The 72,089-nt window shown below is 44.0% G+C and overlaps 2 protein-coding genes across 5 annotated transcripts in view; both read right to left on the bottom strand.

Annotated features, from left to right (window-relative positions):
• LOC139423148 (angiomotin-like) overlaps positions 1–36,246 on the bottom strand; it is a 42,960-nt gene extending 6,714 nt beyond the window's left edge. The window contains exons 1-12 of one of the 4 annotated variants that reach the window (XM_071174840.1): positions 16,724–16,886; positions 15,073–15,282; positions 14,468–14,526; positions 14,279–14,339; positions 12,032–13,043; positions 10,138–10,690; positions 9,827–9,971; positions 6,197–6,289; positions 5,719–5,864; positions 3,096–3,245; positions 511–839; positions 1–178 (exon numbers count right to left, since the gene is read on the bottom strand). The exon at positions 1–178 is cut by the window's left edge and continues 58 nt beyond it. In XM_071174840.1, the coding sequence (XP_071030941.1) occupies positions 1–178; positions 511–839; positions 3,096–3,245; positions 5,719–5,864; positions 6,197–6,289; positions 9,827–9,971; positions 10,138–10,690; positions 12,032–13,043; positions 14,279–14,339 (2,667 nt within the window). In that variant the 5' untranslated portion in view covers positions 14,468–14,526; positions 15,073–15,282; positions 16,724–16,886. Of the gene's footprint in view, positions 179–510; positions 843–3,095; positions 3,246–5,718; positions 5,865–6,196; positions 6,290–9,826; positions 9,972–10,137; positions 10,691–12,031; positions 13,044–14,278; positions 14,340–14,467; positions 14,583–15,072; positions 15,399–16,723; positions 16,887–35,873 lie in introns of those variants that run through there. The other 3 variants (XM_071174842.1, XM_071174841.1, XM_071174839.1) reach the window with 3 other exon arrangements.
• Positions 36,247–46,061: 9,815 nt separating this feature from the next.
• On the bottom strand, positions 46,062–65,462 carry LOC139423145 (phosphoglycerate kinase-like). Its single transcript, XM_071174837.1, has 11 exons — positions 65,261–65,462; positions 56,495–56,545; positions 56,209–56,364; positions 55,853–55,997; positions 50,020–50,123; positions 49,679–49,798; positions 48,415–48,529; positions 48,001–48,180; positions 47,448–47,625; positions 47,010–47,108; positions 46,062–46,797 (listed from the first exon to the last, which is right to left on the bottom strand). The coding sequence occupies exons 1-11, from the start codon at positions 65,323–65,325 to the stop codon at positions 46,757–46,759; spliced, it is 1,254 nt and encodes a 417-aa protein (XP_071030938.1). The 5' UTR covers positions 65,326–65,462; the 3' UTR covers positions 46,062–46,756.
• Positions 65,463–72,089: the final 6,627 nt, after the last annotated feature.

Here is a 72,089-nt window from a genome sequence, read left to right as displayed (position 1 = left end):
GCCCAAGCTGTGTGAGAGCAGGCCCGAGCCGCCCGTGTTGGCGATGGACATCAGAGACTTGGAGGGTCGCATGGTGGCCGCGGCATCCCGGTCCTTGTTGGGATCCTTCCTGGAACGCTGGTGGAGCACTTTGATCATGGCATCCTTCTCAATGATCTGGGCGTGCAGGTTCTTGATCCTGTGGGACGGGACATGAGTATAGTTCTTCAAATAAAAGGAAGTACAGCATCCTGCAAAGTGCAGACTGCATTAATATTTTAATGTGATTGTGTTCTGTATGATCAGTGAGAACAATGGGAGTTATAGACTGGATTTGACTGGGGTCACGGTTGCACTGAAGTTCTAGGATCTAGGGTAAGTGGTTGTGTTAAGCTGTTAAGGATCGTATCTGTATAGTGCACTGTACAGAACATGATTATTATATGAAATTGATAGGTTTAATGCCTCTCCAGGCATTTTGAAGATCAGTTGATCTGAATAGACCTGCGTCTCAAACACACAACTATCTACCTGCTTTCCATGTCAAGACAGCGGCGGTTGGCCAGCAGGATCTCCTCCTCCTCCTTCTGGATACGAGCCTCCACTGACAGCTGCTGCTCATAGCTGCTGCTGGCGGAGTGGCTTATCATTGATGACGACGTGTCCCTCTGGGTGGCGACGGAGGCGGCGGCGTCTAAGGCAAACTGCCTCATGACGCTCTCCTCCAGGTACTTCTGCTCCCACTTGGTCATGTCTGCCTCCAGGGCCAGGATCCTCTCCTCTTTCTCCCTCAGGTGCTCCATCAGAGCCGTGACGTTGTACTCCTGACCACTGCTGCTGCTCTGGGAGCCGCCTTGTCTCTGGATGGGTGGAGGGGAGGAAGGATGACAATGGGGGTGGGAGGTGTGGCCGTCAGTGAACATGATTGTTCCAAGAGCTCGACCGCCATCCAAGTGAGCAATCAAGTCACATTCACATTTGTATTACCAATACACACAATTTCTGCCTATATCATGGCCTATGGCAACACTGGCTGGTAGAGAGGCAAGGCTCCAAGTATGTCTGTAGTCTCTATGGACCAGACAGTCTGTCTGCTCCCAGAGGCTCTAATGGAATATACAGTACCAGTCAAAAGTTTGGACACACCTAGTCATTCAAGGGTTTTTGACTGGTTCTGTACATCGCTCTCTTCCTCTCTCCTACTTCTCTCCCTTCCCCTCCGGTGTTCTGTCATCTACAACCTTTCCCCCACATTCTCAGCATCCTTGAGGACCTGGCTGCGCTCTATTAATGAGAAAACATTATGTGGTGCCCCGCTTGGCTCTGCTCGGACACACAGAAAGAGAGAATGGAATTCTGGGTCAGGACGCCCCGCTTGGCTTTGCTCGGACACACAGAAAGAGAGAATGGAATTCTGGGTCAGGACGCCCCGCTTGGCTCTGCTCGGACACACAGAAAGAGAGAATGGAATTCTGGGTCAGGACGCCCCGCTTGGCTATGCTCGGACACACAGAAAGAGAGAATGGGATTTAAGGAATAGATAATCTCTGTTGGGACTGGGAGAGAGAGAGCCTGGAATTCTGGGTCAGGTTGCCCCGCTGACGCTGAATGCAGCTGAGATGCTGCACCGTCTCATAGGTAGGTTAGTGTTTTTCATCATGAATCTATTTCTGGAGGCCGTTCTGTGGAGTGGTCACTAGCTGGCACAGCCACAAAGTCATAACATCTGATTTAAAGCTAACTCGATCCACACTGCTAACCCTAATGCTTAACACTAACCTTAAATCAAGACCAAAAAGCTAATTTGTCTTTACAATATAGCCAATTTTGACTTTGCAGCTGGCTTAAGGGGAAATCGCTCAGTTCTACCTTCAGGATCAGACTCATGACAATAAACATCAACATGCGTCTCAGTGTCTTTAACACTGTTTATCCATGTATGAATCTGTTATTCAATGCGTTTCTATGCCCCCACCCCCTCCCCGAGTGTATGTTTCGTTTTTTTGTCCTAGCACTACACAGCTGATTCAAATAACCAACTCATCATCAAGCTTTGATCATTTTAATCAGCTGTGTAGTGCTACGGAAAAAACAAACGTTTCCCAGGACCTCTAGAGGGGTTCGAAAGGACGTTCGTTTTGAAGTGTCTGTCCTATCTGAGAGATATGAGAAATTTCAGGAAACTTTTTTTTGACACATATTTAACCCCTTTTTTTTAAGCTACTAAACTACTTCCATATATATAATATCAGTCTAAACTTTGGACACACCCTTCTCATTCAAGGGTTTCTCTTTATTTTTAACTATTTTCTACACTGTAGAATAATAGTGAAGACATCAACACTGAAATAACACATATTGGAATTTCGTAGTAACCAAGAAAACGTGTTAAACAAATCAAAATATATTTTATATTTGAGATTCTTCAAAGTAGCCACCCTTTGCCTTGAAGACAGCTTTGCACACTCTTGGCATTCTCTCAACCAGCTTCATGAGTTTGTCAGTCACCTGGAAGGCATTTCAATTAACCGGTGTGCCTTGTTAAAAGTACATTTGTGGAATTTCTTTCCTTCTTAATGCATTTGAGCCAATCAAATGTGTTGTGTCAAGGTATGGGTGGTATACGGAAGATAGCCCTATTTGGTACACGTGTTATTTGATGTCTTCACTATTATTCTACAATGTAGCTTATTATATTTAAATATATTAAACGTTTTAAAAAACAAAGAAAAACCCTTGAATGAGTAGGTGTGTCCAAACATTTCACTGGTACTGTACTTCCATTCATTTTGTAAACTGGTCCCAGGCTGCCTTCAGGTGAGTGTTGTGAGGCTTGTGGGCGTTCTAGAGCAAAACAACCGACATGAACGTGTTCGTGAGAGGCTCACCTTAGAGGGGTCATATTAGTACGTAGCCCAAACTGTTCGGACGCTACAGACGTTTTCGTGAGATGTTGTGGATTGAGACACAGACCATGCAAAAAAATATATATTTCTATTTTACACGGATTTTGCTGGGGATTTTTTGGAATGCAAATTAGATTTTCACGGGGCCCCGGGAATTCAGTCAAGTAGGTTAACACACCATGTGTGTCTGAGTGTGTGTGCTTCTCTCACCTGCTGCATGCGTAGTGACTCCAGCTCCCGCTCCAGCCGCGTGCGTAACCGGTGCTCCAGCTGCTCTCTCTTCTCACAGGCAGCCTGGAGCTGGGCCAGGGCCTGCTGCATGCGCTCCACCTTCTCCACATATACCTGCTTCTTCTTCAGCTGCAGCCAGGGAGACAAAACATACAGACAGGATGTGGTCAGGGCACAGACCGGAAGTAGACAGGAAGTGGGGGGGGGTTGCATTCCAGAAACCTGCTCCTCCCTTTAACCCGACTGGTTCACTCCCCTTCTGACTGGGTTGGTGAAAGCAATGGTTTCCTTTGTTTGCACCACAATATAATTGCTCAGGACACACTCTTTTTAAAGAAATAAGAGGAAAAGAGAGAAAGAGAGGGACAAATAGAGGAGCATATACAGAGTTCCCACACTGACAGAGAAACAGAGAAAGCAGGCCAAGTATCTGGCACTGTTCAGGGCTTTTTCATGGCAGATATAAAACTCTAACTCAACAGCCTTTGTTCAAGGAAACAAGCGTGAGTTTGTGGCGGTGCCGGGCAGAAGTGGATCAGTGGATGCTTTTTAGGACACTCCAGGTCTGTTTCCTGCTTCGCTCGGCCCCAACTGGCTAACTAGCCTTCTGGGCTATTTCAGACATATTACCAGGCAACCAACAGAACCAACCAGCCAGGGGTATCAAAGCTCGGAGCAGCTCCACATGAGAGTTTTGTCCAGGTCCACACAGAGGCCAGTCTTTTGGGCCCTTCCTCTCGGAGGCTGGGCCATGAATGATGTTTTGAGTAAATATAAACAACCCATTTTGCAGTCGTTTGTCTTATCTTTTAAACAGTCCAAACCAACCCCATGAATCACAACTTAACACATACCAGACCCCATCTTTAGCCAATGACGTCATCAATACCAGGTGATAGGATGGATGACACTGTGGTTCAATACTGATATTCTCAGGCTATTCAGCTTAATGGTGACACAACGACAGGGAACATACTAGAGGTTGACCGATTAATCGGCATGGACGATTAATTAGGACCAATTTCAAGTTTTCATAACACTCGGTATTCTGCATTTTTGTATGCCGATTATGGCTGATTACATTGCATTCCACAAGGAAACTGCGTGGCAGGCTGACCACCTGTTACGCGATTGCAGCAAGGAGCCAAGGTAAGTTGCTAGCTAGCATTAAACTTATCTTATAAAAAACAATCAATCTTCTTCTGTCAATTTATCATCGAATCACAGCCTACTTCGCCAAATGGGTGATAAATTTAAAAAAAGAACATTCACGAAAAAAAGCACAATCGTTGCACAAATGTACCTAACCATAAACATCAATACCTTAAAACCAATACACAGAAGTATATATTTTTAAACCTGCATATTTAGTTAAAATAAATTAATGTTAGCAGGCAATATTAACTAGGGAAATTGGGTCACTTCTCTTGCGTTCATTGCACGCAGAGTCAGGGTATATGCAACAGTTTGGGCCGCCTGGCTCGTTGCGAACTAATTTGCCAGAATTTTACATAATTATGACATAACATTGAAGGTTGTGCAATGTAACAGCAATATTTAGACTTAAGGTTGCCACCTGTTCGATAAAAGACGGAACGGTTCTGTATTTTCCTGAAAGAATAAACATTTTGTTTCTGAAATTATAGTTTCCGGATTTGACCATATTAATGACCAAAGGCTCGTATTTCTGTGTTTATTATATTATAATTAAGTCAATGATTACTATAGAGCAGTGAGCGGTGGTAGGCAGGCTCATAAGAATTCATTCAAACTTCCCTACATTTGCCAGCAGCTCTTAGCAATGCTTGAATCACAGCGCTATTTATGACTTCAAGCCTATCAACTTCTGAGATTAGGCTGGCAATACTAAAGTGCCTATTAGAACATCCAATAGTCAAAGGTATAGAGAGAAATAGTCGACGTATCATAATTCCTATAATAACTACAACCTAAAACTTCTTAACTGAGAATATTGAAGAACTGGGAATATTGAACCACCAGCTTTCATATGTTCTCATGTTCTGAGCAAGGAACTTAAACTTTAGCTTTTTTACATGGCACATATTGCACTTTTACTTTCTTCTCCAACACTGTGTTTTTGCATTATTTAAACCAAATTGAATATGTTTCATTATTTATTTATGTATTATATTAAGTTAAAATAAAAGTGTTCGTTGTTCATTCAGTATTGTTGTAATTGTCATTATATATAATACATTTTTTTAAAAATGGGGTCCTCCAATAATCGGTATCGGAGTTGAAAAATCATAATCGGTCGACCTCTAGAACATATTGTAGCTAGATTATTTTACACTCAACAGAAACTCATGCCTTGTCCACCAGGGGGCATAAATATACCCTCATTCAATCAACTGAACTAATGCCAGGAAGTATTCAAGTATCCAAGACATTTCTGATATCACCTATTCATGAAACAGCGAGAACATCATGGCTGCGTTTAAACAGGCAGCCTAATTTGTTTTTTTTTTCAAATATAATTGGTCTTTTGACCAATCAGATCAGCTATTTTGGACAATAATTGGGCAACATATCAGAATTGGATTGCCTGTGTAAACACAGCATATGACAGTCAGATCCTCACCTCCTCCTCCAGTTTGACTACTTTGGCCTGGGCGTTGTTGAGAGCCTGGTCCCTGATCTCAATGTGTCGTCTCTGGTCGTCCGTGGAGGAGTGCAGTGAGTTCAGCTCTATCTCCAGCTTCTCCTTCTCACGCACCGTCTCTTTGTCTGGGAGACAAACGACACACTGAGGTCTAGCCCTTTAAAAAAATAGATCTTCCTTCCATTTACTAAAAATAGTTCTGTCATGAGGTGACTTTTTTAAAATGGCATTCTCCATATTAACTAAACATTTTAAACAGTGTTTTGTGTGTGTGTGTCATTTGTTAAAAGTATGCAACTTGTAGTGAATAAGTAGTGTTTTTGCAGTACATGAACCCCAGACCCTTTGCCTGGTTCTTTTTCTAACTGATGAGGCCACACAGAGGTATGTTCAGAGTGGATGTAGAATGTCAGAGAGGCTTGGTCTAGTTCCCTGATAGTGTGAGTGATGTACTCACTCTGGGTGAGTAGCTGAGAGATGGTCTTGCGGTTGTCTTCCGATCCCTCCCACTCCTTAGCAGCTAGCTGCTTGTTGGCAGTATCCATACGCTCTGCAACAGAGAATGGCATTACCAAAGTCAGGTCCGAGCCAGCCTGAGGGCCTAGTGGCCAAAGAGACACACATGTGAACACACACACTTGTGCGTGCGCACACGCACACATAAATATGCTCTTATTTTTGTAAATCAAATATTTGCAGGAATTAGATCATAATATGGCAACAACCTGGTCAAAGGGGAATAAAGCTCCTGAAAGAGAACACTCTTAAACTCTTTGCAGAGTTGCACATTCCATGTAACCAGCCTCTAGTTAATATGCAGGATATGCGTGGTGGGTAGGGGGATTTTGGTGCTATTAAACAGCTCAAACAGACTTTCAACACACGGCTCTGTGATTGTGTAAATGGAGCCGTACAGCCCATGGAATTAAGGGAATATGGAGGTGGAGGGAATTCATAATCCCCTGAAGAGAATTTAATAGGCCCGGAATCAACGTGGAACGGCTCTAAGTTCTTAAGATCCCAGCCTTCGTTCCACTCACATTAAACGCCTTGGGACCCGGTTGCTCGGCAAAATGGAGCAAGCAAAAATAAAATCACTTTATATGCGCACATTTCTCCGCAGAGGAGGAGGTGGTGGTCATCATTCTCTTTGGAGGATTATTTATTTGTATTTTAAAAACATTCATCACATATTAAATATATATCAGAATCAGTACAACAGGCACCAAGTATTATTTAGTGTCCTCTTGATACCCATTCCGGTCCCACAACTCTTCAACCTCCTAACCCTTCCTACCCCACCATCCCATGTAAATACAATTACTTATTGTAGGTAAACTACAACCAAAAAGTAAGAAAGAACTGAAAAGTATGGTAAGAATTGAGTCAGGAGAACATTGTTCTGAAACAAAACACACCATTATTTCTGGGCCAAACGTTTCGGGTGACACGACCAAATGCACACAGAAATGTGAGTTATAGATCTGTCATTCTCATTGAAAGCAGGTCTAAGAAGCGGAAGATCTGTTGTATGTGCGCTATTTCTATGCTTTCCGTGCTTAAGTTTCGTTTTTGCTTCTTTTACTTTCGGTTTTGTACACCATCTTCAAACAGCTGAAAATACAATATTTTGGATTATTGAACAGATATTTCACAGCGGTTTAGATGGTACGATGATTCTCTACACTATACATTGCTTGTTTTGTCACAAACTGAAATAAGGCAAACTATTAGAATTTTAGCAACCAGGAAATGGCGGAGTGATATCTGCATTTTGCATCTTTAAAATAATATTTTGTTGAGTGTTAAGTCAACTAGGCTGGGTCATGAAACATACAGAGAGCATTCCAGAAACAAATATTCAGTTGTTCCATTTCAGTTCCGTGTTTCTCGAAACACAACAACGACTGAGGTATACGTTTAGCCTAAACCCCCAAACGTGGAGCAAGATCCATTTCACATGTGTACAGCTGCCAATACAATAGGGGGAAAAAATAGAGGAAGGAAAGACCCCCAAAAAAAGTTATATGCGATTTGTTGTAAAAGCTTGGAATCTCCCCATGGACCCGGTCTGGGCAGTGAGCCATGAATGGAGGTTTTTCTTTCCTCTGCAGGACTGAAGAGCCCAGTGAAGTAGAGACTAGAGACATGAAACTGCCCCCACCCACTCGGCTTCAGCTCAGAAATTCCTACAGAAACAGAGTGTGAGGATTGGAGTGCTAAGGGTCTATGGTCTGCTTTATAGTAAAGATATGGAATTGAGACTTTGGACTGCCTGTAAACACTAACATATCCAATTTATTGATCATATTGATTCATTGACAGATCGACCAATTGATTGCTCTTTTACGTTTGCTCAGTACTTTTCCACTGTGCCAAAGTCAATACTAGGGCTGTGCCGGTCATGAAAATGTGTCAGCCGGTTAATGTCGGTAATGGACTGTTAATGAATATAAACACGTTTAGCATCTCCAGGCCTCCAAGCCTACAAGCCGCTGATGTGCCTTTTGAACATTTAAAAAAGTAAAATAAATACATGTAATAAGCTGGCCGCCCTGCCGAATTGAGCAGTCAGGGGAGAACGGCCTTAGTCAGGGAGGTGACCAAAAACCTGATGGTCACTCTGACAGAGCTCCAGAGTTTCTCTGTGGAGATGGGAGAATCTTCCAGAAAGACAACCTTCTCTTGCAGCACTCCACCAATCAGGCCTTTATGGTAGTGGCCAAAAGGAAGCCACTCCTCAATAAAAGGCACATGACAGCACGCTTGGAGTTTGCCGAAAGGCACCTTAAGACTCTCAGACCATGAGAAACATGACTTAATACATTTTAGATTAAGGCTGTAACATAACAACATATGGAAAAAGTAAAGGGGTCTGAATACCTCCCAAAGACACTAAATACTATGATTTCATAGTAAAAAAGAATAAAATGGAAAGGATATTTTTCCCATTACAGAGCGAGTGCGCATGTGAAGTGACTATGTTGAGCGTAAAAGTGATCATTTGAAACACATCCTATATGCTAGATTTTGAGTTATTTGGCAACTTTAGTTGTGAACGAAACAAACCTTAGAATGTCTTAGAAATCAACACATATATGGTCAGCATGATGCGACCATAAAAAGCTTGCGCTCTGTTTCTTGCCTCTGGCTGCAAATGCTGTTCTCTCATTCAAATGATCATATTTTCACTCATCAGACTATTCTCAATTTAAACTAAATTTAAACTCGTCTTGAAAATGATTTAAAATTATGTAGAATGGCCCATTATCAAATGGGAGGGAACAGTAAGGGGGGGGGGGGGTATTCTGTAGCTAAAGGTAATGTGTCAGCCTATTTATTATAAACATATAAAAAATGCCCCACTACTAGGTTATTCAAAATCAAATACAAATTCACTATAATTGTAGGCTAAGTCTGTAAGCCGCCCTGTACAGGGGCGGCAGGTAGCCTAGTGGTTAGAGCGTTGGGCCAGTTACCGAAAGGTTGCTAGATTGAATCCCCGAGCTGACAAGGTAAACATCTGTCGTTCTGCCCCTGAACAAGGCAGTTAACTCACTGTTCATAGGCTGTCATTGTAAATAATAATTTGTTCTTAACTGACTTGCCTAGTTAAATAAAGGTTAAATTAAAAAATAGTCAATGAACCAACAGCATCGTCTAGGTCTATATGTTCTCTTCCAGACTCATGGATAAAAAGGTTGGAGTGTAGCATAAAGTAACATTATGAACAACACCAGTTTCAACAACATCACAGCACTCCAGTCAAATGCTTATAAATAGGACCAGATGGAATTGGTGGAAGCTGGATATCTCCAAGTCCTCAGAAAATCCAGTTAAATCAAACGTAACAATGGAATCAATGCAAACCAAGCCTGGCTTCTGAATATGAATAAATACATTACTGAACAAATATGCAGGCTAAACCCAAGTCATCTAAATCCAATGCAGAAAGGACACACTTTTTGCTCACAAAAAAGTAATGCATGGAATAGGTTTAATCTACTGCCATAAATCCATGAACAGGTATCCTTTGAACATGAAACTATGCATGCCTTGGATATTCCAGCTGTTTATGGCCTCTCACCTCTGAGGTCCCTGTTGAAGTCGTGCAGCCTGCGCACCTCCAGCTCCAGCTTGTTCCTCATGGTTTTCTCCAGAGCCTCCCTCTTAGTGGAGGACTTGGCCAGGTTCTCATAGGCCTCCGACACCAGCGTGATCTCTGTCTCCAACTGACCGGGGAGAGAAGGGGGGGGGGGGGGGGGGGGGGGGCTAGTCCTTAGGTACGTGTTGATCTAAAAGGATTGGTGTATGCAATATGGCAGAAGAAGGTGGAACTATAACCATACTGTTTATACCCATTCAAAAATGTCAGATCTACATGTGTCCCACTTTTACCTTCTGCAGCTTGGTGACCTTCTCGCAGCACACCTCCATCTCCTGCTTGAGCAGCCGGTTCTCCTCTGACACCATGTCCACCATCTGCTGGGCGCGGGACATCATGGCGAAGGGGTCCCCCTGGGGGTGGGGGTAGTGCTGGGGAGGGTGGCCCTGGGATGACTGGGAGTGGTACTGTTGGTGCTGGTGTTGGAGTTGTTGTTGTTGCTGCTGTTGTTGTTGATACTGGTGGTGCTGCTGGTGGTGCATCCTGGAGGTGGAGCCGTAGGGGTCGTGTGGGAAGCTGTGGCCCCTCTGAATTGGAGGGTGCATGGGCCCGGGACAATATGGGTCTCCCTGGTGTGATCCAGGGCCCTGGGGGCTTCGGGGAGCCATGGCGGCGTAGGGGTCCCCCTGGGGGTGGGGGTGTGTGTGGGAGGGATGGGAGGCGCTGAGGAGACTACCGAGGGTGGAGGACTGGGCTCGGGACAGAGAGCCCACTGAGGTGACCGAGGAGGTGGGGCTGTGGTGATGGACAGACCTCTGGGAGTGGACGGAGCTCTCCTTATTGGACCTGTGGACACGACAGCCAATCAGAGAGGTTATCACTAATGGAATGTTCGTTTGTTGACTGTATGTGGGTCTTTGGGTCACTCAAGCACAGCTGACTAACAGTCCATAGATATTAACATAACTTATATCTTAGTGCTTGTTTATATAAATATATAACCAGGCAAAACATAGACAATGATACGATCTGTTTAATGTAAACTATGGTGATTCACCTGCCAGAAGCCAACAAGTTTTTTTTCAACTGACCTAAAAACTATTGTGAACCACTTTGGAAATAAGCAAACATTCCTGTCTACATGAGACGTCATCAGAGAGCGAACGATCGTGTCGCCACAGGTTTCAGCTGATGATTAAAATGCTGCGGTATTCATAGCGGTTTGCCAATTATTTACTTTCAGGTAAACAAATGATCAAGCAGGAGGGAAAACAGGCAGAACCGGATGTGTCTATCCCCTCTATCCCGACAACTGGCTCAGTGTGTGTGAAAGAAACAACAGGTCTTCCTCATCAGCTTTCCAGCTAATCAAGAAACCTGTTCACCTAAACAGACCGTCTGGCAGGTAGGGAGGGATGTAGGTAGGCAGGCAGGCAGGTAGAGAGGCAGGTAGTCAGGGAGGCAGACATGCAGCCAGATAGGGAGGCAGCCAGACAGGCAGGAAGTTAGAGGGGCAGACAGGCAGCCAGATAGGGAGGCAGCCAGACAGGCAGGTAGTCAGGGAGGCAGACAGGCAGTCAGATAGGGAGGCAGCCAGACAGGCAGGTAGTCAGGGAGGCAGACAGGCATCCAGATAGGGAGGCAGCCAGACAGGCAGGTAGTCAGGGAGGCAGACAGGCAGCCAGACAGGCAGGCGGCCAGGCAGGCAGGATGATATATGGATAGGACAAGTAAGTCACCCTCTAGCAGTGTGTGTGTGTAGGCAATGACCCTAAGTCACAATCACCCCTAAAAGCCTAAATCACCCCTTCGAATGTTAGAGGAGAAGCTCTCAATCATGTTGCCTTGTCCAAAAAAGCTCAAGACACAGTGGGTATGTAATTTGTTGAAGTTCTGGATGCCACCCCATAAGAGACTTTAAATAAATAGCCAGCAGACACAGGGCAGTCTGTCTCTCTAGGGTCATGTTAGGAATGTGTTTCTCAGCTGAGCCAGGTGTGTGTCATTCAATTAACCAAGACTATCAGTTTTTGTTACTTAAGTACTGGTAGCCACATCAACAACATGGCACTATTAAAAGTTTGATACTATCGTAAAAGTGATATAGCTCAGACAGGCAGGATGTTCCTTCAGACAGTCAGACAGCCAGTGAGTCAGAACAGGGGGAGGTCTGTTAATCTTACTCACCTGAAGGAGCCGTACTCTGGCGGAGGCTGGTAGCGGACGTGTGGCACCTCGTTCCTGCCCTGCTCCCTTGGCCGATGGTCCTGGTAATAGTGCCCACCTTGTTCCTGATGCTGCGGCAGCTGTTTGGAAGAGGAGCCCATGTTCTTGAAGGGGTAGTCAGGTGGGGGGCCCCGGTGTTGGCCCGAGGGCTTGTAGTAGTCCCCCGGCGGACCCGGAGGGGGCAGCTGGGGGGAAAGAGGGGCACTAGTGACAGGGGCGTGGGCCTTGACCCCGCTGGTGGCCAGCGAGAGCTGCATGAGGCGCTCGGAGAGGGAGCGCACATGGCCCTGCTTCAGGTCCTTGAGCCCGTCGTCCTGGTGCACCTTTCCCCCGCTGCTCAGACGCTGAACCGTGGGACGCCCCTCCGTACGCACCTTGCCATTGTTGGTTACGGCAGTCACGTAAAATGCTGCGCCCACCGACGGAGGCAACTGTTGTTGTTGTTGTTGTTGTTGTTGTTGTTGCTGTTGTTGATGTAGCTGGTGGTGCGGGTGGCCGCGAAAGTACTGCGACTGCACCTTGGCCTCCTCGTAGGTGGGTAAGTCCTCTGGGTTGGGGCCCTGGCCGCTCCCTCCCCCAGCACCACTCATCCCTCCTACTCCACTACTTCCCCCACCGCGGGAGCCCAGTTTCTCCATGCCACTGTCTGCCTGCAGCTCCTGTCCCTGGGGCTCCTGCCGTGCGATGTGGGGCACCATGGAGTCGTGCCGGTCGTCGTTGGGGCCTCCCTGGCCCGGGTAGCCACCGCTCACCCCTCCTTCCTGCTGCTGCCGCTGCCGTTGCTGCTCCTGCATGGCCAGCTGGTAGTTGCGTCCCTCGTCATAGCGCATCTGCTCCTGGAGGAGTCGTTGCAGGACGGTGTTGCTGCTGCCACTGCTGCTGCTGGACGTCTCGTCGGCCGCCGCCCTCATCTCAGCCTCCCGAAGACCACGCACCTCATGGAAGGACGAACTGCGCCCGCGGTCGATGTTCCCTGAGAGACAGGAGATTGGGACGGAGAAGGGTGGGTGAGGGGAGGAGGGCGATGAGTCGAGAAGGGATTGAATAGAGGGGTTGAGATGGAGTTGGTGACAGCAGGGAGAGAGGAGATGGGGGAGAGAAGGGTGAAAGGTGGAGAGAGAGTGAGCGAGAGGACGAGAGGCAGTCAGAGAACACACAAGCCAGTTACCAACCACCCCCAACACTCATGAGGGCCATAGCTGAGCACACTGAACACCAGACATAAGTGATGTTAAGGTGAAACAGAATGGAGATGAAAACAATGACAGACAAAACCACGATCCTCTGAGAAAACTGGAGAAGATGTGAACCGCCCCACAACCACTCAAGAGGTAGTTCAGCCCAAACCAGAAAAAAAGCATATCAACCCAAAACTCACTTTGACAAATGAGTAGCATTGGAAGGTATTTTATGGGTTTTAAAAGGTCAAATCGGGTGCTTACAAATGTCGGTTTCCAAAGCTATTTAGAGCCAAATTAAACATATGACTATACAACACCATCGTCAGCAGAAATACTGACTTATAGTCAGGCCAAATTGAAGGTCACCCAAACCAACCGATTACATGGTCCTAAATTCCAGAGTCAGAGCGTTAAGGACCACCCAGGAGCGTATACTGTAACCCCATTCCCCTTGTGTAGGACAGGACATCAGACTTTTACTGTCAACATGCAGTGAGCACTACTATCGTCGAATGAATCGTGCCCATTTTAATTACTCCCGACTCATTTTATCATTACCCAGCAGATCATTTGCAGAAGGCAAAACCGTTGATTCGAAAATCGAAAAACTCTTTGATCCCAAGCTAGGCATTGTGATTGGTAGACATTAGACAATCATACAGTAGGGGAAGGCAAACATGTTTTAGTAAAAAAACATTCAAAGTCATAAAGTAGAAACCACCCAGGGCATGTTAGCTGTTAATTAGCTAACACGCAGGTCTAAATCAAACACACTCATTTCCGGAGAGTTAAAATGTACTCTTTAACTTCATCCAATAAAAAGCCACAAGCAAGTGTTATGCTTTAAGGGCTTCACTAGATTAAGGAGCTATTTAGAAACTTAGACTTCTTTCATGTTTTTTTTGTGTTTTTTTTCTCCCAAACTGGGTTCTATGGAGTGGTTTCCACTGACGACTTTGAATGCCATTTAAGAGTTCTAGTGGTTAAAGAGGCACCATCTACAAAGTAATGAAGGTGAAATTATTACATCTATTGCTTTCTGATATTCTTCTCATTCTCAAGGAGGACGAAGCTTTTTTCCGAAACATCTGTGGTAAATAAATAAATATAAGAAAGTCAGCTTTGGGCCATCCGCCCGCCGGGCTCTCTTCCAAGTCGAAGAAGGAAAAGAGAGAAAAGTTAATGTCACAATGGTAGTATACTCTCCCCGACATACTTCCACTGCTATTTCCTGCTGCTCTTCTCCTTTTTCTGACTCGCCCTCTTCAGAACCAACTAGTACCAACCAGGACAATGGACAAATGGAGGATGGAACAGAAACAAAACACAAACAACTGAAAATAAACGGGGAGAGAAATGAAGGATGCAGTGGCATGAGAGAAGGCATTGGTTTTTGACACAGCGAGACACAGTGATTTATTTAAAAGGCTGCTGCCTGCGTCCTGTATACAGAGGATGTAGGGAATCTGACAGGCAGGCAGGCAGCACACTAGACTGGACACCGAGCAGGCGGGGGCATTTCTTAACTCCTTTTACTTTCACATAGTAGTCTCTACTATACTGATGCTAATTCATGAACTAACATTGGCATTCAGAATCGTTTACTTCTGCTCAATCATATTCATGAAAAGGGTAAAACTACTACTGTGCCAGATGAATTGTGTTGGGTTGCTTGAAATCAAAACTGTACTGGCTCGTTTAAAATCTGCTCGTTAATTATTCCTCTACACCACCCCCGCCCCCCCTGTGATTTTGTAACCCCTGCCATCTTCTATACCCCCCCCTCTAGACTTATTCTACTCGCTCCCTCTGGTCACCTACCTGTATGGCTGCTCTTACTGGGCTCCTCCGGCACTGCTTTCACTGGGCTCTGCTGCTCATGATGCTGCGGATGCTGGGGAGGACAGGTACCGAGATGGGGGTCTCTGGGGGGTCCGGTGGGAGTCTCCTGCTGGTCCTGTAGCGTCACCAGTTCCTCCAGGCGCTCCAACACGTAGAGGCGCTGGTCCACGTCGCTTAGCCCCAGCCACTCTGCAACAGGAAGAGCCACTCTCAACCAACCAGCCTCAATAATGGGGGTGGGGTCCCACACGCATGGCCGCAGGGGCCACTCAGGGGAGGAGGAGGAGGGGCGAGGGTTTTGGGAATGTGAAATGGGGGGGCACTTTCAGTCAAGTCGTTTCCTCCCTCTCAGGTTTGGCCGTGAGCAGATAGCGCAAGCCAGAGTGAGCCTTGCCCCCTACAGCTGTGTGACTGGCTGTGCAGGGGTTTGGGAAGTAACTGTGCATGTGTGTGTGTGTGTGTGTGTGTGTGTGTGTGTGTGTGTGTGTGTGTGTGTGTGTGTGTGTGTGTTGGCCTTTGGCTGGAATCAAACACAGGATATGAGGATGTTCAGGATTCGGTCAGAACATAGAGAGAGAAAGGGGATCTGAGCTTTCTCCTGACAAAACAAGACAACTCCCATCTCTGTGTGAACCAGAGGTGATTCTCTGGACACAATCTTTTGCGGGGAAGTAACTGAACATTGGTGAGAGACAGTTACAGCTAAAACAAGTTCAAGTATTCGTAAAAACAACTTTGAAAGAGAAAGTCCGCTTACATGTTCTTCCCTAGGCTCTTTGTCAACAGGCGTTCGGAAGTGGTTGAAATCCCGGAGAGACAGTCGAACTCTCAACAGAAATGGGTCCTACAGACCTGGCAGCCATACCCCACACATGCACACGTACATGCACCTCCCTTCCTCTAACACAGCGAGAGCAATCAGTCTGATAAAGCCAGATTTGGTTTCTCAAAACATACACACCCAAGACACGTACATCCACACGTACATACATGTAAAAACAAATGTAAGAGTACACACACACACACACGATAGGAAAGTATGATGAGAAAGACAATCAGTATCACAACAGGGACTAATCACCCTCCCCTCTGAATAATGACTTCCAGATGGTCCCTTCAACCCCCTCTTCCATCGTTTGCTGGCGCTCAAACTGTAAGTTCCTTGACGGTTTCAGATAAACAGTTTATTCCGTAGCCAGAGCTGGCCGCAGTGGATTCAGGGAATCTGGCATTCCGGTCGTTCCTCAGATAGGTCTCCCTGTAAGTGTTTCCAGTGGCTTTGACCTCTGTGTGTCATGTCAGCCACACACACACACCTTGCTGACAGTTTAAGTGTTGGCCATGGTGTGTGAGTCAGTCGTGACTGAAAACAACACCTACAGAGAGTCAGGAGCCTGGCGTACCTTTACACATACCTGAGCTAGCCTGGGTCTGGCCTGGGTCTCAGCAGCACAGACACAGCACAGCATGACATTCACCTCAACACGCACACTGTTTGAAATTACACTGTCACCATTTGAGAAATAACATTCAAGTTCATGTCTCACATCCATCCACCTTGTTTGAAATACCACTGTCATGATGGATCTTAACTGCAAATTCACACAAAGTATTATAAAGGATCACATACCAAGGGAGCAGTAGGCTACAATGGAATTTTGTGAGATATTCCACAGAACCAAAATAACGCCAAGAGATCTAGCCTACTGTATTCAATCCAAGTCAATCTTTCCCACGAAGCAGCTAACGCACTCAGTATCACACACTGCTCTCAGCTCATACCTTCGTTCTGCAAAGAGCTACCACGGCACGGCACACCTCTCTTCTTCCCTCCCTCCCACTTTCCAGCAGGTGGGGCTTGGACTAGGAGGACAGGTGAATCTGGAGGACCTCCAGGATCTCGTCACACCCTCATACCTGCGCTCTGGTGTAACCGTTTCTTTACACCGTTTCCCATTATACCATTAACCCGCCAGGCACCTGCTGCTTCACCACACACACACTTCCTCTTTAGAGGGCCAGCCCTCACCTGTCGTACCAATGGAGGGACAGACAAACAGGTGAGTCAGGAGAAAGAGATAGAGGTAAGAGATATGAGAGAGATGGGGGGGGGGGGGGGCAGACTAACAGACAGGTACGATATAAGGGTTAAGGAAGATAAAAATGAGTCAGGCCAGAGAGACTGTCACAGACAGGTAAGAGAGTTGAGTAACCTAGCTAATAGGCAGGTGATTCAGATGTGACACCAAAACATAGTGATATTATGAAACCCACTAACAGATGATAATGGGTTTTGGACCAAAACAAACTAAGGGTGACTCAGGTCGGCTAAATAACATGGACTCATTGAACTCAACATCATAGGAGAAAGGGAAAAGATTCGTCCAAATTAAGCTGATTCAGGCCCTTTGATCCCTGATTAGGGTCCTGACCACCTGTGTGCTGTGTAAGGTGTGTGTCTGTCTAAACTCTCGTTAACTTCTCTCCTTGTCTTTCATCAGTAGCCAGGCTGGGGGAGCCAAAGTCAACCCTGGCAGGCAGGTCTGGAATCAGGTGGAGACTGATGGGAGTGTGAGTGAATGGGCACAGTTGTAAACTCCTGCTGGCCCCAGATCAGTGAGTCAGACAGGGACAGACAGGCCTACACAGATAGAATGGCTGGGAAAGCTGTGCAAGAGTTAGTCAGTCTCTCTACAAACACCCTAAAGGGAGAGAGAGAGGGGGAAGTGGAGGAGAGAGAGAGAAGGAAGTGGAGGAGAGAGAGAGAGAGTGAAGTGGAGGAGAGAGGAGAGAGAGAAGTGGAGGAGAGAGAGAAGTGGAGGAGAGAGAGAGGGAAGTAGAGGAGAGAGGAGAGAGAAAGAGAAGAAAGAGAGAGAAAGAGAGGAGGAGGAGGAGGAGTGAGAAGAGCAGAGAAAAGAGAGAGAAAAGAGGAGGAGAGAGGGAAGAGGAGGAGGAGAGACACAGAAAAAGAGTGTGAGAGGGAAAGAGACGGAGAGAAAGAGTGAGTGAGTAAGAGAGTTAAAGGGAGACAGTAAGACAACAGATTTCCCTCTCTGAGCTCCACTGAATTAAAATGACATCAATCATTGATAGCCAGCCACGTTCTAAAACCTACAGGCTTATGACCAGAAACATATCTCATCTGAATGAGAGGTATTCAGCCTTTAGCCTGATCCAAGACCTGTGTAGAGAGAAGACACTGTCTCAACCTCTGCTCCTAGCGTCAGCCAGCGATTAATCGGGAGCTTTGAGATGCACTGATATACACTAGTAGCTCGTTATGCTCTTTCATATTTTGAATGAAGCCTGAGGTTGCACTGTCTTATGTAAATATTTGCCTTCAATGCGCAAGTTTCCCAGCGCCCTCACACACACAGCCTGTTTATTCTGCTAATACACCAGGAATGCAGAGCGGGATGAGCAGCAGTGGGAGAGAGAAGGGGGAAGGGAGAGAGAATGGAAAAGGAAAGAGGGGTGTTGCCACGGGAAAGTAAGCATTTCATTGGACGGTGTATACCATGTGTATCCTGTACATATGACTAATAAAACCTGAAACAAGGAAGACAGGAAGGAAAAGGAGAGAGAACTAGAGTGGGATAGATGGAGGGAGACAAAGAGAGAAACGGCCCCTGACAGTAAGGTTGACGCTTGACCTCATCAGTGTGAGACACTGCAGGTTTCCCCTCAGTAGACATACTGCAGGATACACACACTGTGTCCTGAAAGTGCACCACACGCACACACTGTGCGTATCCTGCCGTCTCCAGAGAACACATTGTACACACAAGTCGTTTTTTCCCTCAGGAGAGATAGTGCAGGTAAACACATACAGGGGTCCTGGGAATACCTCACACGCCCCCACCACAGACACACGCCCCCACCACGGACACACGCCCCCACCACGGACACACGCCCCCACCACGGACACATGAATTCAGACTTAGTTTTCCCCAGGGGAATCATGAACACAGACTTAGCTTCCCCCAGGGGAATCATGAACACAGACTTAGCTTTCCCCAGGGGAATCATGAACACAGACTTAGCTTTCCCCAGGGGAATCATGAACACAGACTTAGCTTTCCCCAGGGGAATCATGAACACAGACTTAGCTTTCCCCAGGGGAATCATGAACACAGACTATCGCTTTCCCCAGGGGAATCATGAACAGGAGCAGTAGGTAAGATGAAGATGATTTACACTCTATTCAGACCAGGAATAGAGCTAGGGGCAGACCAAGGTTCAAATACTACTTGAAATCTTTCAAAAGCTTCTGGCATTTGCGTTAGCCTGCCAGGACTTTTCCATTAGTTTCACTGCAACAGGCAAGTGCAATCAACCAGTCAAAGTATTTACAAATAATTCTAATAGCATTTGAACCCTGGTCTGCCCAGGGCTAGGAGCTGGGAAACTAGGATACTACGCAAACACTCAACCATACTTCCCTGTGTCTCACAAGAGTCCCAGTCATGTTTTCTCAGAAGGTACTCCCACACGGCCCATATACACATGCAGCTGTAGAGGGCAGAGAACAGTGTCCTAGTTCCCATCTGCTTCAGATCCACTGTTTGCTCTGCCTACGTAGAGAGAAGGGACTGAAGGAGATGACTGTCTTTGTCCTGCATCTGCCTTCTGTCCACTGCACAGTAACAAACACTGTATAGTCGCACACTTAGCCCCAGGGAACATTCCAGAGAATGTGTGGGTTTTTGATCCCAATATGGCAACCCCCTTCTGACACACAAACGGACTGGGGGAGAGAGAGAGAGAGAGAGAGAGAGGCAACTAACCCCAAAGAACCCTGTAGCTAAAGCATACTGCCCCCCTTCACTCACACACACACAAACGGTCATCTTTCTCGGCAGTGTTTATGTAAGAGAGCGGAACATTAGTGGAAGGCTTCCAGTGGTTTAATGAACTCCAGAGAGCTCGTCCACGTTCAGCTTTTCTCTCAACTTAATGTAGGACAAGATAACACTGTCAATATTGTTATGGGAGAGACAGGGGAGGAGAGGGAGGGAGGTAGAAGGGTGATGGAGAAAAGTGGGCTAGAGCAGAGAAATATATAGGGAAGGTCACAAGAAAAGGCATGAGGGGAGTGAAAGAGGATATTTGGTAGAGAGAGAGAGAGAGAGAGAGAGAGAGAGAGAGAGAGAGAGAGAGAGATGCATTCCTATCGAATGCTATTTGGCCCTAAACAGAGAGTACACAGCGGCAGAATACCTGACCACTGTGACTGACCCAAAATTAAGGAAAGCTTTGACTATGTACAGACTCAGTGAGCATAGCCTTGCTATTGAGAAAGGCCGCCGTAGGCAGACATGGCTCTCAAGAGAAGACAGGCTATGTGCTCACTGCCCACAAAATGAGGTGGAAACTGAGCTGCACTTCCTAACCTCCTGCCCAATGTATGACCATATTAGAGAGACATATTTCCCTCAGATTACACAGATCCACAAAGAATTCGAAAACAAATCCAAATTTGAAAAACTCCCATATCTACTGGGTGAAATTCCACAGTGTGCCATCACAGCAGCAAGATTTGTGACCTGTTGCCACGAGAAAAGGGCAACCAGTGAAGAACACACACCATTGTAAATACAACCCATATTTATGCTTATTTATTTTATCTTGTGTCCTTTAACCATTTGTACATTGTTAAAACACTGTATATATATAATATGACATTTGTAATGTCTTTACTGTTTTGAAACCTCTGTATGTGTAATGTTTACTGTTAATTTTCACTTTGTATGTTGTCTACCTCACTTGCTTTGGCAATGTTAACACATGTTTCCCATGCCAATAAAGCCCTTGAATTGAGAGAGAGAGAGAGAGAGAGAGAGAGAGAGAGAGAGAGAGAGAGAGAGAGAGAGAGAGAGAGAGAGAGAGAGAGAGAGAGAGAGAGAGAGAGAGAGAGAGAGAGAGAGAGAGAGAGAGAGAGAGAGAGAGAGAGAGAGAGAGAGAGAGAGAGAGAGAGAGAGAGAGAGAGAGAGAGAGAGAGAGAGAGAGAGAACTGAGAAACATGGCAGGAACCAAGCAGGAAATGCAACATTCCAATCTGGAACGGCCACCCCTCTTCCTCCCCTGGCGGTAGAGAGCATGAAGCCTACTCTCCCTTGGCATCCTTTACACTGGGCTCTGGTCTGGGAGATTCTCCCACAGCAGCACAACTGGGGAAGACAGAAACAGGCCAAGAAAATCTGACACACACAGACATATCTGTACGCTCTCTCCCTTTAACTCTTTCCATAACCCCTTCTCCCCCCGTTCTCTCCACCTCCCTCCCCCATCAGTCGCTCCAAGGCTGGCCTTATTATGAGGAGCTGGATCATGTTCCATGAAACATGGGAAGGGGGTGGACAGAGAGAAAGCAGAATCCTCCACAGGGCCCACACTACTTCAGCTTCAGTGAGGACACTGGCGGCCATTGTTGTGACCTCTGTCACAATACTGCAATCTGTCAATCAACGCCCTTCACTTTGCCTTTCAAAAACAGCAGCCCAAAAAGCTAAGAGTCTATATTTGAGAAATTAAAGCATATACAGTGCATTCGGAAAGTATCCAGATCCCTTAGCTTTTTCCACATTTTGTTAAGTTACAGCCTTATTCGAAAATGTATTCAATTATTTCCCCCCCCCTCATCAATCTACACACATACCCCATAATAACAATGCAAAAACAGGTTTTTAGAAATGTTTGCACATTACTTAGGACTTTGTCATTCTGTTACCAAATCGGTAACATGAATACCAAAAAAACCTGTTACAGAAATACTGCAACTGAATTGGCTACAATGAGAATTCATAGTAGTCACAAACCAGTTGGATCACCTGCTGCTGTCCTTCCTTCCATTAACACACTTATGTTCAGCTCACAATTGTTCTTTCTGTCGCGTGGTGGTCAAAGCAAGTGTGAAAACAATCCCTCCCTCCCATGAGGCCCCCTCTCGTTCCATTTACTGTAACCAGCCCTCTCACCCACTAAGCACCGACTGACACCGAACGTCTATTGACGTTGAAAAGTTGTTGAAATTTGGTTAGTCCAAATCTGAACTAATCAGAAACCTCTTTCACAAGTTTGGACGACACAGTACAGTAAAGAAAAGTAGAGTTTAGTACAGTAGAGCACACAAGTATAATTTACGGTGTTGTAGTGTACTATACTGAACTCTACTGTACTGTCCAAACTTGATGTCTATGATTGGTACAGTTTTGGTTTGGTCTTATTATTCATTAGAATAATAGCCCGTGTAGAATAATAACCAAACATGCAAAAGACAAGATTACATTTTTCTACTTTTGTGTACCTATTCAGGATAGATAACCATGAAGAGAATGACATTCATTATTATGCATTTCTGTGAAGCACAGATCAGGGACCCATGATGTCATTCTGTTACTTATTATAGTTCAATAGCCAAAATAGATCTTTCAAAGGTGTCATAGCTGTCACCCCACTCTTTCTGCAGAAATCTTTGAATCTTAATCTGGGCCAGATATTTAAGAGTTTTTGGAAAATGTGGGGCCATAAAAAAAACTGATCAAGATTTTACCATCATTCTACTACCAAATTATACATCTGAGTAAAAGTGTTTTTGGAAAATGTTCAGTGGAAATTGTTAAAAGTATTCCTTATGAATATAGTTGTATAGTTCCCCACCTGAACAAAAATAACACCTATGTGAGAATGCTATTCATTGACCACAGCTCAGCGTTCAACACCATAGTGCCCACGAAGCTCATCACAGCGAAGGACCCTGGGACTAAACACCTCCCTCTGCAACTGGATCCTGGACTTCCTGACGAGCCGCCCCCAGGTGGTAAAGGTAGGCAACAACACGTCTGCCACGCTGATCCTCAACACTCGGGCCCCTCAGGGGTGTGTACTTAGTCCCCTCCTGTACTCCCTGTTCATCCATGACTGCTTGGCCTAACACGACACCATCATTAAGTTTGCTGATGACACAACAGTGGTAGGCCTGATCACCGACAACGATGAGACAGCCTATAGGGAGGTGGTCAGAGACACGGCCGTGTGGGGGACAACAACCTCTCCCTCAAGGTGAGCAAGACAATGGAGCTGATCTTGGACTACAGGAAAAGGCGGGCTGAACAGGCCCCCATTAACATCAATGGGGCTGTAGTGGAGCGGGTCGAGAGTTTCAAGTTCCTTGGTGTCCACATTACCAACAAACTATCATGGTCCAAACACCAAGACAGTCGTGAAGAGTGCACGACAAAACCTTTTCCCCCTCAGGAGACTAAAAATATTTGTCATGGGTCCCCAGATCCTCAAAAAGTTCTACAGCTGCACCATCGAGAGCATGGTTGCATCACTGCCTGGTATTGAAACTGCTTGGCATCTGACCGTAAGGCGCTATAGAGGGTAGTGCGTATAGCCCAGTACATCACTAGGGCCAAGCTTCCTGCAATCCAGGACCTATATAATAGGCGGTATATAATAGGTGGTGTCAGAGGAAATAAAATTGTCAGAGACTCCAGTCACCCAAGTCATAGACTGGTTCTCTGCTACCACACGGCAAGCGGTACCGGAGCTCCATGTCTAGGACCAAAAGGCTCCTTAACAGCTTCTACCCCCAAGCCAAATGGCCACCGGACTGTTACATTGACCCCCCCATTTGTTTTGTACACTGCTGCTACTCGCTGTTTAATATCTATGCATAGTAACTTCACCCCTACCTACATGTACTAACCTATACCCCCGCACACTGACTCGGTACCCCCTGTATAGAGCCTCGTTAATGTTGTTATTGTGGTACTTTATTATTTTTACTTTAGTTTATTTGTTAAATATTTTCTTAACTCTTCTTGAACTGCACTGTTGGTTAAGGGCTTGTAAGTAAGCATTTCACAGTAAGGTCTACACTTGTATTTGGCGCATGTGACAAAGTTTGATTTGAAATGGTTTAAAGTGGAAAATCGGATGTCTCAACGTCATTCTGTTACCGTGGAATTGCTCATTTCAGTTCACTGTTTTTTTGAAAGTCCTTTGTTGGGGAGAAGGAATTCAATAAACCTAAATTTGAATGGATAAAAACTCTAGTTCTGGTTGGTCGAGAATGGTTTGGGGAGAGGTGCTGACATGGGTAAAGTGATTTTATTTGATGAGTTGAAGATCTTTGGCCCTCTTCCTAAATGAGAATCATCATAAACGGACCAAACCCAGCAGCAGCCATTTTGACAACGCTGACATGCTTCCTCTCTGGAGCCTCTCTCCATCACTCTCTTTTTCCAACTCAATCAAAATCTCTGTAATGTGGTTTAATTCTCTCCGCAACACACACAAATGTTCCTGATACAGAGCCAACCTTTCAGACACCAAACCCCCCCCTAACCGCTCATATACAACTCCCTAAACCTCTTACCACACACACACACACACACACACTTGATGGGAAGCATGTGCTGCAGAGATGAAATCGCTTTTTCTCTCTGTCACACTGGCTGTGGAATGATTTGGTCTTCCTCAACAGTTAAGGAAAAATTACCCTCTCCTCGCCTCCTACTCCCTGGCTCTACCTTTCTTTCCCCCTCAACCCCCTCCCCTTTCAGCTCAACCCTTTCCATGTTTCTGGATCAACAGCGTGAAGAAAATCAACTATCTGGGTTTATAATGCCAGGTCTACAACTCAACAGTCGATCACGAGACTGACAGCAGTGGCAGACTCAGACTTCCGTCCTACTCTGTCCCAGTAGAATAACACTACCACCGATTAGAACTTCATCGGGATTTGTGAGTGAGCCCTTGACGGAAATGCTCCTGTGTCCAAAACAAACTCCATCTGGAAGTGGAGCCGGACCAGGGGATCACAGCTGGGAAGTGCTGGAATTGGTTGTGCCCAAAACACTGATACTGTACTGAGTAACACATCCACCTGGGGACCTAGTGAATGATGGGTCCGGGGTGTTGCGTGCCTGTAAATGAGTCAGTATCTGGCCACGCCTTCTGCACCCCCCCCCCCGCACCATCACCTTCCATGAGTTCCAGGACTCCGCCTCCCACACTGACACATTCCAGAGTGGTACTAGATGTCTCTTCCCTCCCTGGAGTTAGCAGGTACATTGTGGCCTCTGGTCCCAGTCATTGCGTTGCCCAGCCTCCCACTACCCATTGGGACAAAGGGGACTGGTGGGCCATTGAGTTGATTTTAACAGGTTGTGTGTGTGAAGGGGAGCAATGTGGCACGGAGGCTGTTAGTAATTTACTGAAGTTGCATTTTTCATTCATTAATTAACGAGTGTGCTGATATTACTAAAAATATTATTATTAAACAGATTGTGGATAATCTACACCCATTGTGGATGTCGCGTGAGCTCAGAGGATTATTCCTAGGCTGAGTCAGCAGACATGACTTTGGGCCTCCTCTACAGAAAGAGGGGAAAGGAGGGAAGGCAGGAGAGAGAATGAGAGAAAAATGTGGTACTGAGGTTGAGAGCAAGCAGCTAAGGAGGGAGATAGAAGGGGAGGCTGAGGGAGCAAACTATACAGAGAAAGAGCACTACAGAGAAAATGAGCGAGAGAAAACGAGATAGGAGAGATAACGAGAGAGCGAGGCAGAGTGAGTGGAACAGTCAGAGACATTCCAGTGCTGTGAGTCAATGGTGCTAGGCACTGCTCTGGCAGACACTCACCACCACCTCTAAGACTCAAAGGCCTCCGGCTCCTTGGCTCCCCATTGGCCCAGGCAGGGCCACCATACAGAGGAAGGAAGGGGACAGGACAAGGGAGGGATAATCAACACTGGCTCAGATCCAAACAGTCAGAGACCAGAGAAGGTCATTGTTCTTTGTAATTTGAGCATTTCTTGGAATCCTGTCAAACGGAAGGAACCAAATCACTGTGGTCAAAGAGAATAACCCTAGCTTTCCCTCTGGAATGTATCCTAACACACACACACTTTCATGTAATATACAAATATTTCAATGGGTTAGGTATGAATTGGGCAGATGTAGGCCTAGTATCACAGAATTTGATAAGATAAAATGATTGAATGAAATCCACCTTCCTCAAAAATCCGATGAGAATAAGATCATTCCATGAGGCATCACTGTGTCAAGTTTGTAAATTAAGAACATACGGGTCAATTAGAGTTAGACCAACTAGTGTGTAATCAGAGCAGACTGAACAGAACAATCCACAACCTCCTTGAGAATGGGGAAACTCAGCAACTCCAGCTCATATTTACCTTAGTATGATCAGTGGTTACATAGAAATGACATTCTCATATACACTTCAATGCGTGATCATTACATGTAAATCATTCTTGGTCTATAATGATACAAGTTATTGAACGTGTTTAGTCTACATACCCTTTCTTTCAAACTACACCAACAAGGCCCGTTCCTTGTCGGACAGCATGTGTGCCACACCAGCTACCCCCAGGACTACTACTAGCCTACCACATTCCTGAGGAGCAGGGGGACATCTGTCCATCCTAATTGAACCTACAAGGGGATAACATACAGAGGCATTCAGTTTAATAATGGAACAGAAGTCTGCACACAGAGCTGCCAATGGTACTGTCACACAAGGGCTAGAGGATGAATGTGAGTGAAAATAGACTGGGATAAGGCTCATTTATCTGCCATGAATGGAAGGACTGACTGTTGTTATGAAGTTGGAAAGCCTTTTGAGGACCTTCACAAGCAAAGTGAAATGGTCCCGTGTCTAGATCTCAACTACTGTATAATAAATGCATAATTAAAGAAATAAAAGGTTCAAAACTGAGCACAGGACACAACAATGCATGATACATGCATTAGTCAATTACAGGATTTATGACACATATGAAAAGGGACAAAGGGGGTGGGGTGGGGTAATGTATTGGGTAACTACAGTAATTGTAAAACTTGGGATAAGGCACCATGAAACATTGTATGCTGTAACTTAGTGTCAATGTACTTCATGAAAAATAATATTATAAACTCAATCCGCTACATCACATTTATGGAGTGAGATTTGCTTCTTTATTCTGTAAATGTGTCTACCACCATCCGTGCATATAGTCCACATAACTCAAACAATTATGATCTGTAAATATATTCATCATAGCACAAACATTCACCATGTCACAAATAAATGGATGATCTGTAAATATATTCATCATATCTCACAAATAAAACTACAATGTGAGCAAATGTTCTGAATTCCCTAACATATACAACTGTAGAATGTGCATTTGCACATTCAAAAAGTGGTTGTTGATCTGTATTCTGTGCTATGTTTTTGGAATATGTATGGTAATCCACAAATGTGGCTTCAGATGAGTCGACTATCTCTAATCACTGGGATAATCTGTGTGTCACGGCTGTGTCCTTCTCAGGAGAACGCTTTCTAGCTAGAAGAAGAAAGAACAACTTCATGAAATATGAGTATAACATGTATTTATTTATTCATTCAATAAATTATATTAACATTTAACAAATTACTTTCATATGAATGTTAAATTTGTCTATTGGAGCATGCAACAGGTACATCATCCACTTCAAATTATACTTTTATAAAAAATGTACCTATAGGTTGCCACTCAAAATAAAATAAAAAAACTAAAGAAATGCATAGTTTAAGTGATAAATTCAGTATAAACAGGAAAATAACAAAAAAAAGCAAGCCTCCCCCAACCCCACGTCTTCATCAGACAGACTAGCCTACACCTCCTCCTATTCCCCGTGTTCAAATGGCAATGGCCGTTAGGGGTAAAGAAGTGTTTGTATCGGTTGGTCTTGACAGTGGAGAATCCATCCTGTCGGACTGTGCCCACCCTTTACAAAATGAGCAAAACATCTCTAATATTTACACTACCGTTACATTTTTTTTTTACGTCACTTACAAATGTCCTTGTTTTTGAAAGAAAAGCTATTTTTTTGTCCCTTAAAATAACATCAAATTGATCAGAAATACAGTGTAGACATTGTTAAATGTTGTAAATACTATTGTAGCTGGAAACAACTGATTTTTATGGAATATCTACATAGGCCCATTAACAGCAACCATCACTCCTGTGTTCCAATGGCATGTTGTGTTAGCTAATCCAAGTTTATCATTTTAAAAAGGCTAATTGATCATTAGAAAACCCTTTTGCAATTATGTTAGCACAGCTGAAAATGTTGTGCTGATTGAAAGAAGCAATAAAACCGTCCTTCTTTAGTCTAGTTGAGTATCTGGAGCATCAGCATTTGTGGGTTTGGTTACAGGCTCAAAACGGCCAGAAACAAAGACATTTCTTCTGAAACTCATTAGTCTATTCTTGTACTGAAAAATGAAGGCTATTCCATGCCAGAAATTGAAGATCTCGTACAACGCTGTGGACTACTCCCTTCACAGAACAGCGCAAACTGGCTCTAACCAGAATAGATAGAGGAGTGGGAGGCCCCGGTTCACAACTGTGCAAGAGGACAAGTACATTAGTGTCTAGTTTGAGAAAGATGCCTCACACATCCTCAACTGGCAGCTTCATTAAATAGTACCTGCAAAACACCAGTCTCAACATCAACAGTAAAAGTCAGAGATATGCTGTTCTCAGCCTCTCCAGCTTCATGAGGAACAGCTGCCAGTCCAACCCTAATCCGCCAGCTCTCCTCAGCAGATATGGAATATCTACATAGGCATACAGAGGCCCATTATCAGCAACCATTACTTGTGTGTTCCAATGGCACGCTGTGTTAGCTAATCCAAGTTTATCATTTTAAACGGCTAATTGATAATTGCAAAGATCCAAAATGGCGTAGCAGTCAGGTGTCTTTGTCCTCGTCGTGTCCTGTGTATATCTTTTTTCTTCGCATAGATTTTTAAAATATTTTTCTTACCTCAAATTCGACAATCTCCTGCAATCCGGCTCACCCAATGTGGTATGGATCTGCTTTTTTCTTTGTTTTGAACCGGAAACCCCAACAGAAGCTAGCCAACTAACTAGCTACTAGCTAGTAGTCAGCTAGCCAATGCTAGCGGTCATCAGCTAACCTTTAGCCCGGACAACTCTTGCCAGGCTGCACAGCGCGACTCAAACCAGAGCACATTGGACTTATTTTTTTCCATATCTCCGAATTCCTACCGCAAGCTCTGAACCATTTCACCTGGATCATCGCAGCTAGCTAGCTGCTATCAGTGGCCAGTCCTGGCTAACGTATATGTCCTGAAGCAAGAACCAATTAGCCTGGAGCTAGCCTTTGCTAGGCCCATCTCCCAGCTGGCCAAAGAGGTCCGTCAGCCACTCCTTGGGCTACAATACCCATTTTGCCAATTGGCCTGGACCCCTTCTACTGGCGACACAGACCCCCGCCAATCCATCACGACTGGTCTGCCGGCATGTTAACTGAAGAGACCCAGCGGACAAATTCTTTGGCCACTATACCTATTTTGCCAATTGGCCTGGACCCTTTACCACACGGAGCCCTGCTGATCCATCACGACTGGACTACTGACGAAACAGCACGAGGGGGCTACAACTGACTTCTTCAGTCGCAATGTCCCTTTAAGGCCCTTCTGCTAGCTTACTAGCCTCGGCCCGCTAGTTGTCTGAATTGTCGCGTCTCCAGCCCGCCGAGCTACTCACGGGACCCCTATGATCACTCGGCTACGCATGCCTCTCCCTAATGTCAATATGCCTTGTCCATTGCTGTTTTGGTTAGTGATTATTGCCTTATTTCACTGTAGAGCCTCTAGCCCTGCTCAATACTCCTTAGCTAACCACCTCCCACACATGCGGCGACCTCACCTGGTTTAAATTATGTTTCTAGAGACAATAGCTCTCTCATCGTCACTTAATGCATAGGTTTACCTCCACTGTATTCACATCCTACCATACCTTTGTCCGTACATTATGCCTTGAATCTATTCTACCATGCCCAGAAACCTGTTCCTTTTACACTCAGTTCCGAACGTACTAGACGACCAGTTCTTATAGCCTTTAGGCGTACCCTTATCCTACTCCTCCTCTGTTCCTCTGGAGATGTAGAGGTTAATCCAGGCCCTGCAGTGCCTAGCTCCACTCCCATTTTTCCATTTCCATCCCTAACTATAATATTTTCCGACAAGATAGAACTGCCAAAGGGGGCGGAGTTGCAGTCTACTGCAGAGAAAGCCTTCTGTCTTACTATCCAGGTCTGTGCCCAAACAATTTGAGCTTCTACTTTTAAAAATCCACCTTTCCAGAAACAAGTCTCTCACCGTTGCCGCTTGCTATAGACCACCTTCTGCCCCCAGCTGTGCCCTGGACACCATATGTGAATTGATTGCCCCCCATCTATCTTCAGAGCTCATGCTGTTAGGTGACATAAACTGGGACATGCTTAACACCCCGGCCATCCTACAATCTAAGCTAGATGCCCTCAATCTCACACAAATTATCAATGACCTTACCAGGTACAAACCCAAATCTGTAAACACAGGCACCCTCATAGATATCATCCTAACCAACCTGCCCTCCAAATACACCTCTGCTATCTTCAATCAGGATCTCAGCGAGCACTGCCACATTGCCTGTGTCCGTAATGGGTCTGCGGTCAAACGACCACCCCTCATCACTGTCAAACTGTCGCTAAAGCACTTCAGCGAGCAGGCCTTTCTCATTGACCTGGCCAGGGTATCCTGGAAGGATATTGACTTCCTTCCGTCAGTAGAGGATGCCTGGTTATTCTTTAAAAGTGCTTTCCACACCATCTTAAATAAGCATGCCCCATTCAAAAAAAATGTAGAACCAGGAACAGATATAGCCCTTGGTTCACTCCAGACCTGACTGCCCTTGACCAGAACAAAAACATAATGTGGCGTACTGTTTAGCATCGAATAGCCCCCGCGATATGCAACATTTCAGGGAAGTTAGGAACCAATATTTTACTTAATTTATTTTTACCTTTATTTAACTAGGCAAGTCAGTTAAGAACAAATTGTTATTTTCAATGACGGCCTAGAAACAGCGGGTTAACTGCCTTGTTCAGGAGCAGAGCAAGATATTTTTTACCTAGTCAGCTCAGGGATTCGATCTTGCAACCTTTCGGTTCCTAGTCCAATATACACAGGCAGTTAGAAAAGCAAAGGCTAGCTTTTTCAAACAGAAATTTGCATCCTGAAGCACAAACTCCAAAAAGATCTGGGACACTAAAGTCCATGGAGAATAAGAGCACCTCCTCCCAGCTACCCACTGCACTGAGGCTAGGAAACACTGTCACCACCGATAAATCCACGATAATTGAAAATGTCAATAAGCATTTTTCTAAGGCTTTCCACCTGGCTACCCCAGTCAACAGCCCTGCACCCCCCCACAGCAACTTGCCCAAGCCTCCCCATCTCTCCTTCACCCAAATCCAGATAGCTGGATGTTCTGAAAGAGCTGCAAAATCTGGACCCCTACAAATCAGCCGGGCTAGACAATCTGGACCCGCTCTTTCTAAAATGATCAACTGAAATTGTTGCAACCTCTATTACTAGCCTGTTCAACCTCTCTTTCGTATCGTCTGAGATACTCAAAGATTGGAAAGCTGCTGTGGTCATCCCCCTCTTCAAAGGGGGAGACACTCTAAACCCAAACTGCTACAGACCTATATCTATCCTACCCTGCCTTTAAGGTATTCGAAAGCCAAGTTAACAAAGAGAACACCGACCATTTCGAATCCCACCGTACCTTCTCCGCTATGCAGTCTGGTTTCCGAGCTGGTCATGGGTGCACCTCAGCCATGCTCATTGTCCTAAATGATATCATAACCGCCATCAATAAGAGACAATACTGTGCAGCTGTATTCATCGACCTGGCCAAGGCTTTCTAGTCTGTCAATCACCACATTCTTATCGGCAGACTCGACAGCCTTGGTTTCTCAAATGACTACCTCGCCTGGTTCACCAAGTACTTCTCAGACAGAGTTCAGTGTGTCAAATCGGAGAGCCTGTTGTCCGGACCTCTGGCAGTCTCTATGGGGGTGCCACAGGGTTCAATTCTCGGGCCAACTCTTTTCTCTGTATACATCAATGATGTCGCTCTTGCTGCTGTTGATTCTCTGATCCACCTCTACGCAGACGACATCATTCTGTAAACTTCTGGCCCTTCTTTGGACACTGTTAACTAACCTCCAGATGAGCTTCAATGCAAAACATCTCTCCTTCCGTGGCCTCCAACCTCTCTTAAATGCAAGTAAAACTAAATGCATGCTCTTCAACCGATCGCTGCCCACACCTGCCCGCCTGTCCAGCATCACTACACTGGACAGTTCTGACTACTCTGGACAACTACAAATACCTAGGTGTCTGGTTAGACTATAAACTCTCCTTCCAGACCCACATTAAGCATCTCCAAACCAAAATTAAATCTAGAGTCGGCTTCCTATTTCGCAACAAAGCATCCTTCACTCGTACTACCAAACATACCCTCGTAAAACTGACTATCCTAACAATCCTTGACTTCGGCGATGTCATTTACAATATAGCCTCCAACACTCCACTCAGTTGAGGACTTCTGAGGCATCTTTCTCAAACTAGACACTCTAATGTACTACTCCTCTTGTGCAGGTGTGCACCGGGGCCCCCCACTCTTTCTATTCTGGTTAGAGCCAGTTTGCCCTGTTCTGTGAAGGGAGTAGTGCACAGCGTTGTACGAGATCTTCAATTTTTTGGCAATTTCTCGCATGGAATAGCTTGACAAGTTTCAGAAGAAAGGTCTTTGTTTCTGGCCATTTTGAGCCTGTAATCGAACCCACAAATGCTGATGCTCCAGATACTCAACTAGACTAAAGGCCAGTTTTATTGCTTTTTTCAATCAGCACAAAATTTTTCAGCTGCGCTAACACAATTGCAAAAGGGTTTTCTAATGATCAATTAGCCCTTTAAAATGATAAACGTGGATTAGCTAACATGAAGTGCCATTGAAACACAGGAGTGATGGTTGCTGATAATGGGCCTCTGCACGCCTATGTAGATATTCCATTAAAAACCAGCCGTTTCCAGCTACAATAGTCATTTACAACATTAACAATGTCTACAATCTATTTGTGATCAAAGTTGATGTTATTTTAATGGACAAAAAAAGTGCTTTTCTTTTAAAAACAAGGACATTTCTAAGTGACCCCAAACTTTTGAACGGTAGTGTACATGCTGAAACAAAATGACATTTTACTACATTCTTTAGGTCAACATTTCAATCTGGGGACCACAAGGGATGCGCATAGTTTTTAAAAAACTTCATTACACAGCTGATTCAAATAATCCAAGCTTTATAATTTGAATCAGCTGTGTAGTGGTGCTAGGGCAAACCCCCCCCCCCAAGTCCACCCCTTGGGGTCCCCAGGACCGAGTTTGGGAAACACTGCTATAGGTCCTTGGCCGAGTCAGCAGTCAGATCAAACAACTCACAAAGGGCCTGGAAAAAAACGAGAACTTGACTAGTGGAGAGTTGCAGTAGAATCCAAAAGCAGCTGGTCAGTGGTAGAACAGGCAAAGAGGGGTCATGGTTCTAGGTTGACTCAGAATGGACAGCTCTGTAAAAAATAAATAACAATACTGAGTTGAGCAGCACACACCACTTGTTACACAAAACATTTGAAATAGCATGTTATTAAGCTATTTGGTCAAGCTTATAAACAGGAGTCACTCAATAAATTGAGGCAAGAGGACCACATGCTGGAACCCAAGCCAAAAGCACACGATTTTTGTTCCTGATGACTTGTTAACTCTTTCCCTGTGTCTGCATTGATTATAGGGTGTGTCAATCAGTGCATATATTGTTTCTGCACTTCCATGTGCCATCATTATGCAGTTTTACATATTCATAAGTTTGATCAAGTTGTAATAGGTTTACATTTAAAAATGGGTCATTTCATACTTCAAAACATGTTCACAAAAATGATCAGATTACATGAATCATAATGGCCTGTGCATTGTTACACAATTAAACCCTCACGTTATTATTGTCATGTTAATCATTTTTACTGATAATAGTCTTTACAGTACGAGTATAATAACTTTGCCTTTTATTCAACTGGTAACATTGCCCAGCCCCTCAACGGTGCAACACAATACAGAGAGGGATTGAACTGACCGTAGTCAGACACGAAATGCATATTAATAAATAGTAGGTAAGGATGAACAACAAATGACTTGGCTAGCTAGCAAGCAAGCTTACATGGAGCAAAAAATAGCTAGCTGATTTTCTAACGTTTTTAATCAGAGAGTTATCATTTCTTAACTCCACACCAGTTGGGAAAGAGTGATTAGTCCTGCCAAAGCATCAATTGCCCTGTTTAGTCCCTGAAAAGAAAATGGATTGAAAAATATAATTTGCAACATCACCAATTCAGGATTTCAAAACTGAGCGGTTCTTTACAACTGACACATTCCTGAATTAACAACTAAGTTTAACTTTGGTTGTTCGGCTAAACAGCTGATAAGATCGAAGTGTGCAACTGCAGTCCGCAATTCAGGGCGTGTCCGAAAGCTGCGGGCAAAGGACACTGTCTACCGGTCGCCACCGCCTTCCGGGGTGCTAGCTTGCTAGGGTGAAGGACACCGTCGACCGTTCATCCCTGCCTCCCGCTAGCACAGCAGGTGGGAGGCTGGGGCAACACAGTGTGCCGCCCCCACCTCCCGTGTAGCGGAGTCCTCCTTAGGACTAGCTGGCTAAGCTAGAACAGTGTCATTCACTCCCGCCTGCCGAACACCTGCCCTCACCGTCGTTAATATGTGGGAAAAGGACATGGTCTACCAGTGTACAGCTATTCCCCCACCCCTTCTTCTGTGAGGTTTATCAGCGGCTGGCATCCAACATTATTCTGCATTACCGCCACCTACTGTACTGGAGCACCCCCGCTTGTCCTAAAAACATTTACCAAGTGTAAAGAGGGGTTCCTGCAGATGCAGGAATGCCCCGATTTGTGGTCCGCAATTGCACCCTTCTCATGAGTTACCTGTTAGCTTTCAGTAACGTTAGTGTCGAAAGCACACACTCGGCGTTGCATGCCCCAATGGTCGAATTTAACATTCATATGAAAGTCAGTTTCTAAACATTAACATCATTTGTTTAGTAAATAAACGTTATACTCACATTTCATGAAGTAATTTTCTCTTCTAGCTAGAAAGCGTTCTAAGGACACAGACGTGATCTGTCGGCACTCCGTGCATCAAGTAACAAAGATTATCCCAATTATTGGAGATAGCCGACTCATATGAAGTAGCATTTGTGGATTGTAATACATCGACATGCAGAAAAAAAACTAAATTATGTAAACAGAACACAGATCCACAAGCACCTTTTGAATGCGCAAATGAGCATTCCACAGCTGTAAATGTTTGGGATTTCTGAACATTGGCTCACAAATTGTTCTACATTTGTTCAAATTGTAACTTTATCTGTTAGACATGTTGAACATATTTACAGATCATAGATGTATGGTTTAATTTGTAATATTTTTACGGATTATGGTTTTTATTAAATATTTTAATACATTCACAGGTCATGGTTTATTTTTGAGTTATAGAATTAAGAAAAACAAATGTCACTCATACACAAGTAATGAAGCCAGAGAAAGAAAGAGGAAACATGGCCAACCCTTTCAGTGCCAGTACATAGGTGAGTCCAAACATGAGCATCATTGAACACTGTTCCACTGTAATATCACTGTTATGCCACCGAAGTGTCTACAAACGTATCTTGGACTACTGTTTTGTTCTATTTCATAAACTACACAAATCTACTTCTGGTAGAGTAACCAACCAATAGCATATATCATACACTTTTACAAGTTATGGCAAACAATATTCCGTTATGTAGCCGTGTTTACCTTTCAATTCAACTTCACGTAGAAACGACTGCTGCTCCGTTCTCGACGTCCCTGCTCGGCTATTTCCATAGATTTGATACAGATCGGATACCGTGCAAAATTCCTCAAACAATTCTAAAAATTCTGATATGACTAATCCATGTTACTTCACGAGTTTCCTTCGAATAGCAGGCTGTTTGCTCTTTTCCACATAATAAAGCGTATGCTTCTGTTCCCATTTCATATTTAATCTGATGAAAAAGTTTAAGAATCTTTTTTCCACTTGACTGCGCTATGAAGGGAATGCATAAAGGAACAGCCCCGAACCGCAAAGTCGCAGTAGCAGTGTATGCATCTGAGAGCCGACATGCGCAACCCCCAACCCCTTCCTACCAAAGAAGTCAAAACTTTTCATGGAGAAAATCCCTCCTTCTCCAGTCTGCTATCGGAAGTAAGCCAATTTTGCTGACGTTTCGGTTGGCTTTTGGAACCGTCACTCAGGCAAGAAAAAAAGAAAAAAAATACAAAAGCCTATGTATGTTAGGAGATCAATTCCTTGGACCTGTCCAAAGCACCTACACGACCGAACTTGGTTAAACCTTATCGATATGAAAATGGTTACAACAGTAAAAGACGTATCTGTAAAAGTATCTAGGCTATATGAGCAGTTTACCGACTTTAAAAACGCACATAGACCTGTCCTGGTATTATTGTTCTCGGTCTTTTATGAACTCCCGGGTAGGCCTATATATTCATATGGCTACAGTTCATGCAAATAGTCTACTGGGAGAGGAAAGTGATTTGCACCATGGAATCCCAATTTGATTCAAACTGTTTTAATACAGAGTTGACTCCTGGGTCCTGATAAGTGCACTTTGGGGAAAAATGCAAACTCATTTTCAATGCAATACAGCTTTTCAGTCACAATTCAATTATTGCCCTTGATGACTGACTGTATGTTGCTGTCACATCAGACCAAATTAATTGCAGTTACCAACACTCACCTGTAGCCTAGGCTATTAATACGCATAGCCTAAATTACTTAAAATCTCAAGCGTTTTAATAATGTTAATAAAATATTCAGTCAAGTGTGTATTATCTGGGAAGTAGTCTATGATGCATCATCACCTTTGTGTACACTACAAGTGAACCGAGGAAGAACACATGATTAGACAGAAACATGGAGGAATGTGCACATCCCAGACAAATTAACTGCAAAAACATCAATGACAAGACTCATTACATCATTCAACAAAGGACAAAACACACCTCACTCATCATGTGATAAGTAGGCCAAGGTAGTGTTTTTTCCCCCATTTAACAATATTCTCCTACCCACAATAGTATGAATGTTTTGACAAAAATCCCACTCCCTGAATTTAAATGGGTTTCCCATTCAAGCTCACCAAAGGATGGCAGACCTTTACTATTCCTTGTGTGCTTTCAATATGAATAATATCATTAAAACCTCTATGTTTTTTTTGTTTTTTTTTTGGGGGGGGGGTGATTTGTCTGAAAATATAGAATGTAGGCTATAACTTAACTCACCTAACACTGAATCATTGATTTCCAAGAGATCCACGCCAGTTATTGCATTTTCTGTGAGAGAAAAAAGATGTCTATCAATGTGTCACAAATTGTTGGAGGACAATGCTGAACACAGCACTGTGTGATCTCCTGTAGACTACATTATTACCCAAATGTAAGCTAGAGAGCAGGGATGATAGGCCCAGTCCTGGCCATTCTGCCACCCTCAGTCAAACAAAACAATTTGCTGCCCCCTGCAAAAATGGAATTGTCCTGTAAGCAGAATGACGTTGAAAAGACGTCTAAAAAACATTTCAGGCGTTGAAGTTATGTTAAATTTAGGTTCTTAATGAAAGGTCAAAATATGTATTTTCCAGAAGGTTAAAATAGGCATTTACGGACGTTGAAAAATAAGCATTTAAACAGACATCGAAATCAGGTTCATTTTCTGTTCTCAAAAGAAAGCTGAAAATACATACTCAGCAAAAAAAAAGAAACTTCCCTTTTTCAGGACCCTGTCTTTCAAAGATAATTCGTAAAAATCCAATTAACTTCACAGATCTTCATTGTACAGGGTTTAAACACTGTTTCCCATGCTTGTTCAATGAACCATAAACAATTAATAAACATGAGGCTTGTAGGCCTGTTGTAAGGCAGGTCCTCACCAGACATTACTGGCAACAACGTCGCCTATGGGCACAAACCACCGTCGCTGGACCAGACAGGACTGGCAAAAAGTGCTCTTCCCTGACGAGTCACGGTTTTGTCTCGCCAGGGGTGATGGTCGGATTCACATTTATCGTCGAAGGAATGAGCGTTACACCGAGGCCTGTACTCTGGAGCATGATCGATTTGCAGGTGGAGGGTCCGTCATGGTCTGGGGGCGATCATCGAACTGAGCTTGTTGTCATTGCAGGCAATCAACGCTGTGCGTTACAGGGAAGACATCCTCCTCCCTCATGTGGTACCCTTCCTGCAGGCTCATCCTGACATGACCCTCCAGCATGACAATGCCACCACCTGGCAACTGTTCATTCTGTGCATGATTTCCTGCAAGACAGGAATGTCAGTGTTCTGTCATGACCACCGTAGAGCCCGGATCTCAATCCCATTGAGCACGTCTGGGACCTGTTGGTTCGGATGGTGAGGGCTAGGGCCATTCCCCCAAGAAATGTCCGGGAACTTGCAGGTGCCTTGGTGGAAGACTGGGGTAACATCTCACAGCAAGAATGGGCAAATCTGGTGCAGTCCATGAGGAGGAGATGCACTGCAGCACTTAATGCACCTGGTGGCCACCAGATGCTGACTGTTATTTTTGATCCCCCTTTGTTCAGGGACACCTTATTCCATTACTGTTAATCACTTGTCTGTGGAACTTGTTCAGTTATTGTCTCAGTTGTTTAATCTTTTTTTTTTTTTTTTACCCCTTTTTCCTCCCCAATTTCGTGGTATCCAAATGTTTTTAGTAGCTACCATCTTGTCTCATCGCTACAACTCCCGTACGGGCTCGGGAGAGATGAAGGTTGAAAGTCATGCGTCCTCCGATACACAACCCAACCAAGCCACACTGCTTCTTAACACAGCGCGCATCCAACCCGGAAGCCAGCCGCACCAATGTGTCGGAGGAAACCTGGCAACCTTGGTTAGCGTGCACTGCACTCGGCCTGCCACAGGAGTCGCTGGTGCACGATGAGACAAGGATATCCCTACCGGCCAATCCCTCCCTAACCCGGACGACGCTAGGCCAATTGTGCGTCGCCCCACGGACCTCCCGGTCGCGGCCGATTACGACAGAGCCTGGGCGCGAACCCAGGGTCTCTGGTGGCAGTACAGCGCCCTTAACCACTGCGCTACCTGGGAGGTCAGTTGTTGAATCTTATGTTCATACAAATATTTACACATGTTGAGTTTGCTGAAAATAAACACAGTTGATAGTGAGGACGTTTCTTTTTTTGCTGAGTTTATTTTCCGAACATTGAAATCGGTTTCCTTTTCGGTTCTGAATGAAAGTTGCAAATATGTAATTTATAGACATCCGTTTGGACTAAATCAAAGCCGGTTCAGACCGGATCAAACATAGATAATGTCGCTAATCACATAATTATTTCCAAAAACAATGGCAATTTCGCAAAACCAGTGGCATTTGGGCTTTTTAGCGCTGATGCCGCCCTGTGCTAAGCAGTGCCCAGTTTTTTTTACCCCTTTTTCTCCCCAATTCCGTGGTATCCAAGTGGTAGTTACAGTCTTGTCCCATCACTGCAACTCCTGTACGGACTCGGGAGTGGTGAAGGTCGAGAGCCGTGCATCCTCCGATACACAACACAAACAGGCCGGAATGCCTCTTGACACAATGCCCACTTAACTCAGAAGCCAGCCGCACCAACGTGTCAGAGGAAACACAGTACACCAGGCAACTGCTGGACCAATTGTGCGCCGCCCCATGGGTCTCACAGTCTCGGCCCGGCTGGACTCAAACCCAGAATCTCTAGAGGCACAGCGATGCAGTGCCTTAGTCCCCCGCACCTCTCAGGAGGCGAGCAGCGCCCACTTCGTCAAAGGCAGGGGCGCAACATATTTTGCGTGTCCATTCCTCTCCATGGTGCTGTTGGAGAAGCGCATCGCCGTGGCTCTCATCCAACGTTCCGTAAAAAATTCCAACATAAATCCTGGAGCAGATATAGCTCACAGTGAATTCGGAAAGTATTCAGGCCACTTGACTTTTCCAACATTGTTATCAGCAATCTACACAGAATACCCCATAATCACAAAGCAAAAACAGGTTAGACATTTTTGCAAATTAATTTAAAAATAAAAACAGAATATCACATTTACATAAGTATTCAGACCTTTTACTCAGTACTTTGTTGATGCCCCTTTGGCAGTGATTACAGCATCAATTATTTTGGGGTATGACACTACAAGCAATCCAGCATACCTGGATTTTGGGAGATTCTCCCATTCTCTGCAGATCCTCTCCAGACATGTTCGATTGGGTTCAAGTTCGGGCTCTGGCTGGGCCACCCAAGGACATTCAGAGACTTGTCCCGAACCCACTCCTGCGGTGTCTTCGCTGTGTGCTTAGGGTCGTTGTTCTGTTAGAAGGTGTACCTTCGCCCCAGTCTGAGGTCCAGTGTGCTCGGGAGCAGGTTTTCATCAAGGATCTCTCTGTACTTTGCTCTATTCATCTTTCCCTCGATCCTCGCTCCCAGTTCCTACAGCTGAAAAAGATCCCCATAGCATGATGTTGTCACCACTATGCTTCACTGTAAGGATGGTATTGGCCAGGTGATGAGCAGTGACTGGTTTCCTCCAGATGTGACGCTTGACATTCAGGCCAAAGAGTTACATTTTGATTTCATCAGACGAGAGAATCTTGTTTCTCATGGGCTGAAAGTCCTTTAGGTGGCTTTTGACAAAATCCAAGCGGGCTGTCATGTGCCTTTTACTGGGGAGTGGCTTCCGTCTGGCCACTCTACCATAAAGGCCTTTTTTTATTTTTTAAATGTCACCTTTATTTAACCAGGTAGGCTAGTTGAGAACAAGTTCTCATTTACAACTGCGACCTGGCCAAGATAAAGCAAAGCAGTGCAAAACAAACAACAGAGTTACACATGGAATAAACAAACATACAGTCAATAACACAATAGAAAAAGTTTATATACAGTGTGTGCAAATGAGGTAAGATAAGGGAGGTAAGGCAATAAATAGGCCATAGTGGCAAAATAGTGGCAAAATAATTACAATTTATCAATTAAACACTGGAGTGATAGATGTGCAGAAGATGAATGTGCAAATAGAGATACTGGGGTGCAAAGGAAAATAAAATAAAAACAGTATGGAGAGTGCTGTGAGCCTGATTGGGGGAGTGCTGCAGATGGTTGTCCTTCTGGAAGGTTCTCCCATCTCCATGTGTACCTTTCCAAATCATGTCCGATCAATTGAATTTACCACAGGTGGACTCCAATCAAGTTGTACAAACATCTCAATGATGATCAATGGAAACAGGATGCACCTGAGCTCAATTTCAGGTCTCATAGAAAATGTTGTGAATAAGGTATGTTTTTTAAAACTTTTAATACATTTGCAAAAATGTCTAAAAACCTGTTTTTGCTTTGTCATTGTGAGTTATTGTGTGTAGCTTGACGATGAAAATTATTTATTTAATCAATTTTAGAATAAGACTGTAATGTAACAAAATGTGGAAAAAGTCATGGGGTCTGAATACTTTTCGAATGCACTATATAGTAGAAGTAGTATTTGGCACAGACTGACAGCGACGTCTTATTTCCACATCCACAGATGTTGGTTTTTGGTCCAGAACGCACCAAATCTGAACCAAAAAGACGTCTATGTTTGGGCCAAACCAAGGCTGGTCCAGACCAGACTAAATTTGATTGGTTCAGATTTGGTCCTGACCAAAATCCAACATCCGTGGATGTCGGTCTGTGCTTACTGAGGTGTAGCCTACAGTGTGGAATGACATTTTATTTTATGAATGCCCATCTGTGGTTGGCCTACAGTTGGTAAAACACAAAAAAGACTAACAAAATACTTCTGCATTGGTCTGTGCTTACTGGGGCGTAAACCTACAATATCAGCCACAATGGCATTTTATGAATGCCCATCCATGTGGTAGGTCTACCGTTTGGAAAACAGGTAGTTGCATTGGTTTTATTAGTCCTGATTACAGTGAATAATTCATTAGATTATTTTTTGGACGGAACGTTGGTAGGAAAATCGTGTTTGGGAATGGACAAGCGCCCCTGCCATTGACAAAGTGGGCACTGCTTATCACAAGGCGACATTGGCGCTAAAAAAGCACATATGCCACTGGTTGATTGAAATTATCATTGTTTTTGGGAAGAATTATGTGAGGTTCGAGGTGTTGGAAAATGACGCCCTCGTCAATCGAATTGACGGAATGAGCGGGCTGGTCCTGGGGATGCTGTTTGGCGTAAAACGTGCACCACTGTGTGGTGGAAATATGAACTGTAATGGGGCCTGAAAAGAATGTTGTGCCCTCTTTAAAAGTTTGGAGAGCTATGTAAACCCGGGATTTACATTGTTCAACCATCTATTCATAGTGGTTATGAATTTGGATGCAAGCTGCGCATTATTGAACTCACCGAGAAAGCTCTGTGCGCATTCTGTAAACCCGATGAGATGGATCCATTCCGCCACCTCCTCCGGATTCCAGTGTTCGACTGAAATCATTGTAAATTGTTTTCTCCAGATCTCACCGCCATTCCTCCCTTCAAAGGAACAAAGTGTTACATAACGTTATAGGCCTACGGTCCGGTTCCCTTGTTGGGTAATACCGATAAACTAGGCTACAGATAAGGTTGACAAAAATGTTGCCAGCTCAGATGCAACGTTTTAAATCGCCATTGAAATGGCGTAAACTGTCACATGTTGTCACTAGTGCAGTCAATTACCGTGTAACTCCCATTATTCAAAGGTCATGCAAATTACAATGGGGAATGGGCATGTAAATCAACAATAGAAGCCCTCCTTATGCTACTTTTAGTCTTCCAAAAGAACGCCCCGGTGTAAAACTATTTGCAACAATTGTATTTCGTGACCACATAAATACGCCTAGTGCGTGCACACCTTTGTAAAATGTATCATCGTTTCTCAACAGTAAAAGCTAACAAATCCACATTTTTCCTAGCATTGTCAAGAGCTGGGATTGCTGCACAATGCACACCTCGCTAGGTAGAGGGTTGGAGCCTGAGAGAACGCTAACAGTTCGGTGCATTGTAGATAGTGTAGTTTTACAGCCCCACTGTATTTGCCAACTCCTTCATAGCCCCTGACATGATGAAAATGTACTCATACCATGCATCATCTCAGTCCTTTGAAATGTATGATATATGGAACCATTCATATATACACAATTCATACAAAAATAAAAGGCTACCAGTATGTTGCCTTTCTTGAAGTTCATGACTTAATCTGGAGAGCCCCTGACCTCAATGTTAACATCATGTAAATCAAACTGTTGTATGAGTATGAAATGTTAATTTCTGTTCATTCTCACATGTAGTATTTTATTTTACCTTTATTTAACTAGGCAAATCAATTAAGAACAAACTCTTATTTTCAATGACGGCGTAGGAACAACGGGTTAACTGCCTTGTTCAGGGGCAGAACGACAGATTTTGAACCTTGTCAGCTCAGGGATTCGATCTTGCAACCTTTCAGTTACTAGTCCAACACTCTAACTACTAGGCTACACTGCCATAGAAGGGTCAGGTAGGTTACTTTCTAAATGTAATCAGTTACTATTTACCTGTCAAATTGTAATCAGTACCTTAACTTTGTTACTTTTGGATTACTTTCCCTTTAATAGGTGTTAGTGTAAACAATACTGGAGAGTTGAGACCAAATCACGGACGCTGGACAGAGTGGATTTCAGTTGTAACAAAAGACAGTTTTAATGAGTCAGAGATATCTTGTCCCGCAGTTTTACGTGCACGGACCTAGTTCACATAACTCGGCAAGGAGCCAGGTGAAAAAGAGGCCTATACAACGGTTACATTAATTTTTATACATAGAATAAAGTAGGTGGAGTCTTGTCGTTTCGGTCTTCTTGACTGGTCGGAGGGTTGGAGGCGGGCCTTGCTCTAGCCAGAGCAGAAGCCCCATTGGTGCACAGCAGAGCCTTATCCTGAGCATCCGACCAATAGAGGGGGTCAGTCTTGTGGCTGGGTGTATGTGTTCTTACGACGGAATGCCTTTGTTTATATGAGCTATGTGTATGAATACTTATATAACATAGGCAATAAGAATTTGTTCTGAACTGACTTGCCTAGTTAAATAAAGGTTCAATTTTATTTAGATTTAAAAAATATCCATCAAAAGCATTTGCTGTGTCATCATGGTGGTCAGGCTTACTCATGTTGAACAAACTTAAACTTGCACCTTTTTTCAATGCTGAATCAACTGTAATTGAGAAAACACTAGTGCTAAGCGATTAACGGAATTGTTGGTTATTTTTTGGTTTTTAAACAAACTAACCAAGGTCAGTTCGGACGACTGTGTGATCACACTCTCCGCAGGCGATGTGAGTAAGACCTTTAAACAGGTCATCATTCACAAGGCTGCAATGCCCGATGGATTACCAGGGCGTGTACTCCGTGCATGCACTGACCAACTGGCAAGTGTCATGTTTCAAGCAGACCACCATAGTCCCTGTGCCCAAGAACACTAAGGTAACCTGCCTAAATGACTACACACCCGTAGTCTGGCTCACATCAACACCATTATCCCAGAAACCCACTCCAATTTCCATACCACCCCAACAGATCCACAGATGATGCAATCTCTGTTGCACTCCTTTCACACCTGGACAAAAATAACACCTATGTGAGAATGCTGTTCATTGCCTACAGCTCAGCATTCAACACCATACTGCCCTCAAAGCTCATCACTAAGCTAAGGACCCTGGGACTAAACAACTCCCTCTGCAACTGGATCATGGACTTCCTGACAGGCCACCCCAGGTGGTAAGGGTAGGTAACAACACATCCTCAACACGGGGGGCCCTCAGGCGTGTGTGCTCAGTCCACTCCTGTACTCCCTGTTCACTCATGACTGCACAGCCAGGCACGACTCCTACACCATTATTAAGTTTGTCGATGACACAACAGTGGTAGGTCTGATCACTGACAATGACGAGACAGCATTTAGGGGAGGTCAGGGACCTGGCCGTGTGATGCCAGGACAACAACTTCTCCCTCAACGTGTTCAAGACTAAGGAGATGATAGTGGACAGGAAAAGGAGGACTGAGCACCCCCCCCCCCCATTCTCATCGACGGGGATGTAGTGTATGTAGCAGGTTGAGAGTTAAGTTCCTTGGTGTTCGCGTCTCCAACAAACGTACCTGGTCCAAGCACACCAAGACAGTCGTGAAGAAGGCACGACAAAACCTATTCCTCTTCAGGAGATTTGGCATGGGTCCTCAGAAGGTTCTACAGCTGCACCATCCTTACTGCCTGGTATGGCAACTGCTCGGTCTCTGACTGCAAGGCACTAGAGGGTAGTGCGTACGCCCCAGTACATCACTGGGGCCAAGCTTCCTTTCATCCAGGACCTCTATACCAGGGGGTGTCAGAGGAAGGCCCTAAAAATTGTCAGACTCGAGCCACCCTAGTCATAGACTGTTCTCTCTGCTACCACAACGCAAGCAGTACCGGAACACCAGGTCTAGGGCCAAGAGGCTTCTAAACAGCTTTGGTTAAGAGCTTGTATTCAGCGTATGTGACAAATAACATGTGATTTGACAACATGTAATCAATTACTCCCCAACCCTGTGTGGTAATGCCATGGTATTCAGCATAATAGTCACTATTCAGCATAAGTATAGTACATGTTTTGGGGCGGGAGGTACCCTATTGGTTAGATCGTTGGGCCAGTAACCGAAAGGTTGCTGGATCAAATCAACCGGCTGACAAGGTAAAAAAAATCTGTCGTTCTGCCCCTGAACAAGGCAGTTAACCCACTGTTCCCCAGTAGGCCATCATCGTAAATAAGAATGTTCTTTATGTAACTAGGCAAGTCAAATAAAGGTTAAATGTAAAAAATAAAAAAAATAAAAACATGTAGCAGTGTTCAGCATACACACTTATAATTAGCAGTGAAAATGGCACTTACATACAAATAAAGAGTCAAATATATTATATTTTACACCAAGTGTTTTATTTCGTGAGCATCTGCTCAGGTCACATGACTTACAGTAGCTCGACCCCTCTGAAACCCCCACTGGGGAACGACTATTTTACAAGCCACAGGGTCATAAGGATGACATAACAGGTGGGAGGACATGGTTGAGACAAGGGGGGCAACTGACAGAGCCAACATTTTTGTGGAGGCTGAGGACAAATATAAAAGGTCTAGATAGAGTTACAACACACAATTTTACACTAGAAGGGTTGTAATACTCCCAGGGCTGGCTGGCTAAACAAGAGAGTGATGCACCCGCAGGCGCTCTTTAACACATGGCACATTCCCAAATTCCTGTATGGTGAAAACGACTGTAGCTGCAGCCGACTGGTCTCTGGCCCTCGTCTCCGAGAGAAACACAGCAGGAAGGAACATAAGTGCATGTGAGGGTGGCTTCAGCTACAAACGCCTCCACTTCCTCAGTGATGTAGATATGGGGCAGGTGCAAAAGTGAGAGAGAGCTCATTCCAATTTGTGCCAGCCGTCTGTACAGTAGTAGACTAGAAAGCAGGTGATTTGACATCTGGGTCACTGGATGGTGGTAGAGGTGCTAATACAGGGCGGGAGACAGAGCTTTTTCACTTGGGAGCTGGGGGTCCAAACTCTGGCGGGTGAATTTGTCTTCACTCCCCCCTCTCCTCGGTGATGGGGCTTAGGCACTGCTGAGGGCATTCACACCGGGCAACACTTTACCTGTGGGCAGAAAGGAACGACATGCAATATGGTCACTGCTTTGGAAAAACTCTTCAGCATTACTTCTTAAGTCATCATATGTAACTATTGGTAACAGTACCAAAATGTAATTTTGTTCTTTCTAGCCTGCATCCCCTTAGACACTGATTTTGAACTGGGCATAGGTCAAAGGTCAGCGTGACGCCAGTAAGGATTAGACCACGATCACTCACCCTCCAGAAGCTCCAGGCTGGCTCCGCCTCCTGTGCTGACATGGCTGACCTTGTCCTCTGTGCCCCATTTGGCGCAGCATGTAGCGGTGTCGCCTCCACCTGGGCATCACCAAGACAACAGGTAGGTAGCATTCAAATCAGAGATCCTTCACTGTCATAGTGATCCCTCACTACTATAGATGTGAGGAAGAAAAGGTGCTTGGCACCATCTGGCGGTGAGAATGATATCAAGAGTGGCTGAACCAAAGCTTCCAATCAAAATGGCAGTGCAAGTATAAACTTGAATAAATTATTTTTACCATGATGCGCAAGAGCAGGCTTTGTTTAACGAATGATCTCTATCATATGTGTATTTATTTGCAAAAGTTGGGATTAGGTGCAGGGACAAATATATGTTTTTTGGTCATTGTACATAAACACAATGGTCGAGGGTCTTACCAATGATTGTGACGCAGCCTGACTTGGTGACCTCCACCACTTTGTCCATCAGGCTCTTGGTTCCTTTGGCGAAGTTCTCAAACTCAAACACACCCACGGGGCCGTTCCACACGATCTGCTTGGCTCTGCCTACAGCATCAGCGAAGTGCTTGTTGCTCTCTGGTCCACAGTCCAGACCCTGGAGAGAACAGAGGGTGACACCGGGACACAGAGCTCAACCAGTTTTGTGTGTTGTTGAGGGTATTCATCTACAATATTTACATAAAAAAAATCCTATAATTAATTTGGCTCTCGAAGTGATACAGTATATCACATTTCTAGCTAGCACAAGAACTATTAGAAAAATTCCCATAAAAACCCTTCAAGAAGACTATAAAACCCGATCAGTGTCATGTTTATTAGGCATCAAACGGAGGGGAAAAAAACAAATCAGGTTGGGATTACACTGGATTTTTCCAATAGGAAGCACTTATTTTTGTATTCTGTATCAAAATGTTTACAAATATTTTACGTTGCGTGCCCCAATGAACATGACCTAGGTTGCTCTCCTCACCATCCAGCCTGCAGGGATGCCAGCAGCCACGGTTGCGGTGCCAGTCTGGGCATGCTCGTCAAACTTCTCTGCGGTGATGAAGTCGACGGGGAGGTTGATCTTGACCTTGTTCTTCTCGGCCTTGGCCATCAGCTCCTTGACGATCTTGGCACCCTCATCATCGTATAGGGAGGTGCCGATCTGGCAGGGAGGAGAGGATCACTCATTGTAAGATGTAAACTATAACCGTGATATACAAAATAGTCGAACATTAAACAAATGTAACTACATTGTGCAGAGGCACAAGAGTTCTGAGTTATATTCATTTAAATAAATGAGGTTAAAAACCTGATTTAAATATAATTTGCCAAAAAAGGGGTAACATCTCTCCATTTCTCCCACCCTCCCTACCGCCTTCCCTCTTTCTGTCCTCACCTCCATGTTGTTAAGGACCTTGAGGAAGGTGAAGGCCATGCCACCACCAATGATCATCTCATTGACCTGGTCCAACATGTTGTTGATCAGCTGAATCTTGTCCTTGACCTTGGCTCTGCACACAACAACAGACAAACTCTATAAAAACTGTTAAACATAGTAAAACATTGAAAGCCCAATAATATGAAGCCCATTTATCTAGAATCCATTATAAAACACTTAAGAGGAGTTATAATGCATACATGGTAAAGCATTCTAGTTGAGGAAGATAGTCATATTGGGACAGAAAAGTTTGTTGTAGTGGACACTTGTTTCTTTTGTCTCGTGAATTTCGTGCTAAATCCTACCATTTGTCATCCATTGTTGAGGGGCTTATCATTAGCCAATTCATATCAATGTCCTTTGTCACTGGCAGAGGTCCAAAAAGCTGAACTGGGTAAAAAACTTTGAAAATACAGAACTGTGGCAGTGAAAGAACCTGATTGGCTGCACTCAGAGACACTGATTGGACATGGCGGTTGCACAATGCCCAGCTGAAATGGGCTCCAACACTGAGCCAATTTCAACATGTGAGCAATGGTAGTTAGCCGTGTGTGCGCACGCGCTCTTTAGTTTTCCCACTGTGCTAGGCTGTAAAGTGCTCAGTCACAGGAGGTTGGTGGCACCTTAATTGAGGAGGGCAGGCTCGTGGTCATGGCTGGAGCAGAATGAGTAGGATAGTATCAAGTCCATCAAACACAGTTTGATACCATTCACTTCGTTCCAGCCATTAATTAAGAGCTGTTCTCCCCTCAGCAGCCACCGCTGTGCTCAGTAGTAGGAAAAGACAGTACGGTCACACAGATTGAGGTATTACACAACACGCTTAAGGTCTCAATTCCTGGACTGCCTTCTGTGTATTAAAAAATAAATAAAAAATCCTGCACTTGAGAATGATACTACAACAGCCCAAGGCTGATGTATCAACAGAGAAAGAGAGAGAGTGAGTGAATGAGTGAGTGGTCGAGAGAATAGAAAGAGAGCAACAGTGAGAAATATTTAAGTGAGGTTGCATGGCTTTCATTGTGCATATAATATGACCAGACCAGTCTATTTTAGCTGGATCAACCAGTTGAAGAGCCAGTCCCCAGTAGTGATACCATAGAAGCAGATGCAAGTCTCTGGGTACTTTATTCTTAACTCATAACAGAGCTATCCCTGCCCCGTTGACAATCAGTGACATGGTAAACTAAAGCATCAAACGGTCCTTTGACAAGTTACTTACCCTCCGAGGATGGCCAGGAAGGGCCTGGCTGGTTTCTCCAGAGCCATGGCAAAGTAGTCAAGCTCCTTCTTCATCAGGAAGCCTGCGGCCTTCTGGGACAGGTTCACTCCAACCATGGAGCTGGGGGAAGAGAAAGAAATCACTTTCTATTATTTTTGTAATTATATATATAAAAAAATCTTTCTAGGAGATGACAGGAAGGGACAAAGTATTTTAAAAATGAAAGTATAGGAGAAAGGGATTGGCAATAAGTGATGGCTTCTAAGTTTCATTAAAACAGCAGATACCAAAATATCAGAGTTTATGCTTGACTCCTCCACAGAATGTGTGGTGACCCCTACCTGTGGGCTCTGTGTGCTGTGCCGAAAGCATCGTTGACGTAGACGTCTCCCAGTTTGGACAGAGAGGCTCTGAAGGAATCAATTTGCTCCTGGGTGGCTTTGGTCTAGAAGATAAAGGAGAGAATGGACAGGTGTGTAAACCGCTCCTGCTGGTGTTAACCTATCAGACAGAACTGTACGGCCTATTGTGCAGCAAACAGAGGCCTAATTTATTCATATTGATGACATCAATTAATAAATACTACATGGGATGATATAAAATAAGCCATTTTCCACATTCATCAATATAGCCCATATCATCTATCCATGTTTCGCAACTGTATTAAGGGTTTATAATACGAGTCAGAACACTTGGTGTGGCACCTAGGAGCGTAGTGATACGAGACAATTCAGAGGCTCGACACACAAGGCACAATTCAAAACCAGGCAGAAGCTGGTGTATTTCTTAAATCAAAAAGGTGAGTTATAGAAATGGTCCAAACGTGGTCCAATCATTTGAGCGGTCTTTGTTGTGGCGAATTGGGTGCTGGCAGCTGCAACCTTTTGGGAGGCGAGACTAGTTTCCACGGTTGTTAGTCATACATCCTTCTTCCTCTCTGGTTCTGAATGTTTCCCATAATCGTCCCCATATGAAAATGGATTCACTCACCGAGTTTGTGGGTTCCTGGTAGTTGAGCGCATAGCACTCATCATCCATCTCCTGCTCAGAATCCCACCACCACTCTTCTTCTTGAGTGCACTGGGCCTTCTGCAGTGCACTGGGGTCATACTCACAGGCATCATGGTTAACACCAACATGTGATGGACAGGTCTGAGATACTTCATTCTTGTGAGATTTACCAAGACAGTCTGTTTGATTAATCACAGAGATGAAATATGATTGGGTGTCAGTCTGGCTGTGACCATCTATTAATGTGCTGGTCTGGCAGCTTTCATCTTGAGAAACAGTTGAAGACTCCCCAGTCTGGGTTTGTTCATCTTGACCCTCAGTTACCTGCACTAGTTCTACCACTTTGGCTTGTAATTCACCCTTCTCCCGCTTCAGGTTCTCAATGCGCTCTCTCTGGACTGTGCATTCTTCATTGAGGTCTTCAATCTCTTCTCGAAGACACTTTTTCTCCTCTTCAGTTTTGCAGAGGAGATCTTGAAAAATCTTTAGCCTCCTCTTCAACTCTTCAGCTTCATCATGTGGAGCACATTTTCTTCTAGTTACCCATTTCAAAGTTTGCAGCTCCTGCAAAGTCTCGCTCCAATACTTCTCCAGCTTGGCGGCTCGCTGTTGCTCTTTCTGTAGAACGACTCCTTGTTTCAGCAGGCTTTCTTCAGCCTTCTTCCTTTTCTCAGCTTCGGAAGTTAGCTGAGCCTTTAGCTCATTTGCCCCATTATCTGGCTTGCTGACAGAAACTTGGCCTTCTTGCCCAAACCCTTCTTCCTCAGGGGACTGGATGATTAAGTGTCCATTCTCCATGCTGACAATACACTGTAGAGTACCACTATTGGCCAAAGCATCTGGTTCTGCTTGCCAGGCTTTTTGGTGCACATCTAGCGCCACATCCATCATGTTATTTAGAGCTTTCCATAGCTCCTTTGACCCTTTATCCATTTCACATCTCTGGACACCTGGTGGTTTCTTCAGGATGTTTAGGAGGAGCTCCCTTTGAGCTTCTGGCAGTACTTCTATGCCTTCTCCCTGCAGCCATGGAACAGTGAGGGGGACCTGTCATCCATCCATGAATGTCTGCAATTATTTTGGTGCAAATGTGTGAGCGCTCCGAATTCTCTCATGCACTACACCTCTAGGCCACCAGATAAAGCTGTGCCTGTATTACCTCCACCGGTGTGGCAGAACACTGGGTGTGACATAAGGTTGCAAAGGGTCGGAAACCTTCCGGTAAATGCCCAGAAATTTTCCATGGGAAGTTATGCTTAAATTCATCATAAAAGTTAGCTTAAAACAGTGAAAAAAAATGTGTAGGGTGCACATAAGGTAATTCTAGGTATTGTGGCATATTTTGGTTAAACTACCCCCATGGTCCTCCTGGAATAAGTTTTTGACTCGATGGAGGAACGTAGAGAAATGCTGATGAATGTCTTGCTCGAGCTGTGTATTCAATTGGTTCACCTCTGATGCTCACAGGCAATGTGTGTTGGAAAAGATTTCTGAATGTTCTTCGCCCAGCATACACCCCTCCAACCAGACATGCTTTATCTACTGCTGGATGCAGAGTTCAAGTGCAGGTCAAGCAAATCATAGAGAAAGCAGACTACATTGCAATCATCTGATGGGTGGTCAAATGTTCATGGGCAAGGAATAATTAACTACATCATCTCCACCCCTCAACCAGAATTCTACAAGAGCACAGACACAAGGGACAACAGACACACCGGTCTCTACATTGCAGATGAGCTGAAGGCAGTCATCAATGACCTTGGACCACAGAAGGTATTGCATTGATGACAGACAATGCTGCGAACATGAATGCTGCTTGGTCTAAAGTGGAGAAGTCATACCCTCACACCCATTGGCTGTGCTGCTCATGAATTGAATCTGCGCCTCAAGGACTTCATGGCACTGAAAACAATGGATACACTCTACAAGAGAGACAAGGAAATGGTTCGGTATGTGAAGGGTCATCAAGATATGGCAGCAATCTACCTCACCAAGAAAAGTGAGAAGAATAAGAGCACCACATTGAATCTGCCCAGAAACACCCGTTGGGGTGGTGTTGTCATCATGTTTGACAGTCTCCTGGAGGGGAAGGAGTCTCTCCAAGAAATGGCCATATCACAGTCTGCCGATATGGACAGCCCAATCAAGAGGATCCTCCTGGATGATGTATTTTGGGAGAGAGTGGTAAGCAGCCTGAAACCTACAGCAGTAGCCATTGCATGGACTGAGGGAGACAATGCCATCCTGTCTGCTTGCAGATGTAAGATAAGAAATCCATACTGCCCTGCCCACGTCACTGTTGCTCCAAGCAGAGGAAACTGCAGTTCTGAAATACATCAAAAAGTATGAAGACTTCTGCCTGAAGCCCATACACGCCGCAGCGTACATGTTGGACCCCAAGTATGCTGGCAAGAGCATCCTGTCTGGTGCAGAGATCACTACAGTGTCTCGCCACCTTGGCTTGGATGAGGGCAAGGTTCTTGGCAGTCTGGCAAAGTACACTTCCAAGCAAGGGCTTTGGAATGGAGATGCAATATGGCAGTCATGCCAACATATCTCATCAGCCACCCAGTGGAAGGGACTTTGTGAATCTGAGGCTCTTTCCCCCGTTGCCTCAATCATCCTCCAAATCCCACCAACATCAGCCGCCTCAGAGCGCAACTGGTCCTTGTTTGGGAACACACACACCAAAGCACACAACAGGCTGACCAATACAAGGGTTGAAAAATTGGTGGCCATCCGGGCAAATTTCAGGCTTTTTGAGCCTGACAACGAGCCATCCTCAACAAGGTTGGAAAGTGACAGTGAAGATGAGGCCTCAGTCTGATGTTCAAGAGGTGGACATTGAGGAGGTCCAGGGAGAAGACAAACGCCTGAGAGGAAGACAACCAAAGCTTTAGTTTCTAGACTCAATTTACAGATCTATGTTGAAAATATTTTTGGGAGATGTGATGGATCATTGGGGATCATTCAATATTCCCTTCTGTTGTTCAGTGAAATCATGCCATGTGACGAGTCAACTCATTTAATTAAAGTTCAATTCGTAACTAAATAGTTTTTATTTCTATTGGAAGGATTTAATCATTTCCAATTATGTCTACTTATGATAAGGTTTATGTTTGTCTCCATATGGTAAACATATCCAATGCAAAAAAACATCTACATTTAAATCGTATTAATATTAATTTGCATATATTTCCACAATATTCCCGTTAATTCCCACGGAAAGTTTCCACCTCTGAATATTCCCCAAAATGTGCAACCCTAGTGTGACATAGAAATGTAGTGATGCAAGACAATTCAGAGGCTCACACACGCCACAGAATAAAGGTACCAAACAAAGGGTGGTTTACACAAATGGTCAAACGCTGGGCTCCACTTAGAGCATTAGTGAACAGTTTCTGTAGAGAGAAATCAGATCAAGCCTGAACTGTGCATGTAGTAGGATGTTGTAGTTTCCAACAGGCCAATATTCTACAGTTCAGCGCAAAAAAAGTGGTAATTATTTACAATGACCATAATCCATTACACACACGCCTACTTATCCAGTCTGTGTGGAGCACTGAGCTATAATACCAACGGTGTGGAGCAGGCAGAGTTTGAGAGAAGGGAGAATGGGTGATCGAGAGGGATAGAAAGCAGTTGCATTGCGAGGTATCTCTACCTGAAAATATATTATCTTATATCTTAAGTGATTGATAGTTGTAATTCAAAATACTGCTGAATATCTACTAAAATTGTGATTTTGTTAGACAGCATATAGGTAGCAGCTCTATAGATATGAGATGACTTGGAACAAAATAAAACTAATATTTAATTAAAGTAAATTATGGTTAATAAGTGGTAAGCAGTTATGGGACGTCACTACCATTCCTTAAATTTTAAAACTTCTATTAATTGTTTTATTCTGTGTGACAGCATTCAGCCCAAATAATACATAGTGCATTTAATGTCAAAAATGATCATTGAAACCGAAAACCGTAATTTTGTAATATTCGAACCAACCTCAAAAAAAGCTCTAATCGCTCAGCACTACTGAACATAAACTCAAAGGGGAAGTTCTGTATTTTACAACCTAATATTAATGTTAGAGGGTCCCTCACTCAAAGTAGTCTACGGGCCAGAAGACTGTAAACCCATGGTTCGTTTTTCTTTGAACAGCCAATTGTAGATAGTGCATCTATAGGAGCACGTGGTGAATATACTGCAGTGATGCCAGGGGAGTGGACTGCATGACGAGGGTACTGTAAGTACTTTATAATAACGTTCCTACTGACCTTTAACAGCAAAGTTCTTGACTCTTTCACAGAAAGGTCACAGAAAGGTCATGGCTGATCTATCGTGTCCCATCCAAATGCCAGGAGTTGGCACAAGTACAGTAGTCCAGGTCATCATAGACCTTGCCCTTAACCACAGAGCTGGGATCGGATTACACTATCCCCCAATCCTATCCTCAAGCATAAGATGAATGAAAAAGATCTGACCCCGAATCAGCAGTTAGGGGTAACATCTAGACTTACCTACTCTGTCGCCTGCCACCCCCCAGCCATCGAGGGATTTTGTGAAAGGTCGACAGCTACCCCCCTTCCCAATCTCCTCCCTCTTTAAAGGGTTGCATATCAGCCAGGGCTCACAAGACAAGAAAAGCAAAACGCTAGACCAGAGACAACCCACTGCCCTTCACTCAAATGTCAGCAGGTCAGGGCTGCATCTCAGGTAAATGAGAGGAGATGGAGAAGTAGAGGTAGAATCCTGGCCATTGATACAGGCAGGCACAGATACTACAGGAAACTCATCCTATAAACCTATGCATTTACATAATTCTCTCAGTGGTGCAACCTTCTTAAGACCTGCTAACAGTTTTAGTATGGATGTACTCAGTGACGCAGTAATTTGTGGCTGTACTCCTCAAACAGATGAGATGCCATTTTCTGTACATTGGTCTCCAAATTACAAAATTCCTGCTTTTCAGGTCAGATGGCTGACTGATGCGTCATTATTTTGCAGCTTGGCTCTATTTTCATCTGTGATGCCTTTAGCAGCTCTGCTGACGCCAACACCACAGGAGTGACAGTTGCAGCTTGGGGCTCTGCAGGGTAGGAGCCCTCATTTTATGTAAATAGAAAGGGCCTCTGGGAATGGCTACTGCAGTCGTTGACCAACCTTGTTTCCGGAGGCGTCCTTGCCCTTGCCCTCCTCTGCAACGTGGAACCTCAGGTTCTCCAGGAGGATGACTGAACCGGCGGCAGGGTCAGCACAGGCCTTCTCTACGTCGGGACCTACGCAGTCCTTCAGGAAGTGCACATCCCTGAAAATGGGTGCAACACATGCACGATTGAGTACTTTATTCAGACACCTCACTGAAACATTGTCAGTTGAGAGAACCAAAGTGTGTCAATAGAGATCATACCAATTCATTCATTGGTACAACTCAGTCAATGGCACAGTAACACACATACAAGAGTTATATTTCACTCGCAGCATGGTAATAGCCAACTATGCCATGAGGTCTCACTCACTTGCCCAGCAGGCTCTTGAGCTCGGCAGCCACAGGCTTCAGGGAGAATTTGTCAGGCATGGGGTTCCCATCAGGACGACCCAAGTGGCTCATCAGCACCACAGCCTTGGCCCCATGGTCAAGACAGTGCTTGATGGTGGGGACAGCAGCCTTGATCCTGGAATACACAGGCACACAGTATGAGCAAAGGCTGGAATCGGGCTCCTATAGAATAAACTAGTAGCACTTGGTCTAATCATGTGTATTAGTTACTGAAGATGATAAAATGAAAACAAGCTCATTATTACCTCTGGTTGTTCGTTATGTTATGGTCCTTCATTGGCACATTGAAATCAACCCTGCAAAAGACATGTATATCATTCAGCTTTGGGCACAGTAATACTAAGTGTTTATAGCATTATAAAATGTATGGTTGAAAAGAAAGGGTATATTACTAGAAACTACGTTTACCAGTAAACTACTAGAATTTTGGTATCTTTTAAGGATTTTATGTAACCTATCACAAGACATCTAGTGGCCCTGTTGGGTGTCCAATCAGCTCTGGCCCTCTGTGTGGCCTTATCACATGTAAAATATGAAATAATTGAATACATAAAAATAGAATGACAAAGCTGTAAAACATTAACCTAAATATAAATAAGGTTAGTAAATACAATGAGTGTTTAATGAGGGTTTCAAAATGAAATATCCTTTATATATTTTTACTAAGATTTATTTAACTGTGTCAATATGTATTTGTCGTCAATGTTTGTGTCAAACTGGTGGCAGTTGTCAAAATGTCAAACTTATACAGTTGCAGAGATAATTGAAAATAATTCCATTGTTGATTAGATGTTCCCTCAAACCATATTGTCTATCTACTAGAAACTCATGAACAGACATATACTGTATAATAGAATACTTTTAAAAAAAAATAAAAAAATAAAAAGTTATTCCAGTATAAATTACCAAACTTACGATAGATTTTCTCATATGAACCAAAATTACTGAAGATTCTGGTAACTTTGGTAAATTACCAGTGGCTTTGCAACCCTTATAAAACGTGTCCATGACACTGGGCTTAGTATTGAATGGAAATGATTCAACAGCCAAACACTTTCCTGTATGACGCCCACAGTGACATGAGAACATGCTGCATCCCTCATTCTCCTGCCCATTACCTAACTCCATCCCCCTCTCGGTTTCTCCTCCGGCCCCCTTGATGCAGTGAAGTGCAGGATCAGGCAATGTGTGCCACAACCGTACTCTATTGTACTAGAACCCTTCGGTCAGCATAGGGGAAGAATGACACTGCTATGGAATGCCTTTGTTAGCAATGACCCCTTCAAAATGGGTAAATGGGAACAATTCACAGCCGCACTAGTGATGCCCTTGTAATAGGCTACCATTTGTTTAACCTGCACCTTACACTACAGATCCATAAAGGCAGGTGTTTTATACGAGGGATAAAAGACTGAAGGTGGAGCAAGGATATGCATATACGCAGAATAAGGCCAGCACATTGGCTGCTTGACAGGCTTGGCACAGGCCTGCCAGACTGTTCGCTCTACCACAGCAAAGTCTCCATAACAGCCCAAGGTCCTGACAGTCAGTCACAGTTTGTCCTATTCTGCACAAATAAGCAATGCCACTTCATAGAAGTAGGATGTACAGACAGATATGCATGTTATGGCAAGCCCAGGATGGAATGTGATGAGATATTTTCATAGTAATTTGTCTACCCCAGGGTTTCCCAAACTCAGTCCTGGGGCCCCTGCTGGGTCAACATTTTGGTTTTTACCCTAGCACTACACAGCTTGATTATGAGTTGGTTATTTGAATCAGCTGTGTAGTGCACTAAGGAGGGGGGGGGGGGTATTAGGGTTTCCCAAACTCTGTCCTACACTCGCTTTAAGTCATCTGTGTTGATTTGACCTTTAGGAAGGAAAAGGCCTAATGCATCTCCTGCAGTCATCATGGGTACATGGAGCTGGGGACTCCAGGATGCCCTATGACATTTAAAAGTGGGTGTCGTTTTTCAGTGTACTGAAGCACCCCTGGGAGCCACACATGACAACAATATCTAAGCAAATGCCATCAGCTAAAATGGATAGGATGGTGTTTATAAGATTAACTAGCTAATTGAATATAAATACAGTAGAGTATCCGCAGCTTAGAGCGTTGTACTTTAACTCGGATATCATCTTAATGCAAAATAACTTCAATTGTTGCAATTAACATTTTAGGGATGCTTGCATCCATTCTGCATCACTCCTGTGGCATGTAATTGGTTTGAATAGGGAAAACGTGAGACAACAACAACTACCTGTGTTCTGTCACGAGTGGTGGCATGCATCACCTGCTGAAGTACCCAAAATATACCTATTAAAAATGTCACCAAGTAAGACCATTATTACTGTTCCAGCTGGCTGATATGCGTTATGAGGTAGGTAATGGTAAGTGTAACACAGAAATGTTAGACCAAGCTTTACTTGGCGATATGTCTTCAATTCCCAACTTGGAAGATAACACATCTTCTAAACTTCCATGTATTACAGTCGTGGCCAAAAGTTTTGAGAACGACACAAATATTAATTTTCCCAAAGTTTGCTGCTTCAGTGTCTTTAGATATTTTTGTCAGATGTAATTATACTTCAGTATTCCATATTAACAAGTTTTTCATAAGTGTCAAAGGCTTTTATTGACAGTTACATCTAGTTGATGCAAAGAGTCATTATTTGCAGTGTTGACCCCTCTTTTTCAAGACCTCCGCAATCTGCCCTGGCATGCTGTCAATTAACTTCTGGGCCACATCCTGACTGATGGCAGCCCATTCTTGCATAATCAATGCTTGGAGTTTGTCAGAATTGGTGGGTTTTTGTGTGTCCACCCGCCTCTTGAGGATTGACCACAAGTTCTCAACGGGATTAAGGTCTGGGGAGTTTTGAAGCTTCCAGCCTCCTTTTGAAGCTTCCAGTCTGTTATTCGAACTCAGCATGCCAGAGTGATCTCCAGCCTTGTCCTCGTCAACACTCACACCTGTGTTAACGAGAGACTCACTGACATGATGTCAGCTGGTGCTTTCGTGGCAGGGTTGAAATGCAGTGGAAATGTTTTTTGGGATTCAGTTTATTTGTATGGCAAAGAGAGACTTTGCAATTAATTGCAATTCATCTGATCACTCTTCATAACATTCTGGAGCATATGCAAATTGCCATCATACAAACTGAGGCAGCAGACTTTGTGAAAATTAATACTTGTGTCATTAAAAACTTTTGGCCACCACTATAGTTGCAGGGGGTTCGTTTGAATTGTTACATTAAATACATTTGCTCTAAGAAGTAATCCAACGATGTGTACGCACTTTCGACTTTGTGGTGGAAACCAATAATGAATATAAACACTGGATTGCTGATGCTATATATTGGCCATTGAGAGGCTTTGAAGACACGGTCGGACATATTTGCACCCCTCAGTAGGAGCAGTCCTCCATAGGAATGAATGGAATTTCCACAGTATTTCAATTAAATGTTTCAAGGACAACATTATAAAAACAATATATAAAGACCATTTTATTTAAGTGTGTTTTTGTTGTTGTGCGGACAGTAAAATAAGTAATCTCAAAAGAAATGACTTTGATTTTTTTATTTGTATTTTATGTTCACATAATATATATATTTTTTTTAAATATGTAGACATTAATGCATTTCTATAGCTTCCAAAATATAATTTTTTTCCCCACAGTGGGGTGGGGGCAAGATAGAGGTGTCTTAAACACAGCACCCCCTCAGTCAAATAGTGCAGGGTTTTCCAAACTCAGTCGTGGGCCCTTAGCTTCGGGACACATCGGAAGTTTGCATTGGTTGGACTCCCTGATAATACACAACCAATACACAGACTCCCGATGTTCTGTCCCAAAGCTAAAGTAGGGCTAAGGTTGGTTGAAAATGCTCTGTGCTGCACTTCACATTACCTACCTTATAACGCCAATCAGCCAGCTGGAGACACGGAACGCCTCGTTCCATGTGTCCGTCAACGTGGCACACGGAACAGGGCGCACATCACACGTTTTCATTTGCGGAGGCTTTCCAGACAGACAAGCGATGGGCAGAGCAGAGTTCATACATAACTCAGTGTGTTTGCTTGGCCACACGGAGTACAAAAACATTTTGGAATGTTGCAGATAGAAATGCCATGAATAGAACTGACTAACTCGTGCCCAAATACGCCATGGTAACCTGTCCAAATGACTATCACCCCATAGCACTCACATCTGTAGCCATGACATGCTTGAAAGGCTGGTCATGGCTCACATCAACACCATCCCAGACACCCCGGATCCACTCCAATTCGCATACCGCACTTCCCTTTCCCACCTAGACAAAAGGAAAACCTTTGTGAGAAAGCTGTTCATTGACTACAGCTCAGCATTCAACACCATAGTGTCCTCCAAGCTCATCGCTAAACTAAAGGCCCTTGATTTAAACACCTGCCTCTGCAACTGGACTTCCTGATGGGTCGCCACCAGGTGATGAGGGTAGGCAATGACACATCCACCACACTAACCCTCAAAACAGGGGCGCATGCTTAGTCCCCTCCTGTACTCCCTGTTCACCCACGATTGGGTGGATGTGCACGACTCCAACACAATCATTAAGTTTGCCAACGACACAACGGTGGTAGGCCTGATCACCGACGACGAGACTACAGGGGAGGTCAGAGAGCTAGCAGTATGGTGCCAGTACAAAAATCTCTCCGTCAACGTCAGCAAGAGGAAGGAGCTGATCGTGGACCACAGGAAATGGGGGTGCGAGCACACCCCCATTCACGTCGACAGGGCTGTAGTGGACCAGGCAGAGAGCTTCAAGTTCCTCAGCGTCCACATCACTGGAGACCTATAAGATCCACACTATAGGTTTTTACCTATCCAAAAAGTTGGACCCGTTCCAAAATGGACCTGGGGCTTCCCCACCCGGACATGCATAAAAAAAGGTAAATATCGAGACATGTTCCAAACAGACCCGAGGACAACTAGACCAGTTCCGTATGAACCTGGTCAGATCCAGAACCAGTCCGAGTCACTTTATTAACTGGAGCTGATAAAGCACAAGAGGAGGGAGAGTGGTGCCGCTCTAGCAAGCAGGGGAGGGGCTGTACTGTGAGCGAGTGACATGGGAGCAGGGAAGAGCGAGAGCGAGCGAGAAACCAACCAAGCCGACTCACACTATAGTTGACTTTTTTTTTAACCTTTATTTAAGGTAGTCTAGTGTCATAGCTGCCATACCTAGGTTATTTATCATCAACTATGATTGCATAATACCTGTCTTGGACTGCTATGAACCAGGAGAAGCAAGTTACGCTAGCTAAGGTTAGCTAGCTAGGCTAACTGAGGCTGCAGTGTAGCCTATAGTTACAAATAACTTCATTAAAATATTTAGTAGCAGCCTGCCTAAATGTTGGCTCTTTGTCGTTGTAGCCCTTCTTTCTGCTTTTTGTACTGACTCTCTTGCACACTCACTGGACTCAACCCACACACACACTACACTGAGACTCCAACAACGACATACATTATGACGCCACACACACACACACACACTTTCCCACGCTGCTGCTGCTACTGTTTATTATCTTTCCTGATTGCCTAGTCACTTTTACCCCTACCTACATGTTACCTCAATCACCTCGTACCCCCAGCACCGGTAATCCTTTTATAGCCTTGTTATTGTTATTTTATTGTGTTACCCTTTACTCTTTTTGTGCTAATTTTCACTCTGCATTGTTGGGAAAGGGCTCGTAACTAAAGCATTTCAGGGAAAAGTCTATTGTGTATTTGTCGCATGTGACAAATAAAATGTGATTCGATTTTGTCCCTACCGATGTGAACCTAGCCATAATAACAAATTAGCCACAATAGTGGAATTTGCAGTTCCCTTCAAAAAATTACCTTATTGAAAGAGATTACAAATAATGGAATCATGCCATATTTGGATAACGCTGATTGGAATGTTACATAATTTAAAATTAAACACAATAGTTTGATAATAAACAAAAGAAACGAAATCCCACTGGATGTATTAGACGGCATAATTGCATTGGGGGAATACTTCTATGCACTGTATAGCCTTACCTATGATTTCCCACAGTCAAAGTCCTGCAATAAGAGCTAAGAAGCTAATATTTGTGTTAACTCTTGAGAATTGTGTTCTGTTGGTGTCACCGATTATGCCGATTCCCCGTTTCATGGGTGCACAAATCTAGAGGTTTCCCCCAATTCAATTATGCAGTCTAATACATCCAGTGTGATTAGTTTGTTTATTGACAAATATATATCTTTTTTTTTTTTACAAATTATGTAACATTCCAACATTGTTTAGCATTATCTAATCCAAATATGTAATGATTTCACTATTTGTATCCATTTGCATCACTTTCAATTATGGACTTTCATTTTGAAGGCAAACCACACATTCCACACATGGAGGTTGACAGCTGCCAGTGACCATAGCAGCAGAGTAAAAAAATATATATAATCATCGTGTGAAAAGTGAACAATAACCATAGAAAGTACAGTAGGAAGATAGGCTAAAACTGCTCCTTCAATAGAAATCCCAGATCACACCTGTAGGCGATGTCATGGCGTTGTTGGCTAGCTAAGCGCATGCACGTCATCAGTCGTCATGCGCCTAACTGCCCATGTGCAGGCCATCAAATCAAAGGCACTCCTTCGATATGGAGTAGTTTGACAAATGTGTCCGTTTGTCACTTTCACGAGGTTGGAGTAATAACATGTCCAAATATTCAAACCCTGGCCTGGTCTGTTTCACAAGCGTTTGCGGAAGTCTTGCAATGTTGCGCCTCTGGGTTTAGAAACTCTTTACAATAACATCATAAGCATGTATAAAATGTATTTACAGTCAATCGAAATGATTAACCCAAAAATTGTTTAGAAATAAATCATTAGCATTGTTAGACATGACTCTGTAAATCTATAATGTTAGCCAGCTAACTACCTAGCTAGAGTGGCAAGCTTGGAATCGGTCACATGTAATTAGTTTATAAATAATACATAAACAAAAACTTGAAATCACACTGGATGTATTAGACTGCATAATTTAATTGGGGGTATACTTACATGCACTGCACAGCCTTATATGGATTGTGCACCCGTGATACCCATGGGGTATCAGCATATTCAGTGACACATATTCAAATTGCACTGTACAGCCTAACCTATGGACAATGCACCCCATGAAATAAGCTAACAGCCTACTCAGTGACACCCACAGAACACAATTCAAGAGTTTACACAAATATTACCCCGGAAATAGAAAACAATGATTTGTATTGTTAGACGTTACTCTGTAAACCTATAATGTTAGACAGCTAACTACACTGAACAAAAATATTAAATGCAACATGGAAAGTGTTGGTCCCATCTTTCCTGAGCTAAAATGAAAGATCACAGAAATGTTCCATACTCACAAAAAGCTTATTTCGCACCAATTTTGTGCACAAATGTTTACATCCCTGTTAGTGAGCATTTCTACTTTTCCCAGATAATCCAGCCACCTGAAAGGTGTGGCATATCAAGAAGCTGATTAAACAGCATGATCATTACACAGGTGCAGCTTGTGCTGGGGACAATAAAAGGCCACTAAAATGTGCAGTTTTGTCACAACACAATGCCACAAAGGTCTCGTCTCCTGTTGAGGAAGTGTGCAATTGGCATGCTGACTACAGGAATGTCCACCCCGCCAGAGCTGTTGTCAGATAATGTAATGCTAATTTCTCTACCATAAGCCTTCATGTGGGCAAGCGGTTTGCCCACTCTGTGAACAGAGTGCCCAATGGTGGCGGTATGGTTATGGTATGGGCAGACATAAGCTATGGACAACAAGCACAATTGATTTTATTGATGGAAATTTGAATGCACAGAGGTACCATGACAAGATCCTGAGGTCCATTGTCGTGCCATTCATCTGCCGTCATCACCTCAAGGCTCTGTACACAATTCCTGGAAGCTGAAAATTTCCGTTTTTTTTCATGGCATGTTTAGGATGCTCTGGAACAACATGTAAGACCGCGTGTTCCAGTTCCCACCAATATCCCACAACTTTGCACAGCCATTGAAAAGGAGTGGGACAACATTCCACAGGGCATATTCAACAGCCTGATCAACTCCACGCACAAGTTGTCGCACTGCATGAGGCAAATGGTGGTCACACCAGATACTAACTGGTTATGATCCATGTCCCTGACCAACAGATTCAAATCTGTATTCCCAATAAAGTGAAATCCATAGATTAGGGCCTAATGAATGCATTTAAATTGACTGATTTCCTTATATAAAACGGTAACTCGGTAAAATATTTGAAATTGTTGCGTTTATATGTTTTGTTCAGTATAGTTAGCTAGAGTGGCAAGCTAGGTGATCTGTCACATTGTGGCCTACATGCTGACTGCACATGCATCGCCGGTTTTCAGTAGTTACAACAGCCACAAGGTCAAAATTGGCTATATGATAAGAATTCATTAAACCAAAAATGTCCTTTGTTCTTCATTTAAGGTTAGGGTTAGGCAGAAGGTTAGCAGTGTGGTTAAGATTAGGTTTGAAATAAGATTTGAAATAAGCGGAATTTCTGACTTTGTGGCTATGGTAAATAGTGAGGACACGTATCACCACGAAAAACACTAATAACGGTCTGACTAGGCGATATTTTTAAAAACCAACCAAATGTATATTTTAACTGCAATTAAGTTCAATTTAGCTCTTCGATAACAATGTATCGTGAATGTTTCCAAAGCTAAAGTATCAAGCGTCTCTCAGTTACTGTCTTGTAACGAATCACAGTGCGATGTCTAATGCTGCGTTCATGACAACAGCGAACTCGGAAAAAACGAGTTCGACTAAGGATATCGTTTAACGGTCATCCAACTCAGAATTACAATTCGCAAACTCGGGCATATTTTTGAACTTCGACTTTCCGACCTGAAGATCACTGATTTGACCTCGTTTTCCCAGTTGTCTTGAAAGCACCAATAACCCCCTTTCCGATGGCTCAATTCGAACTCACCTCATGATCACGCGCTTCCCCTTCACGTCCACCTTGTCCAGGGTGAGTTTATTTGACAGCGACATTTTGGATATTTTAGTTGCACCTGCTTTTCTGCCTTTACCTCACTCTGCTGTTGGGTAGTTCCCGAATGAAATCACATTTGCGCAGCAAGGAAGCACTTCGGGTGGGCGGGACGTTACACGCCCATCCACGGTGTATTGGTCCAAAGCTAGTACGGAACTGCTGCATCAGCACTGCCATTGGGTTATGCCAGTGCCAGTCATATGAGCTGTCCTCCATTTAAAACTCAATTTAACGGGAAATGGCGTGTGACGAAAGTCACGTAACGTTTTGCTCGAAGACTATTTTTATTATTTCAAAATAAAATACAATACAAATCATTGTAATGCAATTAAAAAATATACAATATAGAAAAACAAAGAGTATGCAAGCATTGCTAACAGCCAGGGGAATACAAGCAATACATTATATGAAGACCTTGTAAAAAGTACAAACATTTACATTTTGTGTTGCTTTTTTGTTATGAGAAGAAATTGTTTACATATTGTTGAATTTAATTCTCAAAAATAATAAAGAGGTTTATTGCTAAAATGTCATTTATGAATATGGAATTTAGCAAAAATAACAATGAAGTTTAAGAAGAAAGGCTTTGCATAGTCTTTGCTATATTTTGTAAAACCGAATATCACATTTTCAAGTAGAAGGGCAAAATTAGCATGTATATAATCAACAGATATTTTGTCACAGCTTCTTGTTACTTTGTTAGTACTTACTCGTAGCTCAAAGTAGCTTGTGACTTTTTTTTTAACGTATTATAGCTAATAAAGAGAGACACTACTTCTATAAGAGAAATACCAAAATAAATGTAAAACAGCCTGCGGATGTTCTTTACAGAATGTACAAGAAATAATATATTTTTCAAACGTTTTAAGATAATGTTTAGTGGGGTAGCACTTGTGGATTAATGTATATGAAAGTTATTTAATCGTATTAGTTCAAAGAAACTTCTGAGAAAGAGACCAGGCATTTTTCCAATTAATATTTATTAAAAATGCCATTCCAGAAAGATATGACATATGGGACTTAAAACAACATCCCATTGAAATAAGGCATTCTGCTCGAAGTGGCGCTTTCCAGACAACTGAGGTTCTGGAACATACTTTGAGATACGTTTCCTCCGGTTTGGTTGGTGCGGCTTGAAGCAACGAGTGACGTGTTTAAATGGTAGCGCCCATGCTAACAGCGTTCCCTATCTGGTCGTTCTATACAGCACCGGTTCCGTTCCAAAATGTACTAACGCAGCACAGGGTGTCATGTAAAATCTTTCCCAATCGTCCTGGTTGTGACGTCATGCTGTGAAATTCCTCACAGCGTGAAGATGGCTAAGCTCGTGCAGATAGATGTCTCTCACCGTTAAAAATAGTTATGTGGGCGCGTGCATTTGCTACATCTGCCAATACGGACACGCGCATCAGTGGGTTGATGTAAGATGTTTTGCGATTGCAAAGACTTGGCTCTGGTTTTTCGATTGACAGCCGTCTTGAACAAATATGCATCTCAAACAGAACATGGGAACATCCGCTGAAGGAAACTATCTACTAGGTAAGTGCTAACTTTCTAAGTCACAAGTCATCACAAGCTGACGTTAGTTTCATCTTACTGTTAAGGGGTCTGCTTCTTGTTACTTTGTTAGTACTTACTCTTAGCTTAAAGTAGCCCCATGGCTTTTTTACTTATAATAGCTAATAAAGTCAGATACTACTTCTATGATATAATGGCTGTCAGCAAACCAACGTTAAAGGTGCATGCCGCCACCTATTGTGCAGGAGTGTGTGGGCAATCACTATTTACAACATTTCTAAATCCTCCTACCTAACTCAGTACTTCTGAGAAAGAAAAAAAAAACAGCCCTACTAACTTTTAATACACCCTCCCCCAAATTCCCTCCAAACCCGTCCAATCTCAATGACCCTACACTTCAATCTTTCCCTCTCTTCAACAATAAAACAGCACATGCTCCACCGTTTCATCTACCATACACAAACCAGTCACATGCTTGCCAACCAGATGTAATGATGAGTGATCAATGTCCGCAATCGGGCAAACATCACCTATTCCTTCCTAATCTGACCTTTGAATCTTGGTCCACCGACTTTTCTTTGGAGGGCATATAAACTCAGCAAAAAAAGAAACATCCCTTTTTCAGGACCCTGTCTTTCAAAGCTAATTCGTAAAAATCCAAATAACTTCACGGATCTTCATTGTACAGGGTTTTAACACCATTCCCCATGCTTGTTCAATGAACCATAAACAATTAATGAATATGCACCTGTGGAACGGTCGTTAAGACACTAACAGCTTACAGACGGTAGGCAATTAAGGTCACAATTATGAAAACTTAGGACACTAAAGAGGCCTTTCTACTGACTCTGAAAAACACCAATAGAAAGATGCCCAGGGTCCCTGCTCATCTGTGTGAACGTGCCTTAGGCATGCTGCAAGGAGGCATGAGGACTGCAGATGTAGCCAGGGCAATAAATTGCAATGTCCGTACTGTGAGACGCCTAAGATAGCGCTACAGGGAGACAGGACGGATAGCTGATTGTCCTCGCAGTGGCAGACCATGTGTAACAACACCTGCACAGTACAGGTACATCCGAACATCACACCTGCCGGACAGGTACAGGATGGCAACAACTGCCCGAGTTACACAAGGAATGCACAATCTGTCCATCAGTGCTCAGACTGTCCGCAATAGGCTGAGAGAGGCTGGACTGAGGGCTTGTAGGCCTATTGTAAGGCAGGTCCTCACCAGACAACAACGTCACCTATGGGCACAAACCCACCGTCGCTGGACCAAGACAGGACTGGCAAAAGTACTCTTCACTGACGAGTTGCGGTTTTGTCTCACCAGGGGTGAGGGTCGGATTCGCTTCTATCGTCGAAGGAATAAGCGCCTCACCGAGGCCTGTACTCTGGAGCGGGATCGATTAGGAGGGTCAGAGCATCATCGGACTGAGCTTGTTGTCATTACAGGCAATCTCAACGCTGCGCGTTACAGGGAAGACATCCTCCTCCCTCATGTGGTACCTTTCCTGCAGGCTCATCCTAACATGACCCTCCAGCATGACAATGCCACCAGCCATATGGCTCGTGATTTCCCGCAAGACAGGAATGTCAGTGTTCTGCCATGGCCAGCGAAGAGCCCGGATCTCAATCCCATTGAGCACGTCTGGGACCTGTTGAATTGGAGGGTGAGGGCTAGGACCATTCCCCCCAGAAATGTCTGGGAACTCGCAGGTGCCTTGGTGGAAGAGTGGGGTAACATCACACAGCAAGAACTGGCAAATCTGGTGCAGTCCACGAGGAGATGCACTGCAGTACTTACTATAGCTGGTGGCCACACCAGATACTGACTGTTACTTGTGATTTTGACCCCCCTTTGTTCAGGGACACATTATTCCTATTCTGTTAGTCACATGTCTGTGGAACTTGTTCAGTTTGTCTGTTGTTCAATCTTATGTTCATACAAATACTTACACATTTTATGTTTGCTGAAAATAAATGCAGTTGACAGTGAGAGGATGTTTCTTTTTTTGTTGAGTTTACATGCCAGCCCTTGTGCTCAGAGTCCCCATCTCTTCTGCCACACATCTATCAAAATGGCCTTGATCTTACCTCTACCCAGTGGAACACTAATATCAATTACATCTAGTTTCAAAGCTCTTTTGGCTAATTGGTCTACAATTTAATTCCCTTCCACACCCGAATGATCTGGGACCCAGCAGAATCTCACTAATACACCCATTCTCTCAATTCTTGATAACATTAATACCTCCAATAGTAGGTCACTCCTATTAGATTTACCAGATGATAACTATTCCACACAGACCGATAATCTGAACATACTATAATTCTAACAGGTTGTACATCCTCACCTACTGGAGGGCAACTATTATCGCCAACAGTTCAAATGGGTATACTGACAGTTCATCTGTTAGTCTTCAACATATCTGCACATCAAATTCAGGAACGTAAACACCTGCTCCTGTGCGCCCACTATCTGGGTCCTTGGATCCATCTGTGAAAAGCTGTTTAAAAAAGCATAACTTCTACCAATGGAATTGTCAACCAGTTTCCCTGTATCATGGACTTCTGACCAATCTTTCCTTTTCTTTACCAAGGTTAGCTCAACAACAGGATCTGGGAGTAACCATGGAGGAACATCCCCCATCACCACAGAAGGGCCATCCTCCTACTCCCTCAAACCACTCATCAATCAGCAAGCTTTCCAACTAGCCAACCAAAGCCACTACCTTCTTGCCTACTAGTATATATTTGTTTTATTTCACCTTTATTTAGACCAGACCTGCTGTTTTCAACTCTCTAGAGACAGCAGGAGTGGTAGAGATACTTTTAATGATCGGCTATGAAAAGCCAACTGACATTTACTCCTGAGGTGCTGACTTGCTGCACCCTTGACAACTACTGTGATTATTATTATTTGACCATGCTGGTCATTTATGAACATTTGAACATCTTGGCCACGTTTTATTATAATCTCCAACCGGCACAGCCAGAAGAGGACTGGCCACCCATCATAGCCTGGTTCCTCTCTAGGTTTCTTCCTAGGGAGTTTTTCCTAGCCACCGTGCTTCTACACCTGCATTGCTTGCTGTTTGGGGTTTTAGGCTGGGTTTCTGTACAGCACTTTGAGATATCCGCTGATGTACGAAGGGCTATATAAATACATTTGATTTAAATAGGCCGTAGTGGCGAAGCAATTATAATTTAGCAATTAAACACTGGAGTGATAGATGTGCAGAAGATGAATGTGCAAGTATATACTGGGGTGCAAAGGAGCAAAAAAATAAATAACAATATGGGGATGAGGTAGCTGGACGGGCTATTTACATATGGGCTATGTACAGGTGCAATGATCTGTGAGCTGCTCTGACAGCAGATGCTTAAAGTTAGTGAGGGAGACATGAGTCTCCAGATTCAATGATTTTTGCAATTTGTTCCAGTCATTGGCAGCAGAGAACTGGAAGGAGTGGCAGCCAAAGGAGGAATTGGCTTTGGGGTGCCCAGGGAAATATACCTGCTGGAGCCTGCGATACGGGTGGGTGCTTCTATGGTGACCAGTGAGCTGAGATAGGGCGGGGCTTTACCTAGCAAAGACGTATAGATGACCTGGAGCCAGTGAGTTTGGCGACGAATATGAAGCGAGGGCCAGCCAACGAGAGCGTACAGGTCGCAGTGGTGGGTTGTATATGGAGCTTTGGTGACAAAAACGAATGGCACTGTGATAGACTGCATCCAATTTGCTGAGTAGAGAGTTGGAGGCTATTTTGTAAATGACATCGCCCAAGTCAAGGATCAGTAGGATAGTCAGTTTTACAAGGGTATGTTTGGCAGCATGAGTGACTGATGCTTTGTTGCGAAATAGGAAGCCGATTCTAGATTTAATTTTGGATTGGAGATGCTTAATGTGAGTCTGGAAGGAGAGTTTACAGTCTAACCCAGACACCTGGGTATTTGTAGTTGTCCACATATTCTAAGTCAGAACCGTTCAGAGTAGTGATGCGATCGGTTGAAGAGCATGCATTTAGTTTTACTTGCATTTAAGAGCAGTTGGCCACGGAAGGAGAGTTGTATGGCATTGAAGCTCATCTAGAGGTTAGTGTCCAAAGAAGGGCCAGAAGTATACAGAATGGTGTCGTCTGCATAGAGGTGGATCAGAGAATCACCAGCAGCAAGAGCGACATCATTGATGTATACAGAATTGAACCCTGTGGCACCCCCATAGACTGCCAGAGGTCCAGACAACAGGCCCTCCGCTTTGACACACTGAACTCTGTCTCAGAAGTAGTTGGTGAACCAGGCGAGGCAGTCATGAGAAACCAAGGCTGTTGAGTCTGCCGATAAGAATGTGGTGATTGACAGAGTAGAAAGCCTTGGCCAGGTTGATGAATATGGCTGCACAGTATTGTCTTTTATCAATGGCGGATATATCGTTTAGGACCTTGAGCGTGACTGAGGTGCACCCATGACCAGCTTGGAAACCAGATTGCATAGCAGAGAAGGTACAGAGAAGGCAAAGCTCCACAGTGGAGATTGGAGTATCTGTCCATAGGACCACTTTAAGCCATACACTTCCTAGAGCTGTATTTATGCACGCCCAAGTTCTGTTTTTAATGTTGTCTAATTTCTTGTTCGTTTCACAATAAAAAACATTTTGCATCAACAAAGCGGTAGGCATAATGTGTAAATCAAATGATACAAGCCCCCCAAAAAAATCTATTTTAATTCCTGGGTGTAAGGTAACTAAATAGGAGGAATGCCAAGGGGTGTGAATTATTTTGCAAGCCACTGTATAGGGAAGCCCCAATAGCCAAAATACAACTAATAGCACTGCCTTGAGGAATACCATTTTCAACTCCATAGGCATCACATAAAATAAATCCTATTTTAACTTGAAGAGCATTTTAAATTAAGCCAAAACCCAGTTATCTCCCACCAATACAACATTGCAGCAACAGCACATGGTAGCAGCCCAAAACCTGGTACAAACATTACTGTGGAGCGACAACAGCACAAAGGGCAAGAAGGTAGAGACAAACTAATCAGCCACAACTGTCAGGAAGTGTCCATGATTGAGTCTTTGAATGAAGGGATTGAGATAAAACTGTCCAGTTTGAGTGTTTGTTGCAGCTCGTTCCAGTCGCTAGCTGCAGCGAACTGAAAAGACGAGCGACCCAGGGATCTTTGTGCTTTCGGGACATTCAACAGAATGTGACTGGCAGAACAGGTGTTGTATGTGGAG

This window comes from Oncorhynchus clarkii, chromosome 12 (assembly GCF_045791955.1).
Source record: "Oncorhynchus clarkii lewisi isolate Uvic-CL-2024 chromosome 12, UVic_Ocla_1.0, whole genome shotgun sequence".
Taxonomy (NCBI): domain Eukaryota; kingdom Metazoa; phylum Chordata; class Actinopteri; order Salmoniformes; family Salmonidae; genus Oncorhynchus; species Oncorhynchus clarkii.
Note: the sequence above shows the minus strand (reverse complement) of the source record. Positions and strands in the feature narration are given on the sequence as shown.

Excerpts from the sequence above, each read along its gene's own strand:
- LOC139423145 (XM_071174837.1), bottom strand. The coding sequence starts at position 65,325 with ATGTCGCTGTCAAATAAACTCACCCTGGACAAGGTGGACGTGAAGGGG. Across the intron at positions 48,181-48,414 it reads AGGTCCTTAACAACATGGAG|ATCGGCACCTCCCTATACGA; the intron begins GTGAGGACAGAA and ends CCTCCCTGCCAG. Across the intron at positions 47,626-48,000 it reads GCATCCCTGCAGGCTGGATG|GGTCTGGACTGTGGACCAGA; the intron begins GTGAGGAGAGCA and ends TGTTCTCTCCAG.